At 44.7% G+C, this 72,089-nt stretch overlaps 7 non-coding genes across 7 annotated transcripts; 3 read left to right on the top strand and 4 right to left on the bottom strand.

Moving 5' to 3' along the window:
* Positions 1-779: 779 nt before the first annotated feature.
* Positions 780-870, bottom strand: trnap-agg (transfer RNA proline (anticodon AGG)). The gene is given in 2 exon segments: positions 780-815; positions 835-870. It is a non-coding gene; the product is annotated as a tRNA-Pro (tRNA).
* A 4,523-nt stretch (positions 871-5,393) lies between these two features.
* On the top strand, positions 5,394-5,466 carry trnak-cuu (transfer RNA lysine (anticodon CUU)). The gene has a single exon. It is a non-coding gene; the product is annotated as a tRNA-Lys (tRNA).
* Positions 5,467-29,467: 24,001 nt separating this feature from the next.
* Positions 29,468-29,557, bottom strand: trnar-ucg (transfer RNA arginine (anticodon UCG)). Its single transcript is given in 2 exon segments — positions 29,468-29,503; positions 29,521-29,557. It is a non-coding gene; the product is annotated as a tRNA-Arg (tRNA).
* Positions 29,558-48,020: 18,463 nt separating this feature from the next.
* Positions 48,021-48,093, bottom strand: trnak-cuu (transfer RNA lysine (anticodon CUU)). The gene has a single exon. It is a non-coding gene; the product is annotated as a tRNA-Lys (tRNA).
* Positions 48,094-48,785: 692 nt separating this feature from the next.
* On the top strand, positions 48,786-48,867 carry trnas-uga (transfer RNA serine (anticodon UGA)). The gene has a single exon. It is a non-coding gene; the product is annotated as a tRNA-Ser (tRNA).
* An 8,994-nt stretch (positions 48,868-57,861) lies between these two features.
* trnar-ucu (transfer RNA arginine (anticodon UCU)) lies at positions 57,862-57,953 on the top strand. Its single transcript is given in 2 exon segments — positions 57,862-57,898; positions 57,918-57,953. It is a non-coding gene; the product is annotated as a tRNA-Arg (tRNA).
* Positions 57,954-64,190: 6,237 nt separating this feature from the next.
* Positions 64,191-64,264, bottom strand: trnas-cga (transfer RNA serine (anticodon CGA)). The gene has a single exon. It is a non-coding gene; the product is annotated as a tRNA-Ser (tRNA).
* Positions 64,265-72,089: the final 7,825 nt, after the last annotated feature.

Below are 72,089 nucleotides of genomic sequence, written 5' to 3'. Positions count from 1 at the left end.
AGAGGGTAGTGGGTGCCTGGAACTCGCTGCTGGAGAACGTGATGGAAGCAACGACGATAGTGACATTTAAGCGGCATCTTGACAAATACATGAATAGGATGGGAATCGAGGGATACGGACCCAGGAAGTGTAAAACATTTTAGATTCGTCATTGGTCAGGCAGCATGGTCGGCACGGGCTTGACGGGCCGAAGGGCCTGTTCCAGTGCTGTACTTGTCTCTGTTCTTTGTTGTTCTTTGAGCGGGTTTGCTATTGAGGAAAGGTTAGAGAGACTGCACTTGTTTCCAGTGGAGATGTGAAGACTGACAGTTGATTTGATTGAAGTACATCAGATTTTGAATGGCCTTGACAAGGTGGACGTGGAAAGGATGTCACTGCTTGTGGGAGTGAAAAAAACGGATGTCACCCTTTTCGGACGTAGATGGGGAAATTTCTCCCTCGTAGAGAGTTGTGCGACTTTGGAACTCTACCTCAGAAGGCGGCGGAAGCGGGACATTGATTATTTTTAAGGCAGAGATTGAAAGATTCTTGTTCAGCAAATAAATCAAAGATTTATCGGGGTTACATACAACCATTGCATTCAGCCAACTACCTGGATGCACAAGTGTTCGTTTGTTTTACATGTTTGAGGATACATTCAGAGTCCTACACCATGGTGAAACGGTCTTTAAATGATGTGTTCGTTTCTTCCCGTGTTCAGCACTGATATATTCTCTGGGGCGCAAACCTGCTCCCGACTTCATTCAATGATCGTCGTGATTTAAAAAAAAACAACAACAGGGCTCGTCCGGGATTTGAACCCGGGACCTCTCGCATTTTATCACAAATGGTAGCCCCTAAGCGAGAATCATACCCCTAGACCAACGAGCCAAATCACATTTGCGACTCACTCAAACCAGCTTATAATTGTCTCCCGAAGCTTATTGTCTCAGCTCAATTGTGCTGGAGCATCTCGAAAACAAGGACTCCTACATCAGACTCCTATTTATTGACTACAGCTCCGCCTTCAACACCATAATCCCAGCCAAGCTCATATCAAAGCTCCAAAACCTAGGACTTGGCTCCCCACTCTGCAACTGGATTCTCGATTTTCTGACCAACAGACCACAATCAGTAAGAATGAACAACAACACCTCCTCCACAATAGTCCTCAACACCGGGCCTCTGCAAGGCTGCGTACTTAGCCCGCTACTCTACTCCCTGTACACACACGACTGTGTGGCAAAACTTGGTTCCAACTCCATCTACAAGTTTGCTGACGATACGACCATAGTGGGCCGGACCTCGAATAACGACGAGTCAGAATGCAGGCGGGAGATAGAGAACTGAGTGGAGTGGTGTGGCAACAACAATTTCTCCCTCAATGCCAGCAAAACGAAAGAGCTGGTCATTGACTTCAGGAAGGAAAGTACTGTACACACCCCTGTCAGCATCAACAGGGCCGAGGTGGAGATGGTTAGCAGTTTCAAATTCCTTGGGGTGCACATCTCCAAAAATCTGTCCTGGTCCACCAACTTCGATGCTACTTCCAAGAACGCTCAACAGCGTCTATACTTGCTCAGGAAACTAAGGAAATTCGGCATGTCCACATTAACCCTTACCAACTTTTACAGATGCACCAAAGAAAGCATCCTATCTGGCTGCATCACAACCTGGTATGGCAGCTGCTCGACCCAGGACCGCAAGAAACTTCAGAGAGTCGTGAGCACCGCCCAGTCCATCACACGAACATGCCTCCTATCCATTGACTCCAACTACACCTCCTGCTGCCTGGGGAAAGCAGGCAGCATAATCAAAGATCCCTCCGACCAGCTTTCTCACTCTTCCAACTTCTTCCATCGGGCAGGAGATACAGAAGTCTGAGAACACGCATGAATAGACTCAAAAACAGCTTCTTCCCCACTGTCACCAGACTCCTAAATGACCCTCTTATGGACTGACCTCATTAACACTACACCCTGTATGCTTCATCCGATGACAGTGCTTTTGTAGTTACATTGTATATGTTGTGTTGCCCTATTATGTATTTTCTTTTATTCCCTTTTCTTCTCATGTACTTAATGATCTGTTGAGCTGCTCGCAAAAAAATACTTTTCACTGTACCTCGGTACACGTGACAATAAACAAATCCAATCCAATCCAGTCAGTGTTGTTGTGTGGAAAGTAGGATTCAGTCTGTGGAACTCCGTGTCCCATACTCTATATGTTCAGAGTGACCATTGCACAGTCCTTGTGGAGACAAGGCCCCATCTTCACATTGAGGATTCGCTCCATCGGGTTATTTGACACTACCACCCTGCTAAATGCGATCAATTTTGAAATATAATTCATGTATATTTCAGTCTCTGACACTGTATGACAGAGTCAGATTCATTCCATATTTATAATATTCCGGTAATTCCTAGGATTGTTGCACATCTACTGTAACAATCTGTCTTTGGGATTCAGTTAAATCGCTTTGAGAGAGTCTCTGGGACTGTATGAGAGTCTGTCATTCATTCAGTATCTTTCATTCTCTGAAATTCTGTGTGAAGGTAGAACTAAATCTGTAATGATCAATCTCTGATATTGTTATTGAGTGGATAAAATCATTCTGTTGTTTGCCAGTTTCCGTTAAAACGTCTGCATATCAGAATCATGACAACACTTTCAGTGGCATTGCACTTGTGTGTCCGTTGGGGGGGGGGGGGATATAGGCATTTGGGTGGTGAATGAATCTTTACCTCTCAGTCTCTGATGTGCACAGTAAGAAGTCTGACAACACCAGGTTAAAGTCCAACAGGTGTGTTTCAAACACTAGGGAGCGCTGCTCCTTCCTCAGGTGTATGAAGAGGTATGTTCCGGAAACATGTATATAGACAAAGTCAAAGATGCAAGAAAATGTTTTGAATGCGAGCATTTGCAGGTAATTAAATCTTTCCAGATCCAGAGATAGGGGTAACCCCTGGTTAAAGAGGTGGGAATTGTCTCAAGCCGGGACAGTTGGTAGGATTCCACAATCCCAGGCCAGATGGTGCGGGGCGAATGGAATGCGACATGAATCCAAGGTCCCGGTTGAGGCCGTACTCATGTGTGCGGAACTTGGCTACAAGTTTCTGCTCGGCGATTCTGTTGTCACGCTTACCCGGAGATCAGAGGCTGAATGCCCTTGACTGCTGAAGTGTTCTCCGATGTGTTCTCTGGTGTGACATGTGAATATTCGAGTCATTCTCTATCTGCAGTCTCTGCTGCTGTGTGTGGCTCAGGTCTCCCCAGACCAACGAGCCAGCCGCTGATTTGATCTCAGTTAAAATAACTTTTAATTGCGTCCCAAAGCCCATCAGTTTCCCCACAATTATAAATCAGAAATGTGAATGAACAATGTGACATTTATCTCTCTGTTCTGGTGATGATCAGAAGCAGTGATGTCAGATTTCACCACTCGACAAGTCGGCCTGTGGTTGCGCGTCGGCAATATCGTGTTTATGTAATTCTGCCAGTCAGTGGATTCAGTTGGCATTTTAGGAGAAATTCGAACCCATCATGACTTCCCCAGTGGTCTCATGGTTAAGGTGTGAGTGATGTTAATCATGATGTGATCAAATGAGTGTCTGTTTCAGTCTTTCCGCGGGGAGTTTTCATGCTGAGGAGAAACATGTTGGACATGGTCTGGGAATGTTTCACTCCGGTCCATTCCCAACATATCCTGATCTGATGGGATGGGCTTTTCCTTCCAATCGTTGCAGGAAACATTATTAATATTGATTAATATTGGTTAATTATCATTTATAAAGTATTGTTTTATACGTTTAGTGTAGTTTATTTAAAAATGCTGATTACCAGACGCGATAAATTTTTGCTTTCATTCCTTTAAACAGCCAAATTGGGTGAAAACCATCAATGAGAGGCAATGGGAGCCCCGGTCTTTTGTGTGGTCAGTGGTTTGTTTATGGAGCTGAGTAAATATTCCGGAGCAGAGCCGCTGCGAGCGGGTTTAGAACCTCCGCGGGGATACAATAATGTGGGTTTGCCGTTTGTGTCCACACATCTGGATAGGAATGGAGCTGCTGTTGCACGGGCAGCTGGACAAGCAAGAGACACAGATATTGACCAACTGCACCCGCTCCAAATAGATTCCCCAAATTACCGAACAAAACAAAAACAAGCGCAACTGATCTTTTATGGTATTATGACATTCTCTCTGAAATCAATATACCAACACCTCTTGAAGATTCGATTTGCTGTTACAATTCACTCTGAACTGTCTCAATGTCAGCCGTAATTCCTTCCGAGCTCTCAGACAGGCGCTGACTGGTTAAAAGTTTGCTTCACTTTTCAATGTCCGGCTCAATAAAATCAATCACAGGCCCATGATCTGCTTTCCTCCTGTTCTCAGACACATCCACTTTCTACAAGGGTGCACTAACTGATTTTCAGAGTAAGAGTCAGACTGCAGTCACCTCGTTCTCTCTCGATCCCTTTATCTCAGAGCCACCTCCCAACCAGGAATGGAACTTCTCACAGAGCCAAGAATGGAATAGTTTGTCGATTCTTCCACTGATTCAGGACCGTCCATCACCAGGACGTATTCGTCCAAAAGAGTTGGGGTGAGATGGGGCTGAGTTTCACTGTGTATCCAATCAGTCCCCGGAGAAGCACAAAAACAGTGAGTGAGGGAGAGAGAAAGAAACAAAGAAACAGATAGAGAGATAAAATATGTTCCATTTCTACCACGATCTTTTTACCCAGAAATACATTCAGCTGAATGAAAGCAAATCACGTTTCCATCTTTATATTTTGTTCAGTTTCCCAAAAAAATGTTACATATCGGACTGAACTCGAAGAACGTTCCAACCGTTTATTTACAGCCAATCGGAATTCCGATTCATTCCGGAGTCAGCGGCTTGTGGGAGGAATTGAACAAACATTACGAATCAAAGTCGCTGCGAGCAAGGCTCGAACCTGCGCGGGAAAACCACACCGGAGTTTAAGCCCAACGCCTTAACCACTCGGCCATCGCAGGTGCGTCCAATGTGTCATTCATTAGTGATTTGGTCGATAGAATACATGATGATCTGATGACGCAACTAACATGATCACGTGTCGGGATTCCGGCAGTTCTCCCCGGATCGCGGTCAGAGCACAAGCCAGGAGCAGCTGCACAACTATTAAGTCAGTTATTTTTATTCCAAATCCTTGGTCGCCAGTCATTGAGAGACCAGCATTTCTATATGGTGTCAGGAGTGTGGCAGCATGGCAGAAGGACTCCACCGCATCAACATCCTTGGATCATAGAATCGTAGAATATCCAGCTCAGAAGGAGGCCATTCGGCCCAACGAGTCAAGACTAACCCTCCGAATGAGCACCGCAGCGACTCTCGACAGGAAGAAGTTTAATAGTTAGTATACCATCAGCCCGGCTAGCTCAGTCGGTAGAGCATGGGACTCTTAATCCCAGGGTCGTGGGTTCGAGCCCCACGTTGGGCGGTCTACATTATTATCTGAAAATATTGATGCTGAACGAACTGTTTTGACAACAGGAACTCAAGGTTATGTCGCTGGACTGGGAATCCAGAGGTCTGAACTAACCCTTGGTGGCAAGACTTAATAAATCTGGAATTGAAATTTCGTCTCAGTAATGGCGCAGAAAGGTTCTGCTTCAGAGAGGACATATTTCCACAACAGGGAATCATTTGACACAACCACAGTGAAGATCTGTCACAGGCAGAGTCACGGTTCCACGACAGAGAGAACAGTTACACAGCAGAGAGCTCAGTTACACAGCAGCGAGCTCAGTTACACAGCAGAGAGCACGGTTACACAGCAGGGAGCACAGTTACACAGCAGAGAGCTCATTTACACAGCAGAGAGCACGGTTACACAGCAGGATATACATTTACAAACAGGGCCTATATGTGTGCAGCAGGAAACACATTTTCGTAAATAACCAGTTTTTCCATCTCAGTATCTTGCTGGTTTGCTCGGCACCTTTTCTGTGTGTCATTGTGTGTGTGTCCTGATAGTGTCTTCCTGCTTTACTGTGTGTCTTTCTCTGTCTGTCACAGCCGTGCTGATGTTACGTATTAATCTCACTTTTCCCAAACAGACATTGTGATTGATAGATACAGAAAGATTTCCACACTGACATTCAGTACCAATGTTTGATAGAAACTGAATCCCACCCTCACATACAGTACTAGATATTGACTCATATTGAAGGAACCCTGCTCTCACAAACTGTTCCACAGACTGAGTTGCAGAGTGTTCCCTCCACTCGCGAACACTACCTGTGATTTCCAGATCCAGAACAAATCTCAGTCAGGTGAGTAGCAGAGTTTGATGGGTACGACATGGATTCCACAATCACCTTCTCTCCGCCACATAACCAGACGCAGTCGGCACTCGGAGTCTGTGGTCCAGATAAGAACATAAGAACTAGGAGCAGGAGTAGGCCATCTGGCCCCTCGAGCCTGCTCCACCATTCAATGAGATCATGGCTGATCTTTTGTGGACTCAGCTCCACTTTCCGGCCCTAACACCATAACCCTTAATCCCTTTATTCTTCAAAAAACTATCTATCTTTATCTTAAAAACATTTAATGAAGGGGCCTCTACTGCTTCACTGGGCAAGGAATTCCATAGATTCACAACCCTTTGGGTGAAGAAGTTCCTCCTAAACTCAGTCCTAAATCTACTTCCCCTTATTTTGAGGCTATGCCCCCTAGTTCTGCTTTCGCCTGCCAGTGGAAACAACCTGCCTGCATCTATCCTATCTATTCCCTTCATAATCTTTATATGTTTCAATAAGATCCTCCCTCATCCTTCTAAATTCCAACGAGTACAGCCCCAGTCTACTCAACCTCTCCTCGTAATCCAAACCCTTCAGCTCTGGGATTAACCTAGTGAATCTCCTCTGCACACCCTCCAGTGCCAGTATGTCCTTTCTCAAGTAAGTAGACCAAAACTGAACACACTACTCCATGTGTGGCCTCACTAACACCTTATACAATTGCAGCATAACCTCCCTAGTCTTAAACTCCATCCCTCTAGCAATGAAGGACAAAATTCCATTTGCCTTCTTAATCACCTGTTGCACCTGTAAACCAACTTTTTGTGACTCATGCACTAGCACACCCAGTTCTCTCTGCACAGCAGCATGTTTTAATATTTTATCATTTAAATAATAATGCCTTTTGCTGTTATTCCTACCAAAATGGATAACCTCACATTTGTCAATATTGTATTCCATCTGCCAGACCCTAGCCCATTCACTTAGCCTATCCAAATCGCTCTGCAGACTTACAGTATCCTCTGCACTTTTTGCTTTTCCACTCATCTTAGTGTCGTCTGTACACTTGGACACATTGCCCTTGGTCCCCAACTCCAAATCACCTCTGTAAATTGTGAACAATTGTGGGCCCAACACCTATCCCTGAGGGACACCACTAGCTACTGATTGCCAACCAGAGAAACATCCATTAATCCCCACTCTTTGCTTTCTATTAACTAACCAATCCTCTATCCATGCTAATACTTTCCCCTTAATGCCATGCATGTTTATCTTATGCAGCAACCATTTGTGTGGCACCTTGTCAAAGGCTTTCTGGAAACCCAGATATACCACATCCATTGGCTCCCCGTTATCTACCGCACTGGTAATGTCCTCAAAAAATTCCACTAAATTAGTTAGGCACGACCTGCCCTTTATGAACCCATGCTGCGTCTGCCCAATGGGACAATTTTCATCCAGATGCCTCGCTATTTCTTCCTTGATGATAGATTCCAGCATCTTCCCTACTACCGAAGTTAAGCTCACTGGCCTATAATTACCCGCTTTCTGCCTCCCTCCTTTTTTAAACAGTGGTGTCACGTTTGCTAATTTCCAATCCGCCGGGACAACCCCAGAATCTAGTGAATTTTGGTAAATTATCACTAGTGCATTTGCAATTTCCCTACCCATCTCTTTTAGCACTCTGGGATGCATTCCATCAGGGCCAGGAGACTTGTCTACCTTTAGCCCCATTAGCTTGCTCATCACTACTACCTTATTGATAACAATCCTCTCAAGGTCCTCACCTGTCATAGCCTCATTTACATCAGTCACTGGCATGTTATTTGTGTCTTCCACTGTGAAGACCGACCCAAAAAACCTGTTCAGTTACTCAGCCATTTCCTCATCTCACATTATCAAATCTCCCTTCTCATCGTCTAAAGGACCAATGTTTACCTTAGTCACTATTTATTTTAAAATATATTTGTAGAAAATTTTACTCTCTGTTTTTATATTCTGAGCAAGTTTACTCTCATAATCTATTTTACTCTTCTTTATAGCTTTTTTAGTAGCTTTCTGTTGCCCGCTAAAGATTTCCCAGTCCTCTAGTCTCCCACTAATCTTTGCTACTTTGTATGCTTTTTCCTTCAATTTGATACTCTCCCTTATTTCCTTAGATATCCACGGTCGATTTTCCCTCTTTCTACCGTCCTTACTTTTTTGTTGGTATATACCTTTGCTGAGCACTGTGAAAAATCGCTTGTAGGGTTGTCCACTGTTCCTCAACTGTTTCACCATAAAGTCTTTGCTCCCAGTCTACCTTAGCTAGTTCTTCTCTCATCCCACTGTAAACTCCTTTCTATCAGCACAAAAGACTCGTGTTTGATTTTACTTTCTCAGTCTCCATCTGTATTTTAAATTCCACCGTATTGTGATCGCTCCTTCCGAGAGGATCCCTAACTATGAGATCCTGAATCAATCCTGTCTCATTACACTGGACCAGATCTACGACCGCTTGTTCACTCGTAGGTTCCATTACATACTGTTCTTGGAAACTGTCGTGGATACATTCTATGAACTCCTCGTCAAGGCTGCCTTGACCGACCTGGTTAAACCAATCGACATGTAGATTAAAATCCCCCATGTTAACTGCTGTACAATTTCTACATGCATCAGTTATTTCTTTGTTTATTGCCTGCCCCACCACAATGTTACTATTTGTTGGCCTATAGATGACTCCTATCAGTTACTTTTTTGCCTTACTATTCCTGATTTCCACCCAAATGGATTCAACCTTATCCTCCATAGCACCGATGTCATCCTTTACTATTGCCCAGATGTCATCCTTAAATAATAGAGCTACACCACCTCACTTACCAACCACTCTGCCCTTCCGTATAGTTTGATTTACTCGGATATTTAACTCCCAGTCGACACCATCCTTTAACCATGTTTCAGTAATGGCCACTAAATCATAGTCATTCACGATGATTTGCACCACCATCTCATTTACCTTATTCTGATTATTACGAGCATTCAGGTAAAGTACACTTATGTTGGCTTTTTTACCTCTGTTCTGAATCTTACCACCTCGTTCAGTAACCTCTCCTAAGTTATATTTCCTCTTAACCTTTCTCCTTATTTTCCTTGTGGTTGAACCCATAAAGTCATGTAACAACCTGCCGCGTCGCTTACCATTCATGTTTTTACTTCCCGTTTTATTCCTTTTAGTATTCCTGGTCCTATTCACGGAGCTCCCCTCAGTCACTGTACCTTGTACTGTCGCCCTTTTTGATTTTTGACTATGGCTTCTCTGCCTTACACTTTCCCCCTTACTGCCTTTTGTTTCTGTCCCTGTTTTACTACCTTCCAAATTCCTGCGTCGGTTCCCATCCCCCTGCCACATTAGTTTAAACTCTCCCCAACAGCTCTAGCGAACACTCTCCCTAGGACATCAATTCCAGCCCTGCCCAGGTGCAGACCGTCCGGTTTGTACTGGTCCCACCACCCCCAGAACCGGTTCCAATGCCCCAGGAATTTGAATCCCTCCCACTTGCACCATCTCTCGAGCCGCGCATTCATCCTATCTATCCTCACATTCCTACTCTGACTAGCTCGTGGCACTGGTAGCAATCCTGAGATTACTACCTTTGAGGCCCTACTTTTAAGTTTAACTACTAACTCCCTGAATTCAGCTTGTAGGACCTCACCCCGTTTTTTAAACATATATCATCAGTGCTTATGTGCACCACGACAGCTGGCTGTTCACCCCCCCCCCCCCCCCCCCCAGAATGTCCTGCAGGGCCTCCGAGACATCCTTTGCCCTTGCACCAGGGAGGCAACATACCATCCTGGAGTCTCGATTGTGTCCGCAGAACCGCCTGTCTATTCCCCTTACGATTGAGTCACCTATCACTATAGCCCTGCCAATCTTCTTCCTGCCCGGCTGCGCAGCTGAGTCAGCCACGGTGCCATGAACCTGGCTGCTGTTGCCTTCCCCTGGTGAGCCATCTCCCTCAACGGTATCCAAAGCGGTGTATCTGTTTTGCAGGGAGATGACCGCAGGGGACACCTGCACTGCTTTCCTACTCTTGCTCTGTCTTTTGTCACCCATTTTCTATCTCCTTCAGTACCTTTCACCTGCGGTGTGACCAACTCGCTCAACATTGTTTTAACAAGGTTTTAGAGACAAATAGCAGAATATTGCACAATGTCAGGGTATAAGATATAGAAGCATAAGTAAACCATTCAGCCCATCGAATATGCTCCGTATTGCAATGAGATCATGCTTGATCTGATATATGACGTGTTATGACCTCATAATGTGGCACGTTGTCACAGTGGTTACCTCACAGCGCCAGCGATCCGGGTTTAATTCCAGCCTTTGGTCACTGACTGTGTGGAGTTTGCACTTTCTCTCCGTGTCTGTGTGGGTTTCCTCCGGGCGCTGCGATTTCCTCGCACAGTCCAAATGTGTGCGGGTTAGGTGGAGTGTCCATGCTAAGTTGCTCCTTGGTGTTCAGAAAGTTGGGTGGTGTTACAGGGATGTGGTGGGGACACAGAGGCTCTTTCAGAGAATCGGTGCCGAGTCGATGGGCAGAATGGCCTCCTTTTACATTTTAATGATTTCATGATAACCCTCATGTCCACTTTCCCGGGTTTTTATCTCTAGATATCATGATGAAACTTTAAAACCAACATTCCAACCAAGCCCCAGGTACCAGTAACTTCTGAATGGTCGTTAATTTCCCGGCTGTCGATCATTTGGTCAGTCTGAGGAAGTCACATCCTGGAAATGTCACACATTGATCCAGTTCTAAAGTAAATTAAGTCGCTCTAGTCACTGATGACCATAGGCTGCTTTCCCCTTTGAGGGTGAGATCTGACTGGTGGTGATTTAACCTGAGGATCACCATACCTCAGGCGACGAGCAATAATAATAATAATAATAATCTGTTATTGTCACAAGTTGGCTTCAATGAAGTTACTGTGAAAAGCCCGAGTCACCACATTCCGGCATCTGTTCGGGGAGGCTGGAAAGGGAATTGTGAGAAAGCGGGATTTTCATGATTCAGTTCTAGTATAACCGTGTGATCTGAATCTAATTTATCTGGTGTTCTCTTAGACAATCTTGTCTCACAGTGAGGCAAACCTCACTGACTGGATAGACGAGTGATCGTTCTTCAGTCTTGTCATGGCCGGACCCGCTGAATATGGAGGCATATCCTGTGTGGCAGGATTTAGCTCCAACTCAATCTATAAGTTTGTGGATGATACCACTGTGGTAGGTCGTATTGCAAACAATGACGAATCAGATACAGAAGGTAGATAAATCACTTGGTTGCATAGTGTACCTAAAACAGCCTGTCTCTAAATATCGGAAAGATCAAGGAACTGATCATCGACGCCAGGAAGCGTTGCACAACACACACACCCCTCTACATCAATGGCTGCGAAGTGGAGATGGTGGATAGCATTACATTTCTGGGGGTCACCATCACCAACAGTCTGCCCTGGTCCACTCATGTTGATGCAACAGTCTAGAAACCCAACATCGTCTCTACCTCCTATGGAAGGAGAGGAAATTCGTCATGTCTGCATCGACTCTCACAAACGTCTACAGATGTACCACAGAGAGCATCCTATCGGGCTGCATCACAGCTTGGGATCGCAACTGCTCGGCCCAAGGTCGCAAGAAACTGCAGTGTGGTGACATCAGCCCAACGTTTCACACAAGCTTGCCACCCGCACAGTGATTCTGTCTCCAATCCCGCTGCCGCAGGACAGCAGACAACATTATCAGAGACCCTCCCACCCAGGTTTTACCTTTTTACAGATTATTCCATCAGGCAGAAGGTACAGAAGTCTGAAGACCCGCACATCCAGACATAGGAACAGCTTCTTCCCCACAGCTACTAGACTCCTCAACAACTCTCCCTCGGACTGATCTGTTCCCTGTAAGAACACTATTCACGACGCCCTATGCTGCTCTTGCTCATGGGTTTGCTTTGTTTGGGCCCTTGTTCCGCACTATAACCAATCACTGTTTGTCCATGTACCATTTGTCAATGTACTCTGTCGATTATTCTTTTTCTGTCTACTATCTATGTAATGTGTATGTTCCCTTGGTAGCAGAAAAATACTTTTCATGGGACAATAAATCAAATCAAAGTGGTTCCTCTCTCACTACCCGATCAATTCATCTCAATCAGAACAAGACTGAATTTTGAATTCTCGCTTTTCCAACACAACTCGCTGCAATCTGGCCTGACAACTTGGACTGGATTGTCACATCAGTTACTGCAGACCCATCTTGGAAAAATGAGTCCCACTTCCGAGCAACTAGCGGATGAAAAATCGACGAGGATGGGATTCGGTCGCACAGAGAGCACAATGGATTAGCAGTCCAACGCCTTAACCACTCGGCCACCTCAACCCACAAATGCATGCGTCAAAAAGTCTTAATTCGTGTTGCATCCATGAATTGATGGAAAATATGCGCCACTTTGTCTTCAGGGGTTGGTTTAGCACAGGGCTAAATCACTGGCTTGGAAAGCAGACCAAGGCAGGCCAGCAGCATGGTTCAATTCCCGTACCTGTCTCCCGGAACAGGCGCCGGACTGTGGCGACGAGGGGCTTTCCACAGTAACTTCATTTGAAGCCTCCTTGTGACAATAAGCGATTTTCATTTCATTTCAGCCCGGTGGTCAATGATAGAAATGCAGATTTTGTCAGTAAAACGAATTCCCAGGATATTCAGGGACTTTTGTGAATGGGCTGATGGGAAACACTTCAATATTATTTCCAAGATGTTTACACACAGTGTGAAAGGCCCCCGCTGAAAGACTGGAATGAACCATCATTTGACAGCAAAAACAAACGCTCCCGGCTTCACAGAGAAATCCGTCGATCATCGGAACACACACTTCACGATGGACATAGCCTGATCATTGAGTCACAGGTATCTCCAGGAAATAGAGTATATTCTTTCAGCGAGTCATGAAAGTATACTTGGAGCAGATTAATGATAAATTATTGTGTTGGGATGAGACTATTCCTGGTAGAAAGGTAAACTTTTCAGAAAGTGCCTCAATATTCAGCGGGTCCGTCCATGACAAGACTGAAGAACGATCACTCGTCTATCCAATCGGTGATGTTTGCCTTACCATGAGACAATATTAACAGAGACAACACCAGGTTAATTAGATTCTGATCACACGGTAAATATAGAACGGAATCATGAAAACCCAGCCTTCACAAACTTGCCCCTCGCCTGAGGTATGGTGATAATGAATGGCTTAGATAGGGTGGACGTAGGGGAGTTGTTTCCATTAGCAGGGGAGACTAGGACCCGGGGGCACAACCTTAGAATAAAAGGGAGTCACTTTAGAACAGAGATGAGGAGAAATTTCTTCAGCCAGAGAGTGGTGGGTCTGTGGAATTCATTGCCACAGAGGGCGGTGGAGGCCGGGACGTTGAGTGTCTTTAAGACAGAAGTTGATAAATTCTTGATTTCTCGAGGAATTAAGGGCTATGGAGAGAGAGCGGGTAAATGGAGTTGCAATCAGCCATGATTGATTGGTGGAGTGGACTCGATGGGCCGAATGGCCTTACTTCCGCTCCTATGTCTTATGGTCTTATGATCCTCAGGTTAAATCACCACCAGTCAGATCTCACCGTCAACGGGGAAAGCAGCCTATGGTCATCAGGGACTAGAGCGACTTAATTTACTTTAGAACTGGATCAATGTATGACATTTCCAGGACGTGACTTCCTCAGACTGACCAAATGATAGACAGCCGGGAAATTAACGACCATTGAGGATATTGGTACCTGAGGTTTGGTTGGAATGTTGGTTTTAAAGGTTCATCATGAAATCTAGATATAAAAACCCGGGAAAGTGGACATGAGGATTATCATGAAATCATTAAAATGTAAAAGGAGGCCATTCTGCCCATCGACTCTGCACCGACCCTGTGACAGCGTCCCTATCTCTGCACCACATCCCTGTAACACCACCCACCTTTCTGAACACTAAGGGGCAATTTAGCATGGACAGTCCACCTAACCCGCACACATTTGGACTGTGCGAGGAAATCGCAGCACCCGGAGGAAACCCACACAGACACGGAGAGAAAGTGCAAACTCCACACAGTCAGTGACCAAAGGCTGGAATTGAACCGGATCGCTGGCTCTGTGAGGTAACCACTGTGACAACGTGCCACAGTGTGAGGTCATAACACGTCATATATCAGATCAATCATAATCTCATTAAAATACGGAGCATATTCGATGGGCTGAATGGCCTACTTCTGCTCCTACGTCTTATAGTTCCGGTTCTTGTGTAAAACTCTTGTTAAAACAACACAGATACCGCGTGTCAACTGCATCTGATTATCAGGCACAGAGAAGGTGATTGTGGAATCCATGTCGTCCCCATCAAACTCTGCTACTCACCTGACTGAGATTTGTTCTGTATCTGTAAATCACAGGTAGTGTTCGCGAGTGGAGGGAACACTCTGCAACTCAGTCTGTGGAACAGTTTGTGAGAGCAGGGTTCCTTCAATATGAGTCAATGTCTGGGACTGTATGTGAGGGTGGGTTTCAGTCTCTATTAGACATTGGTACTGAATGTCAGTGCGGAAATCTGCCTGTATCTATCAATCACAATTATTGTTTGGGAAAAGTGAGATTAATACGTAACATCAGCACGGCCGTGACAGACAGAGAAAGACACACAGAAAAGCAGGAAGAGACTATTAGGACACACACAATGACACAGAAAAGGTGCCGAGGTGGAGAAGGCCCTGTTTGTAAATGTATATCCTGCTGTGTAACTGAGCTCTCTGAAATGCAACTGTTCTCTCTGTGTCGTGGAACCGTGAGTCTGCCGGTGACAGATCTTCACTGTGGTTCAGTCAAATCAATCCCTGTTGTGGAAATATGATCCGTCTGAAGCAGAACATGAGACGAAATTTCAATTCCAGATTTATTAAATCTTGTCACCAAGGGTTAGTTCAGACCCCTGGATTCCCAGTCCAGCGACATAACCTTGTTTTCCTGTTGTGAAGACAGTTCATTCAGCATCAATATTTTCCGATAATAACATTATACGCTCGAACCCACGACCCTGGGATTAAGAGTCCCATGCTCTACCGACTGAGCTAGCCGGGCTGCTGGTGCAATATCTATTAAACCTCTTCTTGAAGAGAGTCGCTGTGGGGCTCATTCGGAGGGTCAGTGCTGACTCGTTGGGTCGAATGGCCTCCTTCTGCGCTGGAGATTCTACGATTCTATGATCCAAGGAGTTTGATGCGGTGGAGTCCTTCTGCCATACTGCCCACTCCTGACACCATGTAGAAATGCTTCTCTCTCAATGACTGGCGACCAAGGAGTTGGAATAAAAATAACTGACTTAATAGTTGTGCAGCTGCTCCTGGCTTGTGCTCTGACCGCGATCCGGGGAGAACTGCCGAAATCCAGACACGTGATCATTTTAATTGCATCATCAGGTCATCATGTGACCATTCGGTCTGCACAGGTCTCCCTCTGTAATTTCGAGATTTCATCATTTTAATTTTCTTCCAGACTGGGAAGGGCAGTGCTGCTGCATTTGAAAAGAAACATGAATTTCTAATATATTTCCAATGTAACTGATGTCGTTACACAAAATATTTATTCAGTGGAATTGTGCGTTTAGGGAGCTGAGATTTCCGAGTCTCTCCAAATCGAATGGTCATTTTCAACGAAAATTCAATCCCTCCTCACATAAACCCCGGGGCCCCGTTGGTCGTTTGAATGCAACAACTTCCTGGAGTGATTCCAGGCTGGTTTTAGAATTTTTCTATCGACCAAATTGATGTTGAATGACGCAGCTGTGATGGGCGAGTGGTTGGACTTCAAATGAAATAGGGTTTTCCCGCGCAGATTCGAATCCTGCTCGCAGTGACTGTGATTCGAAATGTTTGTTTAACTCCCCCGGGAAGCTGCCGGCTCGACAATTAATCGGAATTTCGGTTGGTTGTCTGTTAACGGTGTGAACATTTATCGAATTCAGTTTTTTCGAAATACGTTCTTTTTAAAAACTAAACGGGGCTGGTTTAGCACAGGGCTAAATCGCTGGCATTGAAAGCAGACCAAGGCAGGCCAGCAGCACGGTTCAATTCCCGTACCAGCCTCCCTGAACAGGCGCCGGAATGTGGCGACTAGTGTCCTTTCACAGTAACTTCATTTGAAGCCTACTTTTGACAATAAGCGATTTTCATTTCATTCTTCAATATAAAGATCAATAAGGAACTCACACTCAAAGCAACAATCAATAAATAATAACGTTTCCTGCAGCGTTTGGAAGGAGAAGCAGCAACGGCAGCGAATGGAAACGTGGTTTGGTTTCATTCAGCTGAATGTATTTCTGGGTAACATGATCGAGGCAGAAATGGAACATATTTGAAAAAAAAATTCTTGTTTTCTTTCCTTTGTCTCTCTATCTATTTCTTTGTTTCTTTTTCTCTCCTCACTCCTTGTTTTTGTGCTTCTCCGAGGGCTGATTGGATACACAGTGAAACTCAGCCCCATCTCATCCCAACTCTTTTGGACGAATACGTCCTGGTGATGGACGGGCCTGAATCAGTGGAAGAATCGACAAACTATTCCATTCTTGGCTCTGTGAGAAGTTCCATTCCTGGTTGTGAGGTGTCTCTGGGATAAAGGGATCGAGAGAGAACGAGGTGACTGCAGTCTGACTCTTACTCTGAAAACCAGTTAGTGCGCCCTTGTACAAAGTGGATGTGTCTGAGAACAGGAGGAAAGCAGATCATGGGCCTGTGACTGATTTTATTGAGCCGGACCTTGAAAAGTGAAGCAAACTTGAACCAGTCTTCGAAGAGCGAGAAGGGATCCAGGAGTTTACAGAGAGTGCAGCTGACTGGGAGCAGAGTCGGAGGGCGAGGTCCAGTTGGTCCACAGGGCAGCTATATTCTGTAAGGTAAGAGGGGCTGGAGGCTAGGCCAGTTGCATGCTCCTCCTGTAGGATGTGGGTGGTGAGGGATACCACAGGTGTCCCCAAAGACTATACCTGCGAGAAGTGCACCCAACTCCAGCTCCTCGGAGACCGTGTTAGGGAACTGGAGCTGGAGCTGGATGAACTTCAGATCATCTGGGAGGCAGAAGGGGTTATAGAGAAGAGTTAACGGGAGGTAACCACACACAAGGTACAGGACAAGAGTAGCTGGGTTACAGTCAGGGGAAAGAAAACAAACAGGCAGACAGTGCAGGGATCCCTCGTGGCCGTTCTCCTTCAAAACAAGTATACCATTTTGGATGCTGTTGGGGGGGATGAACTACCGGGGGAAGGTCCTAGCGGCCAGGTCTCTGGCACTGAGTCTGGCTCTGGGGCTCAGAAGGGAAGGGGGAGAATAGAAAAGCAATAGTAATAGGAGATTCAATGGTTAGGGGAATAGATAGGAGATTCTGTGGTCGCGAGCGAGACTCCCGGAAGGTATGTTGCCTCCCGGGTGCCAGGGACAGGGATGTCTCAAATTTTGTCTTCAGGAGCTTTAAGGGGGAGAGTGAGCAGCCAGAAGTCGTGGTGCACATTTGTACCAACGACATTGGTCGTAAAAGGGGTGTAGAGGTAATAAACGACTTTAGGGAGTTGGGCTGGAAGTTAAGAGCCAGGACAGACAGAGTTGTCATCTCTGGTTTGTTGCCGGTGCCACATGATAGCGAGGTAGGAATAGGGAGAGAGTGCAGTTGAACACGTGGCTGCAGGAATGGCGCAGGAGGGAGGGCTTCAGGTATTTGGATAATTGGAGTTCATTTTGGGGAAGGTGGGACCTGTACAAGCAGGATGGGTTGCATTTGAACCAGAGGGGCACCCATATCCTGTGAGGGAGATTTTCTAGTACTCTTCGGGAGGGTTTAAACTAATTTGGCAGGGGAATGGGAACCGGATTGTTAGTCCAGCAACTAAGGTAGCCGATATTCAGGACTCCAAAGCGTGCAGTGAGGCAGTGGGGAAGGGAACACTGACAAAGGAGAGTACTTGCAGACACGGAGATGGGTTGAAGTGTATATACTTCAACGCAAGAAGCATCAGGAATAAGGTGGGTGAATGCATGGATCGGTACTTGGGACTACGATGTGGTGGCCATCACGGAAACTTGGATAGAAGAGGGGCAGAAATGGTTGTTGGAGGTCCCTGGTTGTAGATGTTTCAATAAGATTAGGGAGAGTGGTAAAAGAGGTGGGGGGGGGGCGTTTTTAATTAGAGATAGTATAACAGATGCAGGAAGGAAGTTCGAGGAATATCTGCTTACTGAGGTAGTATGGGTTGAAGTCAGAAGTAGGAAAGGAGCAGTCTTCTTGTTGGGAGTTTTCTATAGGTCACCCAATAGTAGCAGAGATGTGGAGGAACAGATTAGGGAACAGATTTTGGAAAGGTGCAGAAGTCACAGGATAGTAGACATGGGTGACTTCAACTTCCCAAACATTGAGTGGAAACTCTTTCGATCAAATAGTTTGGATGGGGTGGTGTTTGTGCAGTGTGTCCAGGAAGATTTTCTAACACAGTATGCAGATTGTCCGACCAGAGGGGAGGCCATATTGGATTTGGGACTTGGCAATGAACCAGGGCAAGTGATAGATTTGTTCGTGGGGGAGCATTTTGGAGATAGTGACCACAATTCTGTGACTTTCACTTTAGTAAAGGAGAGGGATAGGTGCGTGCAAAAGGGCAAGGTTTGCAATTGGGGGAAGGGTAAATACGATGTTGTCAGACAAGAATTCAAGTGCATAAGTTGGGAACATTGGCTGTCAGGGAAGGACACAAGTGAAATGTGGAACTTGTTCAAGGAACAGGTACTACGTGTCCTTGATATGTATGTCCCTGTCAGGCAGGGAAGAGATGGTCGAGTGAGGGAACTATGGTTGACAAGAGAGGTTGAATGTCTTGTTAAGAGGAAGAAGGAGACTTATGTAAGGCTGAGGAAACAAGGTTCAGAGAGGGCGCTGGAGGGATACAAGATAGCCAGGAGGGAACTGAAGAAAGGGATTAGGAGAGCTAAGAGAGGGCATGAAAAATCTTTGGCGGGTAGGATCAAGGAAAACCCCAAGGTCCTTTACACACATGTGAGACATATGTGAAAGACTAGAGTGAGGGTAGGACCGATCAAGGACAGTAGCGGGAGATTGTGTATTGAGTCTGAAGAGACATGAGAGGTCTTGAACGAGTACTTTTCTTCAGTATTTACAAATGAGAGGGGCCATATTGTTGGAGAGGACAGTGTGAAACAGACTGGTAAGCTCGAGGAAATACTTGTTAGGAAGGAAGATGTGTTGGTCATTTTGAAAAACTTTAGGATAGACAAGTCCACCGGGCCTGACGGGATATATCCAAGGATTCTATGCGAAGCATGGGATGAAATTGCAGAGCCGTTGGCAATGATCTTTTCATCCTCACTGTCAACAGGGGTAGTACCAGGGGATTGGAGAGTGGCGAATGTCGTACCCGTGTTCAAAAAAGGGAATAGGGATAACCATGGGAATTACAGGCAAGTTAGTCTTACTTCGGTGGTAGGCAAAGTAATGGAAAGGGTACTGAGGGATAGGATTTCTGAACATCTGGAAAGACACTGCTTGATTAGGGATAGTCAGCACGGATTTGTGAGGGGTAGGTGTTACCTTACAAGTCTTATTGAATTCTTTGAGGAGGTGACCAAGCATGTGGATGAAGGTAAAGCAGTGGATGTACTGTACATGGATTTTAGTCAGGCATTTGATAAGGTTCCTCATGGTAGGCTTATGCAGAAAGGAGGCATGGGATAGTGGGAAATTTGGCCAGTTGGATAACAAACTGGCTAACCGATAGAAGTCAGAGAGTGGTGGTGGATGGCAAATATTTCGCCTGGATCCCAGTTATCAGTGGCGTACCACAGGGATCAGTTCTGGGTCCTCTGCTGTTTGTGATTTTCATTAATGACTTGGATGAGGGAGTTGAAGGGTGTGTCAGTAAATTTGCAGACAATACGAAGATTGGTGGAGTTGTGGATAGTGATGATGGCTGTTGTCGGCTGCAAAGAGACATAGATAGGATGCAGAGCTGGGCTGAGAAGTAGCAGATGGAGTTTAAACCTGAAAAGTGTGAGGTTGTCCATTTTGGAAGGAGAAATATGAATGCGGAATACAGAGCTAACGGTAGGGTTCTTGGCAATGTGGAGGAGCAGAGAGATCTTGGGGTCTATGTTCATACATCTTTGAAAGTTGGCACTCAAGTGGTTAGAGCTGTGAAGAAGGCCTATGGTGCGCTAGCATTCATTAGCAGAGGGATTGAATTTAAGAGCCGTGAGGTGATGATGCAACTGTACAAAACCCTGGTAAGGCCACATTTGGAGTACTGTGTACAGTTCTGGTTGCCTCATTTTAGGAAGGATGTGGAAGCTTTGGAAAAGGTGCAAAGGAGATTTGCCAGGATGTTGCATGGAATGGAGAGTAGGTCTTACGAGGAAAGATTGAGGGTGCTCGGCCTTTTCTCATTAGAACAGAGAAGGGTGAGGGGGCGACGTGATAGATGATCAGGGGAATAGATAGAGTAGACAGTCAGAGACGTTTCCCCTTTGTGGACCAAACCATTACAAGGGGACATAAATTTAAGGTGAATGGTGGAAGATATAGGGGGGATGTCAGAGGGAGGTTCTTTACCCAGAGTGTAGTGGGGTCATGGAATGCACTGCCTGGGGAAGTAGTTCAGTTGGAAACATTAGGGACTTTCAAGCAGCTATTGGATAGGTACATGGATTACGGTACAATGATATAGTGTAGATTAATTTCTTCTTAAGGGCAGCATGGTAGCATTGTGGATAGCACAATTGCTTCACAGCTCTAGGGTCCCAGGTTCGATTTCGGCTTGGATCACTGTCTGTGCGGAGTCTGCACATCCTCCCCGTGCGTGCATGGGTTTCCTCCGGGTGCTCCGTTTTCCTCCCACAGTCCAAGGGTGGGGTGCTCTTTCCGGGGGCTGGTGCAGATCGATTGGCCGAATGGCCTCCTTCTGCACTGTAAATTCTATGATTAATCTCGGACAATGGGTCGGCACATCATCGTGGGCCAAAGGGCCTGTTCTGTGCTGTAATGTTCTATCACTCACACCTTAACCATGAGGCCACTGATGAAGTCATGATGACTTCGAATTTCTCCTAAAATGCCAACTGAACACACTGACTGGCAGAATTACATTACCCAGGTGATTGGCGAGACGCATCCACAGGCTGACTTGGCGAGTGGTGAAAACTGACATCACTGCTTCTGATCATCACCATAACAGAGAGATAAATGTCACATTGTTCATTCACATTTCTGATTTATAATTGTGGGGAAACTGATGGGCTTTGGGACGCAATTAAAAGTTATTTTAACTGAGATCAAATCAGCGGCTGGCTTGTTGGCCTGGGGAGACCTGTGCCACACACAGGAACAGAGACTGCAGATAGAGAATGAATCGAATATTCACATGTCACATCGGAGAACACTTCAGCAGTCAAGGACATTCAGCCTCTGATCTCCGGGTAAGCGTTCTCCAAGGCGGCCTTCAGGACGCGCGACATCGCAGAGCTGCTGAACAGAAACATGTAGCCAAGTTCCGCACACATGAGTACGGCCTCAACCGGGACCTTGGATTCATGTCGCATGACATTCACCCCCCACCATCTGGCCTGGGCTTGCGAAATACTCAGCAAGAGCAATGACTGGGCCCGTATGTCTTTTATTCTGTTCAGTATGAAGTCTGACAACACCAGGTTAAAGTCCAACAGGTTTGTTTCAAACACTAGCTTTCGGAGCACTGCTCCTTCCTCAGGTCCTGTTTTATTCTGTTCGCAGTGGAGGCCAACAAACCCAAAATACCCCAATTTACCCAATGATCCCAGTACGAAAAGCAAGAGACAAAAATTGTTTCTTTTGATTTTATTTTAACAACGAAACCAAATTGAACAGGAATAAAGAAGCGCATTGAGCAGATACAATAAGCTTCGGCAGGCAATGAGAAGCTGGTTTGAGTGAATCTTTATCGTCGGTTAGCTCGTTGGTCTAGGGGTATGATTATCTCTGAGAGAACTTCCATTTGCGATAAAATGCGAGAGGTCACGTGTTCAAATCCCAGACGAGTCTTGTATTTTTTTAATAAGGACAATCGATATGGTGTCATTGACTGAAATCGGGAGCAGGTTTGAGCTCCAGAGAATATATCAGTGCTGAACATGTGAAGACACGAACACGACATTTAAAGACCGTTTCACCATGGTGTCGGACTCTGAATTTATCCTCAAATATCAAGTAAAACAAACGAACGCTTGTGCATCCAGGTAGTTGGCTGAATGCAATGTTTGTATGTAACCCCGATAAACCTTTGGTTTATATGCTGAACAAGAATCTTTCAATCTCCGCCTTAGAAATAATCAATGTCCCGCTTCCGTCGCCTTCTGAGGCAGAGTTCCAAAGTCGCACAACTCTCTGGGAGTGAGAAATTTCCTCATCTCCGTCCGAAAAGGGCGAAATCCTTGTTTTTAACTGCGCAGTAGTTCTGCTCTCACCCACAAGCAGTGACATCCTTTCCACGTCCACCTTGTCAAGACCATTCAAAATCTGATGTACTTCAATCAAATTAACTGTCAGTCTTCACATCTCCACTGGAAACAAGTGCAGTCTGTCTAACCTTTCCTCAATAGAAACCCCGCTCATTCCTGGCACCAATCGAGGAAACCTCCTCTGAACCGTCTCCAACGTATTTACATCTTTCCCCAAATAAGGAAACCCAAACTGCACAGAATTAGCGAAATGTTACAGCTCCTGGAATAAAAGGGACAGTAGCAATATGGATAGAAATGTGGTTGAATAATCAGAAACAGAATACAATGGTCAATCGAAACTTTTCGGACTGGAAGAAGGTTTGTAGTGTTCCACCTGGGTTCCTACTGGAACATTTGCTTTCCCTGATATATAACAATGTGCTAGATCATGGTGCACAGGGAACAGTTTCAAAGTTTGATGATGGTACAAACTTGGAAATTTTGTAAACTGAGACGTGGACAATCTAGATAGAACTTGAAAAAACAAAAGAAGATTTTAAATCTGGAGACGTGTGAGATGATGCATTTTGCTCGGGAATATAGAATCATAGAATTTACAGTGCAGAAGGTGGCCATTCGGACGATGGAATCTGCACCGGCTCTTCAAAGAGCACCCCCATGAAGCTAACACATCCACCCTATCCCCGCATCCCAGCAACCCCATCTAACCTAAGGGCAATTTAGCATGGCCAATCCACCTAATCTGCACATCTTTGGAGGGTGGGAGGAAACCGGAGGACCCGGAGGAAACCCACGCAGACACAGGGAGAACACAGACACTGATCAAAGCGTGGTCCGAACCTGAGACCCAGCGCTTTGTGAAGCCATAGTGCTAACCACTATGCTACGGTGCTGCCATTCAAACATGTATGGGATGAAGGAGCAGAGAGAAGTGGGTGTATGTGTGGATAGATTATTGAAGGTAGCAGGACAGGTGGAGAGAACAGACAATAAAGCAGATCTTATTCTGGGTTTATTCCGAATGGAAAAGAGAACAAGAGGAAGGAGGTTATGCTGAATCTGTACAAGTTCGACACCATATAGAATATTTTGCACAGCTCTGGGAGCCACAATATAGGACGGCTGTGGACGATTTGGGGAGCGTGCAGAAGAGGTTTACAGTATTGGTTCCATTTATGAGGATAGATTAGAGATGTTGGGAATCTTCTCCTTCGACAGGATAAGGCTGAGGGTAGATTTGGTCGAGATGTTCAAAATCATGAGCGGGCGAGGCGAAGTAAATAGAGCGGAACAGTTCCCCCGAGTTAAAAGAGCAAGAACGAGAGGGCACAGACTTCAGTTGATTTGCAAAGGAAGCAGATGTTTGAAACAGAAGCACTTTTGCACAACGCGTGCTTCGGGTCTGGAATGCACTGACTGGAAGCGTGGTGCAGGCAGGTTCAACTGAAGCGTTCAAAAGGGCATCAGGTGATTACTTGAATAGAAAAAAATTGTAGAAGTTCGGGGACAGGGCCGGGGAATGGCACGAAGTCGTAATGCTTGTTGGAGAGACGGTGGAAACACGATTATCCAAATGACCTCTTTCTGCGCTGTAACCATTCTCTGATTCTGTGATGTGGTTGCACCAACTCACTGTGTCACTCAAGAATAACACCCTTACTTTTATGTTCAACTCCTCTCGTAATAAGGATAGAAATCTACTCACCTTCTTAATTACTTGTTGCACTGACACACTCAGTTTTCGTGATTCATGCATCAGCAAACCGAGATCCCTCGTAATTCTGCAGCCGTTGGACATCGAAGTAAAGCTCTGTTTATTTTTACTCTACCTGCCAAAGCGAAACCCTGCGCTTTTTAAACATTGTTTTGGAGCTGCCAGGTTTCTGTCACTCACTCAACCTCTCTCCATCCGTCTGTAATCTGCTTCTGTCCTCTTCACAACATACTTCACTCCCTATCTTTGTGTGATTTTCAAAACTTCCCCACACAATGGGCTTTGTCCAGATATAAAATCCTGGAACAAGCAGAAAAACTCGGTGAGCCTGACGTGATTTAACACGCAGCCTTCGGATCGGCATTCAGAAGCGCTATCGGGCGCCACAAGACCTCCTGTCGAAGATTAAATTTTAATGCTGACAGATTTCCTCATTTACACCTTGATAATATTCTGTAAAGTGACGATCAGAAGAGAATCATGTAAGGAAACAGAATATTCGCTCCCTCGCTCCTTTCCCTCTTCCTGTTGATTTACATCGAATGGAAGAGTAACAGGAAAAACAAATAACCAGAGAGCAGAAACACAACATTATTCTGTGGGGTCAATTTATTCTGAAATGTGTCAATACATTGAGTGAGTGGGAAACACTTTAGCCTTTAGAGTTCAAAATGAATCTGAATCTGATTGAATCCACGAATGATAGAGTTTTATGTCCTTTTGTTTCTAATCGGTGAGATGCTGCAAATTGTGGGCCAGCAGTTCCCCAAGTACAAGGGAGCAGTTCCATCCTTTCTTTTCTTCCTTCCTACATTGTTCTCTCCGTTTCTCCTTTCTCTCCCAGATGCCAAAATGTTGGGAATTCCAATTTAATTTCCTTTTCAGGCGGTGTTTTGTCAATTCCAAACGATATTGAACATTCCAATCAAATATATTTGTTATTTCCCATTGTTGCTTCCTGTGTTTATTGTGTTGTATTCTCTCACTGTCTGTTTATGATCAATGTTCCGTCTCACTGTCTGTTCCTGTGAAGATCAGCGGCACCTCCCGCCCAGCAGCCTTTAAGTTGCTCTTCGCCAATCATAGAAACATAGACAATTGGAGCAGAAGGAGGCCCTTCGGCCCGTCGTGCCTTCTCTGCCATTCATTGTGATCATGGCTGATCATCCAACCCAATTGGCTGATCCCTCCTTCCCCCGCCTCCCCTCCCGTATTGTTGATTGCCTTCTCCCCATGTGCTTCATCAAACTGTTTCTTGAAAATATAGTGGTTTTGCCTCAGCAAATTGCTGTGGGAGCAAATTCCAATCTGACCAAACTCTGCGTAAAGACATTTATACTCTTGTCCGTCCAACACGGTCTACCCCATATCCTCAGACGTGACCCCTGGTTCTGAACATCCCACCATCAGGAGCATTCTTCCTGCATCAACTCTGTCCAGTCCTCTTGGAATTCGATAGCTTTCTATGAGATCCCCTCATTCTTCTGAACGCCAGCGAATACAATCGCAACCGCCCAGTCTCTCCTCATACGTCAGACCTTTAATCCCAGGAATCAGTGTGCTGTACCTCCGCTGCGCTCCCTCTACAGCAAGAACACCCTTTCTCAGAGAAGGAGAGCAAATGTGCACACGATATTCCAGACGTGGCCTCACCAGGGCCCTGGATAATTGCACCAAGAATATTCCTGCTCCTGCACTGAAATCCTCTCGCGATGAAGGCCAACATACTGTTGACCTCCTTTCCCGCCTGCTGCACCTGCAAGCTCACCCTCAGCAACAGGTGTACGAGGACCGCCAGGTCTCGTTCCACATTCCCCTCTCCTATTAATGGACATTCAGATGACAATCTGCCTTCCTGTTTGTGCTCCCAATGTGTATAACCTCACATTTACACATATTATACATTCATCTGCCATTCATTTTCCCACTCACTCAACACATGTGGAGTTAGAGCAATTCATCCTGTCAGTTCGCATTTCATTATAGTTGGATTCCAGCTTGCGTGACTATCTGTGTGGAGTTTACACTTTATCCCCGTGTCTGCATGGGTTTTTTCAGTGTGTTCCTGTTTCGTCCCACAGTGTAGGTTGGGTGGATTCGTCATGAGCAAGTGCGGGGTTATGAGGAGAAGCGGAAGAGGGGGTCCAGGTCGAGTGCGCCTTCCGAAGTTCGGTGCAGACTCAAGAGGCCGAATGTCCTGCAGGGTTTCTCTGGATAACAAATTAGAATCGTCAGAACTCCGACATTGACGGGATGTTTGAGGCGTCCGAGTGATGTTCATCATGATGCGATCAATTGTTTGTATCTTTCAGTCTTTCCGCGGTGTTTTATTTACAATGTGTAGAAACATGTTGGACATGGTGTTGAAGTGTTTCCCATCAGTCCAATCAGAACAATCCCTGAGCTGACATGATGGAAATGTAATTTGCTGACAGGAACAACATTTCCAACACTTCACATCTGGCTGCACATCTGGACCAATGCATTTAGACAACCTTCTTCCGTTAGTTATTGGGGATGTTAAAAGTCCATGAGGTGGTTTGGTGAAGTCAGGTTACATGGCGAGTTGGCCGAGAGGTGAAGGTGATGCGCTGCTAATCCATTGTGCTTTGCATCTGCGGGTCTGCATCCATTCTCGTCGACACGGAACTAGGATGAAGGTTAGATTCGGAGTTCAACAGGCCTGAGGAATGAATCTTCTTGCACCATTCTGAATACCGATATGCCTAATCCTCTGTCTGATAATCGATTTAAATCACGACACCAGTTTTGGGCAGGAGTTTGGCACCATGAAAACATGCGGCTTCAGAATCTCTAAAACAGACGCCAGCTTCATCTGGGGCACTGCTGGCAGATTTTGTCTTTCCAGAACCGGCCGCCCAGCCGTGAAATCAAGTTAATCAGATGATCTCATTACACTGTAAGACGTGGGAGCAGAAGTAGGTCATTCGGCCAATCGTGCCTGCTCCACCATTCAGATAGGTTTTAACTGATCTGATATAATCCTCAAACCCACTTTCCCACATCATCCCCATAATCCTTGATTTCCTTACTGATTAGAAATCTGTCTGTATCAGCCTTGAACATATTAACTGACCCAGCCTGACAGCCCTATTCGGTTACAAAAATGGTTCCACAGATACACTATAGTCTGAGAGAAGAAATTACTCATCATCCCTGGTTTGAATGGGCGGCCCCTTACTCTGAGATCATTCCCTTTGGTCCGAGACTCTCCCACATGAAGAAACAACCTCTCAGCATCCACCCTGTTAATCCCCTTGTAAATCTATTAAATCGGTGAATTTGAATGGTGGGATTTCTTACCTGTCCCAAAGTTTAGTTCAGGCCCCTGGATTCCCAATCCAGTGACATAATCTTTCATCCCTCTGGACATAAAACAGTTGATTCAGCTCATTGTTAACATCTTGGGCCAGTGGGCCTATGAATGGCAAATGGTGTTTAATTTGGATAAATGTGGGGAGATGCATTTTGGTTGATCCAATCAGAGCTGGACTCGTTCAATTAATAGTAAGGAGTTGGGTACAGTTATAGAACAAAAAGATCAAGGAGTGTACAGGTCCATAGCTCCTTGAAGATAGAGTCGTAGTCGGACAAAATGGTGAAGAAGGCATTCAGAATGCTAGGTTTTATTGGTCAGAATATTGAATACAGGAGTTGGGACGTCTTGTTGAAGTTGTACAAGACATTGGTAAGACCACACACGGTATGCTGTGTTCAGTTATGGTCACCCTACTATAGGAAGGATATTGTTAACCTAGAAAGAGTGCAGAAGCAATTTACGAGGATGCTACCAGGACTTGATAGTCTGCGTTATAAGGAGAGGCTGGATAGGCTGGGACTTTCCCCCCTGTAGCTTGAGAGGCTTACGGGAGATCTTACAGCGATCTATAAAATAATGAGGAGCATAGATAAGGTAGGTAGTCGACACATTTCCCCAAAGGTAGATGTGTCTCGAACTAGAGGGCATTTGTATAAGGTGAGAGGGGAGAGATACTAAATAGACCAGGCAGGACATTTCTTCACGCTGAGGGTGGTGAGTATCTGGGACGGGCGTGTACAATTTAATCTTTAAAAAATCAGTTGGACAGTTACATGGGCAGGGTGGATAAGAGAGGGCCAAACATGGGCAAGTGGGACTAGCTTAGTGATAGAGACTGGGCGGCATGATCAAGTTGGGCCGAACGGCCTGTTTTCATGCTGTAAACATAGAAAATACAGCACAGAACAGGCCCTTCGGCCCACGATGTTGTGCCGAACCTTTGTCCTAGATTATCATTGAATTTACAGTGCAGAAGGAGGCCATTCGGCCCTTGAGTCTGCACCGGCTCTTGGAAAGAGCACCCTACCCAAACTCAACACCTCCACCCAACACCATGGGCAATTTGGACATTAAGGGCAATTTATCACTGGCCAATTCACCTAACCCGCACATCTTTGGACTGTGGGAGGAAACCAGAGCACCCGGAGGAAACCCACGCAGACACGGGGAGGACGTGCAGACTCCGCACAGACAATGACCCAATCCGGACTCGAACCTGGGACCATGGAGCTGTGAAGCAATTGTGCTATGCACAATGCTACCGTGCTGCCCTTAAGAACAAATAAATCTACACTCTATGACATCTATGACTCTATCCATCTTCCTGAGGACATTCGAATATCCTCCACAGAATTGTATTGAACCGATTGATACATAATAATTTATTCTACACTTTATCTAAATTAGACAGATATTGTGGATTCATTAGGGGCTAAACAAAATATGAGAGACAATTGAATGAACAAAGTTACAAGAAATTACATTCCAAAAAACCACAACAGTGTTTGGATGGACAGGTGGAAGTTTGAGCTGAGGAGGGAAAACTCGGCTGTCAGCAAGTTCCACCGGATTTCTGTATAAAACGACCGCGGCAGGACTCGAACCTGCAATCTTCTGATATCATCTCTGAAATTCACCGAAGTCAGACGCCTTATCCATTAGGCCACGCGGCCACTGGTTATGATACGTGAGCTGACGTTTATCTCTTGTTAATAAATACTGCGATTCTATGTGTTTCATTTCTATTGTTTGGTGATCCGCTGTTTCCCAGATCCCAGAAAATACAAGGGAAAGCTCCAGCTGCCGGACATGGTCATTTTAAAAGTGGAAAAGCCCTTCACTCTGTCAGCTGTGAAGATTCATGGAGGCTCGGGGACTCTCAGGCCGGCCAGGGCTCTTTATCCGGCTCCATTCACAGGAAAAGTGACTTCAGTTTCCGCAATAACATCCGCTCTCTCTGAAACCCCCAAACTGAAAATCAGTCTCACCGTTAAGGTGAAGACTGCGGACTGCGGTTCCCGCCCCTGCTGTTTAATTCAGATCACTATAACTGTGTACATTGAGCAGAAAGAAATTGCAGTTGTTTGTAAACATTTCTTACTGAACTCACTGTCATTCTGCATTAACAGGACGAGTTTGAGTCTCGTGATATTTGATCCGATATTAAACCTTGCAAAAATATAAACTGAGCAGGTAAATCAGAAATATCCGGAAAAGATTGTTTGAATTGCGCTTTTGAACGGAGTCATTTCAAAAACATTCCAACACAGAGAGAAATTCCTAGAACCAGCTGCAGAAAATCTCCGGGAGCCTGACGTGATTTGGACGCAACCTTCTGATGTGGAGTCCGACGCGCTACCTTCGCGCCAGAAGCCCAAGTTCTAATAACTGAACCTTTCTCCTCAGAGATTTATTTTTTATTTACACTTTGACGGTACACTGTAAATCAGCACCTGTGCGAAAGAAACTCAAAGAAGTCTGATTGAGGGATACTAAAGGGCCCTGAAGTAAAGCAGCTGTACCACGTGGTTAAGGTGATGCACAATAAACCATTGTGCTCTGTGCACGTGGCTTCAAATCCCATCCTCGTCTGTAACGTGTCTGTTGTGTCTCTGGTTAACTTGATGTGGGTGAAGTGAAATTTATGTGATTTTTAGCTTTTGTTTGAGGCCTTGGGTGGTGAATAGTCAAACACTGTCCATACTGAAAGCACATTCATCATGGCCGGAAACTTCCACAAGGCCTACCTCAAGAGTGTACTGCCAAAATTCCACCAGCACATCTCCTGTCCCACCAGGGGAGACAACACGATTGACCACTGCTCCTCAAAAATCAAGGGCACCTAACGTTCCATCCCGTGGCCGCACTTTGGAAAATCAGACCATAGGACGGTGCTCCTTCTCCCGGGATACAAGCAGAAACTTAAGTGGGAGAATCCAGCTAAGAAGGTCGTGCAGTGCTGGTCCGAGGAAGCAGAAGAGCTCTGACGTGACTGTTGGAGACAGTGGACTGGTCCATATTTAAGAACTCAGCGACTAACTGAAATGAGTATGTCACCACTGTCACAGACTTCATCAGCAAATGTGTGGACGACTGCGTGCCAAAGAAAGCAGTACGTACGTTTCCCAACCAGAAACTGTCGTGTTGGGTGTTGCGATACACAAATGAACCAACACGGGTGTAGATGGTACAACTCTGTTTTATTATTCTGTGCAATAATAACTATTAACTTCTGGCTGTGGTTCGTACTTCAACAGCTAACCTGTGGACCCAGCCCTAGCACTATCTTAGTGAGGCACTCAGCACATTGTGTATGTCTGAGTGGCTCGCTGTCAGCTCTGTGCTCTGAGCTATCTCCTGGTAGAATGAGCGGGAACTGTGGTGTGCCCTGTTTTATAGTGCGTGTGCCCTCACTGGTGATTCGCTGCGATGTTGTGTGTGTGTTGGTTGGTCCAACTACCTGTCCATCAGTGTGTGTGTGTGATTGCACCATAACACCATAAGACATGGGAGTGGAAGTAAGACCATTCGGCCCATCGAGTCCTCCACCATTCAATCATGTCTGATTTCAACTCAATTTACCCACTCTCGCTCCATAGCCCTTAATTCCTCGAGAAATCAAGAATTTATCAACTTCTGTCTTAAAGACACTCAACGTCCCGGCCTTCACCGCCCTCTGTGGCAATGAATGCCACAGACCCACCACTCTCTGGCTGAAGAAATTTCTCCTCATCTCTGTTCTAAAGTGACTCCCTTTTATTCTAAGGCTGTGCCCTCGGGTCCTAGTCTCCCCTGCTAATGGAAACAACTTCCCTATGTCCACCCTATCTAAGCCATTCATTGTCTTGTAAGTTTCTATTAGATCTCCGCTCAACCTCCTAAACTCCAATGAATATAATCCCAGGATCCTCAGATGTTCATCGTATGTTAGGCCTCCCATTCCTGGGATCATCCGTGTGAATCTCCACTGGACCCTCTCCACTGCCAGTATGTCCTTCCTGAGGTGTGGGGCCCAAAATTGCTCACAGAAGACTAAATGGGGAATAACTAGTGCTTTATAAATCTTCAGAAGCACATCCCTGCTTTTATATTCCAAGCCTCTTGAGATAAATGACAACATTGCATTTGCTTTCTTAATTACGGACTCAACCTGCAAGTTTACCTTCAGAGAATATGTTATGATATGTTAATGTGGATATCATGACATCCCCCCTTTTCACAAGGAAATGTGCCTACATGGTAATAAATATTGGTGTGTACTGAGTGCATATGAATATGTGTGTGCAATATTTACAACATGTACATGAGGCTAAACTATATACATCGGAAGGTGTCAGGTGCAACAGAGCAACGAGGTTGTAGCACAAACAAAACAAGTGCAATCAGCAAATATCGAAACAGAACTTCTGGAACAACAAGAAAGAAACACGTTAACAGTATTGTAAAACAATTCAGTGAGTCCAATGTGCAAACAGGCTCATAAGCCCAGTCTATTAGGTGGGTGACGGATTTGGGTTGGCCGTTAGGATGGCACACCATTCATCGCCCGGATTAATGCTGTGCACTGGCATCGGCTGGTGGGTCCGAATTGGGGACATCCAGTTCTTGTTTATTACCGCAACACAAAAGGGTTCCCGGTCGTCGGTATCACCGGTCTGCACGTCGTCAGGGTATGATTCGGTGTATGGGGGCTAAATGGCCCGCACGTCCCTGCGAGGCTGGTGGAATTGCAGAGAGTTGGCACGTTGAGGTGCTCGACAGCAGGCAGCGTAGTGTCCCATCCTGCTGCAGCAGAGGCATTGTCGCGCTTTGGCTGGACATTGCCGCTTTAAGTGTGCGAATCCACAGTTGCCGCACGTCGTGACATCATGGCGTTCGTCGCACCACCGTGCATACATGGTGCGGTCCTGCATAGAGCATGCCTGCGCATCCCGTCTCTCTGTGTCGATGTCCCCTCTTTTGGCGCGTACAAGCGCGGGAGGCCTCGGAAAGCGCGCAAAATGGCCGCCCTCGTCCGGGCCGCGGGCCGGGAGGAACTCAATCGACTGGACCTGCTCGGCCTCGTAGGACAGGAGCCCTGCCGATTCGGCCGCCTGGAATTTGGAGTACCGGCTGGTTGCGTCTTCGTGGAGGACACAGGTCTCGATGGCGGTGGCTAGGGTGAGGCGCTTTATGTTGAGGAGCCGCTGGCGTAGGGTATCCGAGGTGACCCCAAAAACTATCTGATCCCGAATCATGGAGTCGGAGGTGGCCTCATAGCCGCAGGACTGCGCGAGGATATGGAGATATGTCAAATAAGACTGAAAAGGCTCATCCATACCCTGCAGGCGCTGCTGGAAGAGCTACTTCTTGAAGCTCTCATTTACTTCCACGCTGCAGTGTTGCTCAAATTTTAGAAGGACCGTCTTGTACTTCGTCTTGTCCTCGCCTTCCGTGAATGCCAGGGAGTTGTAGATGTGGATGGCGTGTTGATCTGCCGTGGAGAGGAGGAGGGCGATCTTCCTGATGTCCGATGCATTCTCCCTGCCTGTGGCTTCTAGGAAGAGTTGGAAGCTCTGTTTAAACAGCTTCCAGTTGACGCCAAGATTTCCAGCGATCCGGAATATGAAGGTTCCAGCGATCCAATGTGGCGGGATGATGGTTTCAATGGCGCAGGATGGCGGGTTTCTGAAGAGGTGCAGGTAGGTCTCACAGTTGCTGGCGAGTATCCAGACCTGGTATCATGTCGTGTTGGGTGTTCCGATAAACAAACAAACCAACACGGTTGTAGATGGTACAACTCTGTTTTATTATTCTGTACAATAATAACTATTAACTTCTGGCTGTGGTTCGTACTTCAACAGCTAACCTGTGGACCCAGCCCTAGCACTATCTTAGTGAGGCACTCAGCACATGGTGTATGTCTGAGTGGCTCGCTGTCAGCTCTGTGCTCTGAGCTATCTCCTGGTAGAATGAGCGGGAACTGTGGTGTTCCCTGTTTTATAGTGAGTGTGCTCTCACTGCTGATTGGCTGCGATGTTGTGTGTGTGTTGGTTGGTCCATCTACCTGCCCATCAGTGTTTGTGTGTTATTGCACCAAGATATGTTAATGAGGATATCATGACAGAAACCATGGCTTAATCGGGAGATTGACTCCCTACAGAAGGACAGGTCTGAGGTGTTCAAGTCAGGCGGCCCTGACCTATACAATAAATCCAGGTACAACCTCGGTAAAGCCATCCGGTATGCCAAGAGAGAATATCAGACCAAGCTAGAGTCACAGCCTAGCGTTACAGACTCTCGTCGGTTGTGGCAAGGTTTAAACAACATAACGGGCTACAAAGCGACGCCGAGCAGCGTCTCCAGCAGCAGAGCACCCCTCTCCGATGAACTCAATGAATTCTATGCTTGGTTCAAGCAGGAAACCATTGATCCGCTGTTGAGTGCCCCAACAGCCCAAAAAACACTCATACCGACCGATACTGAATTAATCCCACTTTTCCCAAACAGTAATTGTGATTGTAGATACAGAAAGATTTCCACACTGATATTCGGCACCAATATCTGACAGAGACTGGATTCCACCCTCACGTGCAGTACCAGTCATTGACTGATAATGAATAAATCTATGAGGAGAAAGGTTCAGTGACCAGCACTTGAGCGTGTCGCGCAACGGTAGCGCGTCTGACTCCAGATCAGAAGGTTGCTTGATACGAAAGAGAAAATGATGGAAAATCTCAGCAGGTCTGGCAGCATCTGTAGGGAGAGTAAAATCTAATGTTTTGAATCTAATGACTCTTTGTCACATCAGGAGGTTGCTTGTTCAAATCACGTCAGGCTGACTGAGTTTATCTACAGCTGATTCCACAATTTTACATTTGGACAAAGTTCATTGTGTGGAAATGAAATGACTCCGTTTAGAAGCATAATGTAAATAATCTTTTCAGGATATTTCAGATTTACCCGTTCAGTTTATATCTTTGCACAGTTTTATATCGATTCAAATATCAGAAGACACAACCTCGTCCTGTTAAAGCAGAATGACAGTGATGTCAGTAAGAAATGTTTACAAACAACAGCAATTTCTTTCTGCTCACTGTACACAGTTATAGTGATCTGTATTAAACAGCAGGAGAGGGAACCGCAGTCCGCAGTCTTCACCTTAACGGTGAGTCTGAATTTCAGTTTGGGGGATTCAGAGACAGTGGATGTTATTGTGGAAACCTTTCCTGTGAATGGAGCCGGTTAAAGAGCCCTGGCCGGGATGAGAGTCCCCGAGCCCGGGGTCAGTGGGAGCCCGGAGACAAGGGAGAGCCCAGAGAAAGAGAAAGACATTAGAGAGAGGGAGTGGGGTAGGAAGAGACAGGGAGGGGGAAAGGGAGGGAAATCGAAGGATGGCACAATGTGTGAGAGTGAAGAAGGAACAGAGGGAGAGAGCTGGAGGAAGAAAGGCAGCTGGAGGCAGGACTCCGGGTAAATCTCCTCTTCTCTGGTTGTAAATAGTCTGGTTGGATTGTTCACACCCGCCCGAGAGGGGAAACTGGTGTCTCGAGTTTTATTCTGGTTTATAACTGGATATTGTTAAATACCCTTATTGTCCCTCTGTGGGGTATTACTGGATGTTGTTAAATATCCTTATTGTCCCTCTGTGGGGTATTACCGGATATTGTGAAATATCCTTATTGCCTCTATGTGGGGTATTACTAGATATTGTTAAACATCCTTATTGCCTCTCTGTGGGGTATTACTAGATATTGTTAAACATCCTTATTGCCCCTCTGTGGGGTATTACTGGATATTGTTAAATATCTTTATTGTCCCTCTGTGGTGTATTACTGGAGATTGTTAAATATCTGTATTGCCCCTCTGTGGGGTATTACATGATATTGTTAAATATCCTTATTGCCCCTCTGCGGGGTACTACTGGATATTGTTTAATATCCTTATTACCACTCTGTGGGGAATTACTGGATATTGTTAAATATCCTTATTGTCCCACTGTGGGGTATTACTGGATATTGTTAAATACCCTTATTGCCCGTCTGTGGGGTATTACTAGATATTATTAAATATCCTCATTGTCCCTCTGTGGGGGTATTACTGGATATTGTTAAATATCCTTATTGTCCCTCTGTGGGGTATTGCTAAATTAATATTTTTCGTCAGTATTCACACAGAACAAAGACAATGTTGTCGAGAAGAATATTAGACTAGAAGGGCTTGAGATTCATAAGGAGGAGGTGTTAGCAATTCTGGAAAGTGTGAAAATAGATAAGTCACGTGGGCCGGATGGGATTTATCCTAGGATTCTCTGGGAAGCTAGGGAGGAGATTGTTGAGCCTTTGGCCTTGATCTTTAAGTCATCTTTGTCTACAGCAATAGTGCCAGAAGACTAGAGGATAGCATATGTTGTCCCCTTGTTCAAGAAGAGGAGGAGAGATATTCCCGGTAACTATAGACCAGTGAGCCTTACTTCTGTTGTAGGAAAAATATTGGAAAGGTTTATAAGAGATAGGGTGTATAATCATCTGGAAAGGAATAATTTGATTAGAGATAGTCAACACGGTTTTCTGAAGGGTAGGTCGTGCCTCACAAACCTTATTGAGTTCTTTGAGAAGGTGACCAAACAGGTGGATGAGGGTAGAGCAGTTGATGTGGTGTATATGGATTTCATAAAGCGTTTGATAAGGTTCTGCACGGTAGACTACTGCAGAAAATACGGAGGCATGGGATTCAGGGAGGTTTAGCAGTTTGGATCAGAAATTGGCTAGCTCGAAGAAGACAAAGGGTGGTGGTTGATGGGAAATGTTCAGGCTGGAGTCCAGTTACTAGTGCTGTACCACAAGGACTGTTTTGGGGCCACTGCTGTTTGTCATTTTTATAAATGACCTGGAGGAGGGCGTATAAGGATGGGTGAGTAAATTTGAAGATGACACGAACGCAGCACGGTAGCATTGTTGATAGCACAATTGCTTCACAGATCCATGGTCCCAGGTTCGATTCCAGCTTGGGTCATTGTCTGTGCGGAGTCTGCACGTCCTCCCCGTGTCTGCGTGGGTTTCCTCCGGGTGCTCCGGTTTCCTCCCACAGTCCAAAGATGTGCGGCTTAGGTGAATTGGCCAATGATAAATTGCCCTTAATGTCCAAATTGCCCTTGGTGTTGGGTGGAGGTGTTGAGTTTGGGTAGGGTGCTCTTTCCAAGAGCTGGTGCAGACTCAAAGGACCGAATGGCCTCCTTCTGCACTGTAAATTCAATGATAATCTATGATTAATCTAGGACAAAGGTTCGGCACAACATCGTGGGCTGAAGGGCCTGTTCTGTGCTGTATTTTCTATATTCTATATTCTATATTCTATAACGTCGGTGGAGTTGTGGACAGTGCAGAAGGATGTTACAAATTACAGAGAGACATAGATAAGGTGCAGCGCTGGGCTGAGAGGTGGCAAATGGAGTTTAATGCAGAAAAGTGTGAGGTGATTCATTTTGGAAGGAATGACAGGAAGACTGAGTACTGGGCTAATGGCAAGATTCTTGGCAGTGTGGATGAGCAGCGAGATCTCGGTGTCCATGTACATAGATCCCTGACAGTTGCCACCCAGGTTGCGAGGGTTGTTAAGAAGGCGTACGGTGTGTTAGCTTTTATTGGTAGAGGGATTGAGTTTAGGAGCCATGAGGTCATGTTGCAGCTATACAAAACTAAAGTGCGGCCGCATTTGGAGTATTGCGTGTAATTCTGGTCGCCGCATTATAGGAAGGATGTGGAAGCATTGGAAAGGGTGCAGAGGAGATTTACCAGAATGTTGCCTGGTATGGAGGGACGATCGTATGAGGAAAGGCTGAGGGACTTGAGGCTGTTTTCGTTAGAGAGAAGAAGGTTAAGAGGTGAGTTAATTGAGACACAAAAGATGATCAGAGGATTGGATAGGGTGGACAGTGAGAGCCTTTTTCCTCGGATGGTGATGTCTAGCACGAGGGGACATAGCTTTAAATTGAGGGGAGATAGATATAAGACAGATGTCAGTGGTAGGTTCTTTACTCAGAGAGTAGTAAGGGCGTGGAATGCCCTGCCTGCAACAGCAGTGGACTCGCCAACACTAAGGACATTCAAATGGTCATTGGATAGACATATGGACGGTAAGGGAATAGTGTAGATGGGCTTTAGAGTGGTTTCACAGTTCGGCGCAACATCGAGGGCCGAAGGGCCTGTACTGCGCTGTAATGTTCTATGTTCTATTGTTAAATATCCTTATTGCCCCTCCGTGGGGTATTACTGGATATTGTAAATTTTCTTCTTGCCCCTCTGTGGGGTATTACTGGATATTGTTAAATATCCGTATTGTCCCTCTGTGGGGTATTGCTGGATATTGTTAAATTTCCTTATTGTCCCTCTGTGGGGTATTACTGGATATTGTTAAATATCCTCATTGCCCCTCTGTGGGGTATTACTGGATATTGTTAAATATCCTTGCTGCCCCTCTGTGGGGTATTACTGGATATTGTAAATTTTCTTATTGCCCCTCTGTGGGGTATTACTGGATATTGTTAAATATCCTTATTGTCCCTCTGTGGAGTATTACTGGATATTGTAAATTTTCTTATTGTTCCTCTGTGGGGTATTAATGGCTATTGTTAAATATCCTTATTGCCCCTCTGTGGGGTATTACTGGATATTGTGATTTTAACGTTACCAAATGACGTCACCGTGATAATAAACAGAACCCATTCCAGTCAGTGGAGATGAGATATTGGCAGGAATAATACTCACTCACCACTGCAAATGTTGTCTGTTTAATCATGACGTCATCAGTGGCTCATGGTTAAGGTGTGAGTGATGTTAATCGTGATGTGATCAAATGTGTGTCTGTTTCAGTCTTTCCGCGGGGAGTTTTCATGCTGAGGAGAAACATGTTGGACATGGTCTGGGATTGTTTCACTCCAGTCCATTCCCAACATTGCTGTCCTGGTGGGATGGGCCTTTCCTTCCAATCGTTTCAGGACACTTGCTTAATTTTGATTAATTATCATTTATTAAGAATTGTTTCAGATGTTTAGTGCAATTCTTTTAAATATGCAAATTATCTCACGCGATAAAATGTTACTTTCATTCCCCAAATAGCGAAATTGGATGAAAACCATCAATGAGAGGCAAAGGGAGCGCCGGTCATTTGTGTGGTCAGTGGTTTGTTTATGGAGCTGAGTAAATATTCCGGAGCAGAGCCGCTGCGAGCGGGGTTCGAACCTCCGCGGGGATACAATAATGTGGGTTTGCCGTATCTGTCCACACATCTGGATAGGAATGGAGCTGCTGCTGCCCGGGGAGCTGGACAAGCAAGAGGCACAGATATTGACCAACTGCACCCGCTCCAAATAGATTCCCCAAATTACTGAACAAAACGAAAACAAGCACAAATCATAATTAAAGAAAGTATGACAGTCTCTCTGAAAACAATATGCCAACATCTCTAAAGAATGGATTTGCTGCAGCGAATTCCCTCTGAACTGTCTCAATGTCAGCCGTCAACCCTTGCCAGTTACTCAGACAGGCGCCGACTGGTTAGAAGTTTGCTTCACTTTTCTAGATCCGGCTCAATAAAATCAATCACAGGCCCATGATCTGCTTTCATCCTGTTCTCAGACACATCCACTTTCTACAAGGGCGCACTAACTGGTTTTCAGAGTAAGAGTCAGACTGCAGTCACCTTGTTCTCTCTCGATCCCTTTATCTCAGAGCCACCTCACAACCAGCAATGGAACTTATTATTTATTATTATTAACGTTATTATTTAGTGATTGTTGCTTTGAGTGTGAACTTTTTATTCATCTTCATATTTCGTTTAGTTTCCCAACAAAATGTTCAATGTCAGACTGAACTCGATAAATTCAAACCATTTACTGACAACCAACCGGGATTGCGATTGATTTTCGCAGTGGGGAATTGAACAGAGTCCAATGGAATACATTATAAAACCAGCCTGGAATCACTCCAGGAAGTTCATCTTCCGGTTAGGGACGCTGCAGCCTTCCGGTCTCAACATCGAATTCAACAACTTCAGATGATTGGCTCTACCCCATCTCGACCCATTTGTTTTCATCCCATTTCATTCCAACTGTCTCTGACCATTTTCAAATTTCTTGTGTTATGGGCGAGAGGTTTTCAGAACCCCAAAATGTCTCATGGAGTTCAACCAACCTCACCCTTTAATGGATTTGTTGCTTTTCCGAGCACACGGCTTATTCCATAGGTGTGATATTACAATTACGGACACGTGGGTTTTTAAACACAAAACACTGTTTATTCCATGAACTCAACTTAACAGCTTAAATAAACATTGGATCTCTTAACACCCCTTACTTGAAAGATAACTCAGAAAATATTGCAACAGTAAATAATTCATTCAAATGTTCCTTCAAACTTCCAAGAGACTTAACACCTTTAAACAGTATCACATCAGGTTAAAGGATATATATATATTTTGTAGACTGGCAGAGACTGTCGCAAACTTGCTTTCTACTTTTAAACTGCCCTCAGCAAAACCAGCCAGGCACTTTTTTAGCTGCTCTCAGCAAAACCAAACTGCAAAACTTGCAGCTCTCTGGAAACACACAGACACTGCTTTTAAACTGAAACTAAAAACCTGCCAAAACACAGACTGCAAAATGGCTGAACTGAGCTGAGCTCCACCCACTCTATGACATCACTGTTTTCTTAAAGGTACATTGCTTAAACATCCAGTTATTAAAGGCACTCTCGCATGACACCTCCCCCCAAGGAAAAAAAAAACCATCAACTTCAAGATGGTTTAATTTTTCACTTTTGCACCATCCACTAAGAAATGTACACAGTAAATATACATTTTCATTTAAAGAAAACAACACACTCAAACAGGTATAATAACATAGTCCATTTTTCTTTGTTCTTCTTCCTCCAACCGAAATCCTTCTCGATTGACAGTCTCTTTGAAAAAAGTCTCTGCACGATCCATCCATTCCTCTACTCCTCGGCATTTCTCTTTAGAATCAGATACTTTAGTTCAATCTGACCACAGAGTCCCTTACAATTCTCCAATACAGGAATATTGGTGATCACAGCTTTCAGGCAGCCAAATGCCTGTTGAAAGTTCGCTGTCCATTAATTTTTTTTTACGGTTCTTCAGTAATTCCATCAGTGGAGTAATCATGCTACAAAACTTTTGCACAGCTGTTCAATCAAATCCACTCATGCTAAGAAATCACATTATTTCCCTTTATCTTGAGGGTATCGGAAACTCCGCAAGGAAATTGATTTGGGCTTCTCCAAATTCACTTTCGCGTAGGTTTATCACCAAACCTTCCTCCTGTAGTCGATCGAAGAACTCCATACGATGCTTTAAATGTTCTTTCCATGTCTGGAAATTGGAAGTAAAATCAGATTGTCCCACTTTCTCAATGCAATCCCTCAATGGTGGGATAGGATAAGAGTCCGTTCTTGTAACTGCATTCATCTTTCTGTAGTCCACACCCAACCGTTGGGTACCGTCTGGTTTAGGTACCATCACTATGGGTGAGCTCCATTGGCTGCACCCCACTTCAATTATGCCATTCGTCAGCACACCCTCAATCTCTCTGTTAACCTGTGCCAATTTTAAAGGATTAAGTCTATATGGATGTTGTTTGACAGGAACAGCATTTCCCACATCTACATCATGTATAGCCATTTTAGTACTTCCCAATTTATCTCTACAAACTTGCCCATGTGATATCAATAACTCTTTCAGGTCAGTTCGTTTTTCCTCTGGCAGGTAACTTCACAATTCATCCCAATTTTTAAGAACATCCTCATTTTCCAATTGAATTTGAGGTATGTCAAATCACAGTCATCTGGATTTGGTTCGTCACTTTGAGTTAGAATCATTAAAACCTTTTTCTCTCCTTCCCTTTCAAAGTACCTTTTTAGCATAGTCACATGACAGACTCGGTGAGCCTTCCTTCTATCTGGTGTTTTTACCACATAATTCACCTCACTTAATTTCCTTTCAATCTGATACTGTCCGCAAAACCTAGCTTTTAAAGGCTCCCCTACCACTGGTAACAACACTAAAACTTTATCTTGACTGGCAAAACTACAAACTTTGGTTTCTTGTCCGCTACCCGTTTCATCACATTTTGTGCAACTTTCAAATGTTGTCTAGCCAATTCACCTGCTCTATTTAATCGTTCCCTAAAATTTGACACGTAATCCAATAGTGTAATTTCCAAATAGTGTAATGACCAAAAATTTGTTCTAAAGGACTAAATTTGGTAGACTCAATAGGTGCATCCCTAATTTAAACAATACGAATAGGATTCCTTTACCCCAATCCTCTGGATAATCTTGATAATACGCCCTCAACGTTGTCTTAAATGTCTGATGCCACCTTTCTAACGCTCCCTGCGATTCTGGATGGTACGCAGTTGATTTAAATTGTTTTACTCCGAAGTATTCCACAACTTCTTTGAATAACTTTGAAGTAAAATTCGTTCCTTGATCCGATTGAATTTCTGAGGGTAGTCCATATCTAGTAAAGAATTGAAGTAACTCCTCCACAATCAGCCAGGAGCTGGTTTAGCACAGCGCTAAAGAGCTGGCCTTCAAAGCAGACCAAGGCAGGCCAGCAGTACTGTTCAATTCCCGTACCACGCTACCCGAACAGGCGCCGGAATGTTGCGACAAGGGGCTTTTCACAGTAACTTCATTGAAGCCTACTTGTGGCAATAAGCGATTTTCATCCATTTAGCTGTAATATTACGTACTGGAATGGCCTCTGCAAACCTAGTAGACACATCCATTACAGTCAAAAGATATTGATACCCATTTTTTGTTTTAGGAAGCGGTCCTACACAATCGATTAGGACCCTTGTAAAAGGTTCCTCAAATGCTGGGCTGGGTATTAAGGGCGCTGGTTACATCACTGCTTGAGGTTTCCCTGTCACTTGACATGTGCGACATAATTTAGAAAATGTAACTACATCTTTATATAGTCCAGGCCAAAATTTTCTTTCTGGATTTTAACTTGAGTTGTCCTTATTCCCAAATGATCTCCTACTGGTACCTCATGTGCAACTCGCAGCACCTCCTCTGTATACCCTACCGGCAATACTACTTGATGAACTTCTGCCCACTTTTCATCCGCCTGCATATGTAAAGGTCTCTATTTTCTCATCAGGACATCATTTTTCCGGTAATAACACTCTGGTATACTCTCAGATTCCTCTTCCGTATATGCTTTCTGATATATCCGTTTTATTTCTACAGATTTCTGTTGTAACTCCGCCAATCTTCCTGAACTAAAAACATCCGCCTCATCCTCCACCGGTTCTTGTTCTTTTTCAACCATCTGATCAAAAATCGTTTCTGATTATTGCATTTCAACTTCATCTTCACTCTTTGATTTCTCCTCTTGTCTTAACCTGTGACTTTGCGACCTTGTTACTACACAACCCGGAATACTCCCAGGATATTCGTCCGTCAACACTTCAGTTGACTGATTTTCCACTGGCTTATCAACCACAGTAGGCATCACTCCCGCCTGCGATGCAGCTATATCATTACCCAAGATAAACTGTATTCCTGGACAAGATAGTTTATCTATTACTCCTACTACCACTTCACCACCCTTCATTGGACTTTCCAACATTACCTATATAATGGAACGCTACTCCTCTCACCCTGAATTCCACATATCACCACCTTTTCTGGCAACATTCTTCCCAAACTACATAATTCCTCATCTCTTACCATTAAAGATTGACTAGCCCCTGTATCTCTTAAAATTGTGACTTCGTTACCTGCTCCTCCTGATACACATGAGTAAACTTTACCCACGCAAGTAAATTGTTTTAATACATCTGGCACCTTCTTAACAATTACTTCTTGAACAGGCTGTACAATTGTTTGCACCTCCTTCGCTTCCCTTGGGCTTTCCTTTACCACTCTAACAAAGTTCACTGTCTTATCCTGCTTTACCACATCAGCCTTCTCAGTGCTTTTCTTCAACCACCAACACTGTGACTTTACATGGCCAAATTTATTACAGTGAAAACATTTGAAACTTTTCATTTCTTTTCCAACTTCCTGGATTTATTTTTAAATTTGAGGTACACTTTCTTTATTGTCTCCCATCAGATCACCTTTACCTTTACCACTTGAGTATTTCTCATGTCCCCAGTTTCTATCCCTCACCGTCTGAAACTGATGTCGGAAACCAATCTTTGATTTTTGAACTAATTCATAATCATCTGCCATTTACGCTGCTAATCTCGCAGTTTTAACCCCCTGTTCTTCCACATGAGTTCACATTAGATCAGGAATTGAATTTTTAAACTCCTCCAAAGTATTATTTCTCTGAGAGCTTCATATCTTTGTTCTATTTTCAAAGCCCTTATCCACCAATCAAAATTACTCTGTTTGAGCCTTTCAAACTCCATGTATGTTTGACCAAATTCTTTCCTTAAATTTCTAAACCTTTGTCTGTAAGCTTCAGGCATTAGCTCATATACACTCAAGATGGGTTTCTTCACCTCCTCATACGTTCCAGATACCTCATCCGGTATTGATGCAAACACTTCACTCGCTCTGCCGACCAGCTTTGTTTGAATCAGTAACACCCAGATGTCCTGCAGCCATTTCATTTGTTTAGCTACCTTCTCAAATGAAATGAAAAAGGCTTCCACTTCCTTCTCGCCAAGCCTTGGCAATGCTTGGACAGAATTAAATAGATTCTTACCAAGCCTTCGACTATGACGCTCGTACTCACTATCTTCATCGCTATCATCCAACTGTCCGTTTCACTTTACGTCTGCCAATTTTAACTGATTGTCATGTTTCATGGCCATTTTCTGATGTTCAAACTCCCTCTCTTTATCTTTTTCCCTGATCTGTATCTCCCTTTCTTTTTCTTTTTGTTCTGCTAGGGCTACTCTTGCTTTTCTCCTTTCTTCTCTCTCCTTTACTTTTTCCTCTCTCTCTTTCTCTTTCTTTTTCCTCTCTCTCTCTTTCTCTTTCTTGCTCCTCTCTCTCACTCTCGTATGCAAGCCGCTTTAATTCTTTCTCATGTTGCATTTGTTTAATTTGCAACTGAATTTTTGCCATTTCCAATGAGTCAAACCCTATCTCAGGCAACTGTAAATGCTTGACCACGGCATCTTTTCCGCATTTTGTCAGGTAATGTTAACTGCAATATTCTTGCCAAATCTAACAGTCTGCTTTTCGTTTCTGTCCGTAAACTACTACGTGTGACATTCTCCACCCCAAAAACTTCTGAGCCTCTGAAAGGGCCATTGTTCACAACACTCTCCCCACTTAAACTAAAGTACCACACCGGAAAAGCAACAATCCTTCACTGTCTTTAAGTTCACAAAAGCCAATCCAATCGACAGACTTTTATTCCGGACGAGCCCCCAATTGTTATGGGCGATGCGTTTTCAGAACCCCAAAATGTATCATGGAGTTCAACCAACCTCTCCCTTTAATTGATCTGTTGCTTTTCCTAGCACACGGCTTTTTCCCTAGGTATGGCATTAAAGTTATGGACACGTGGGTTTTTAAACACCAAACACTGTTTATTCCATAAACTCAACTTAACATCTTCAATAAACATTGGATCTCTTAACGCCCCTTACTTCAAAGATAACTCAGAAAATATTGCAACAGTAAATAATTCCTTAAAATGTTCCTTCAAACTTCCAAGCGACTTCCAAACAGAATCACATCAAGTTAAGGGCTTTACAATTATGAATTTAAATCACCCAAATGATCCCGAGATGGTCTTTTATGTCAGAGATCCAGCTCCCTGCAAACACAGACACTCCCTAGCTCTTTTCAAACTTGCAGCTCTCTGGAAACACACAGACACACAAAAGCTGCTTTTTAAACTGAAACTAAAAACCTGCAAAATGGCTGACCTAAAGCCCAGCTCCACCCACTCTCTGACATCACTGTTTTCTTAAATGTACATTGCTTCAACATCCATGTCTTGAAGGTACACTCACAATACAGGGGCTGGTTTAGCACACTAGGCTAAATCGCTGGCTTTTAAAGCAGACCAAGGCAGGCCAGCAGCCTGCCCGTACCAGCCTCCCCGAACAGGCGACGGAATGTGGCGACAAGGGGTTTTTCACAGTAACTTCATTGAAGCCTACTCGTGACAATAAGCGATTTTCATTTCATTTCTTTTCATTTCATTTCATTCATGACAGTGCACTATGCAACCATGTCTTTTATCTACCTTCTGTATGTGATTCGTCATTGTTTGCGATATGACTTACCACAGTGCTATCATCACAAACTTATAGATTGAGTTGGAGCTAAATCCTGCCACACAGGATATGCCTCCATATTCAGCGGTTCCGTCCATGACAAGACTGAAGAACGATCACTCGTCTATCCAATCAGTGAGGTTTGCCCCATTGTGAGACCAGATTAGCAGAAGGAAAACCAGATGAATTAGATTCAGATCACACGGTTATGCCAGAACTGAATCATGAAAACCCCGCCTTCTCACAATTCCCGTTGCAGCCTTCCCGAACAGGCGCCGGAATGTGGCGACTCGGGGCTTTTCACAGTAACTTCATTGAAGCCTACTTGTGACAATAAGCGATTATTATTATTATTATTATTGCTCCTCGCCTGAGGAATGGTGAACCTCAGGTTAAATCACCACCAGTCAGATCTCACCCTCAAAGGGGAAAGCAGCCTATGGTCATCAGGGACTAGAGCGATTTAATTTACTTTAGAACTGGATCAATGTGTGACATTTCCAGGATGTGACTTCCTCAGACTGACCAAATGATTGACAGCCGGGAAATTAACGACCATTGAGGAGTTACTGGTACCTGGGGCTTAGTTGGAATGTTGGTTTTAAAGGTTCATCATGAAATCTAGAGATAAAAAGCCGGGAAAGTGGACATGAGGATTATCATGAAATCATTAAAATGTAAAAGGAGGCAATTCGGCCCATCGACTCTGCACCGACCCTCTGAAAGAGCCCCTATGTCCCCACCACATCCCTGTAACACCACCCAACATTCTGAACACTAAGGGGCAATTTAGCATGGACACTCCACCTGCCCCGCACACATTTGGACTGTGCGAGGAAATCGCAGCACCCGGAGGAAACCCATACAGACACGGAGAGAAAGTGCAAACTCCACACAGTCAGTGACTAAAGGCTGGAATTGAACCCGGATCGCGGGCGCTGTGAGGTAACCACTGTGACAACGTGCCACCGTATGAGGCCATAACACGTCATATATCAGATCAAGCATGATCTCATTGAAATACGGAGCATATTCGATGTGCTGAATGGTCTATTTCTGCTCCTACGTCTTATGCCCTGATATTGTGTAAATGTGTTCCGGGTCTTGTGTAAAACTCTTGTTAAACCAACACAGACACCGCGTGTCGACTGCATCTGATTATCTGGCGCAGAGAAGGTGATTGTGGAATACATGTCGTCCCCATCAAACTCTGCTACTCACCTGACTGAGATTTGTTCTGTATCTGTAAATCACAGGTAGTGTTCGCGAGTGGAGGGAACACTCTGCACCTCAGTCTCTGGAACAGTTTGTGAGAGCAGGATTCCTTCCTTATGAGTCAATGTCTTGTACTGTATGTGAGGGTGGGATTCAGACATTGGTACTGAATGTCAGTGTGGAAATCTTTCTGTATTTATCAATCACAATTACTGTTTGGGAAAAGTGAGATTAATACGTAACATCAGCACGGCTGTGACAGACAGAGACGCACAGAAAATCAGGAAGAGACTATCAGGACACACACACAATGACACACAGAAAAGGTGCTGAGATGGAGAAAATGGTTATTTAGGAAAATGCGTTTTCTGCTGCAGAGAGGCCCTGTTTGTAAATGTATATCCTGCTGTGCAACCGTGCTCTCTGCTGTGTAACTGTGCTCTCTGCTGTATAACCGAGCTCTCTGCTGTATAACCGTGCTCTCTGTTGTGGAAATATGGTCCCTCTGAAGCAGATTACTGAGACGAAATTTCAATTCCACATTTATTAAATTTTGCTCCCAATGGTTAGTTCAGGCTTCTGGATTCCCAGTCCAGCGACATAACCTTGTGTTGCTGTTATGAAGACAGTTCATTCAGCATCAATAATTTCCGATAATGATATAGACGCGCCCAACGTGGGTCTCGAACCCACGACGCTGGGATTAAGAGTCCCATGCTCTACCGACTGAGCTAGCGGGGCTGGTGCTGCATTAGCTCTTAAACCTCTTCTCGAAGAGAGTCGCTGTGGTGCTCATTCGGATGGTCACTGCTGGCTCGTTGGGCCGAATGGCCTCCTTCTGCGCTGGAGATTCTACGATTCTATGATCCAAGGATGTTGATGCGGTGGAGTCCTTCTGCCATACTGCCCACTCCTGACACCATGTAGAAATGCTGCTCTCTCAATGACTGGCGACCAAGGACATGTAATAAAAAATAACTGACTTAATAATTGGCTTGTGCTCTGACCGCGATCCGGGGAACTGCCGGAATCCAGACACGTGATCATGTTAGTTGCGTCATCAGGTCATCATGTGACCATTCGGCCTGCACAGGTCTCCTTGTGTGCTGTAATTCCTAGATTTCATCATTTTAATTTTCTTCCAGACTGGGAAGTGTGGTCCTGTTCCATTGGAATTCCTAATAGATTTCCAATGTAACTGATGGTGTTCCACAAACCATTTAATCGGTGGAATTGTGCGTTTCGGGAGCTGAGATTTTCGAGTCTCTCAAGGCTTCTCTCCAAATCCAATGGTCATTTCCCACGAAGATTCAACCCCTCCTCACATCAACCCCGGGGCCCCGTTGATCGTTTGAATGTAGTAACTTCCTGGAGTGATTCCAGGCTGGTTTTAGAGTGTATTCCATGGACCAAATTACCAATGAAATGATACAGCTGCGATGGCCGAGTGGTTAAGGCGTTGGATTTGAAATCCAATGGGTGTTTCCCGCGCAGGTTCGAGCCCTGCTCGCAGCGACTGTGATTCGAAATGTTTGTTGAAGTCCGCGCACAAGCCGCTGACTCGAGAATGAATCGGCATGTTGGTAAATGAACGGTTTGAACCTATATCGAGTTCAGTCAGTTATTTAACATTTGTTTTTGAAACTGAACGAAATATAAAGAAGCTCGCACTCAAAACAACAATTAATAAATAATAACGTTTCCTGCAACGTTTGGAAGGAGAAGCAGCAACGGCAGCGAATGGAAACGTGGTTCGGTTTCATTCAGGTGAACGGATTTCTGGGTAAAAAGATCGTGGTAGAAATGGAACATATTTTATCTCTCTATCTGTTTCTTTGTTTCTTTCTCTCTCCCTCACTCACTGTTTTTGTGCTTCTCCGGGGACTGATTGGATACACAGTGAAATCAGCCCCATCTCATCCCAACTCTTTTGGACGAATACGTCCTGGTGATGGACGGTCCTGAATCAGTGGAAGAATCGACAAACTATTCCATTCTTGGCTCTGTGAGAAGTTCCATTCCTGGTTGTGAGGTGGTTCTGGGATAAAGGGATCGAGAGAGAACGAAGTGACTGCAGTCTGACTCTTACTCTGAAAACCAGTTAGTGCGCCCTTGTACAAAGTGGATGTGTCTGAGAACAGGAGGAAAGCAGATCATGGGCCTGTGATTGATTTTATTGAGCCGGACCTTGAAAAGTGAAGCAGACTTTTAACCAGTCGGTGCCTGTCTGAGAACTGGTAAGGAATTACGGCTGATATTGAAACGGTTCATCTTGAATTAGTTACAGCAAATCGATTCTTTCAGAGGTGTTGGTGTGTTGTTTTCAGAGTCACTGTCATAGTTTCTTAAAATATGATTTGTGCTTGTTTTTGTTTTGTTCAGTAATTTGGGGAATCCATTTGGAGCGGGTGCAGTTGGTCAGTATCTGTGCCTCTTGCTTGGCAGCTCCCCGGGAAGCAGCAGCTCCATTCCTATCGAGATCTGTGGGCCAAACAGGAGACCCAAACTATTGCGCACTGCTGCCATCTCCTGGCTGTAAGCAAGTTGTGCAGCAAGGTAACGATGTATTCGTGACACGTTTCAATTGGAGCAAAATAACATCAACATGGTTAAATATTATCATTGTAGTAATCACATTTAAATCCCCAGATATCTGATTTCTGACTGAGCGACCCAGCTCATCCCGATCTATCGGAAAATGAAAGATTCCCATTACAGCCATATTGGTTACAAGAATATCCAATCTCTGATTTAATACATTCCCCCGCTTCATTGTTTGTGTATTCGTTCTATAAATACAGAGGGGGTGACATTGCCCGGGGACAGGTGGTGGTATAGTGGTGACTGTCCCAGCATTTGACCCAGCTTCAGTTCCTGGCCATCACAGTGGTTAATTATTTAATTAAATAAGTGGTTGTGGTGTAATGGTGATGTTCCTGGGCTAGTAATCCAGAGGCCCAGGCTAATTCTCGAGGGACACAGGTTCAAAATCCCTCCATGGCACCTGGTGGAATTTATTTGGAGGTGGCACAGTGGTCTGCACTGCTGCCTCACAGCGCCAGTTCCCAGGTTCGATTCAGGCCTCGGGTGACTGTCTGTGTGGACTTTGCACGTTCTTCTCGTGTCTGCGTGGGTTTCCTCCGGGTGCTCCGGTTTCCTCCCACGGTCCAAGGATGTGGTTAGGTGAATTGGGTGACTTTGTGGGGGAATTTGCCCCCAAAAGATTAGGTGGGGTTACGGGGCTAGGAGTGAGAATTGGATCTATCTTACAGATAGGTTCTGGATTAATAAGGGGATCAGGGGTTATGGGGAGAAGGCAGGAGAATGGGGATGAGAAACATATCAGCCATGATTGAATGGCGGAGCAGACTCGATGGGTCGAGTGGCCTAATTCTAGGGCAGCATGGTAGCACAAGTGATTAGCACTGTGGCTTCACAGTGTCAGGGTCCCAGGTTTGATTCCCCACTGGGTCACTGTCTGTGTGGAGTCTGCACGTTCTCCCCGTGTCAGCGTGGGTTTCCTCTGGGTGCTCCGGTTTCCTCCCACAGTCCAAAGACGTGCAGGTTAGGTGGATTGGCCATGATAAATTGCCCTTTGTGACCATAAAGGTTAGGAGGGGTTATTGGGTTACGGGGATAGGGTGGAAGCGAGGGCTTAAGAGGGTCGGTGCAGACTCGATGGGCCGAATGGCCTCCTTCTGCCTTGAGGAGGTGGCGGAAGCAGGGACGATAGTGACATTTAAGGGGCATCTTGACAAATACATGAATAGTATGGGAATAGAGGGATACGGCCCCAGGAAGTGTAGAAGATTGTAGTTTAGTCGGGCAGCATGGTCGGCAGGGGCTTGGAGGGCCGAAGGGCCTGTTCCTGTGCTGTACATTTCTTTGTTCTTTGTAAATATCGCAGGTCAGGACAGAAAAGGAAGGGACACTCCTCAAATAAAATTCACCAATTGTTCTCATCACCCATGGGTTTCCTATCTAATAACCAGCATCATTTTGTTTTGAGTGGAAACATAGTTTAAATAAACAACAATCTTCAACATTAATAACTAAGTTCTCAGTCTGAAACAATAGTAAATAGGTGGTTTAAACGGGCCAGAAATACGAGCCACGCAAAGTTCCGTTTACAGAATGAGCTTAAAACACTCCTAGTGGCTGAATAAATTAATCAGTAAGTAAGTTACATAATTAATACCAGTAAAAAGTTATTACCGAAACAGGATGATAAGGGCAGCATCAGGACACAAGGAAAAGGTAAGGTCTCAGATCAGAGTAAGAGTCCTATGTAATGACATACAGAACATCAGAAATAAATTGCATAACTACATTTATTGTGGACTGGTGCAATCTCCTGGCTGAACGGGAGCCGTGTGACACGGACACTTTCATTCAGGGCGTTTCAAATTGGAGTGAAATTTACACAAACAACACGAATTTCTTTCTGCTCACTGTGCCCAGTTATAGTGATCTGTATTAAACAGCAGGAGCGGGACCCGCAGTCTTCGCCTTGTTTTAAAATAATTTAGAGTACCCAATTAATTTTTCCCAATTAAGGGGCAATTTAGCATGGCCAATCCACCTAGCTTGCACATCTTTGGATTCCGGGGGCGAAACCCACGCAAACACGGGAGAATGTGCAAACGTCACACGGACAATGACCCAGAGCCGGGATCGAATCTGGGACCTCGGCGCCGTGAGGCAGCAGTGCTAACCACTGTGCCGCCATGCTGCCCTCGCAGTCTACACCTTCACGGTGAGTCTGAATTTCAGTTTGGGGGTTTCAGAGAGAGCGGATGTTATTGTGGAAACTGAAGTCACTTTTCCTGTGAATGGAGCCGGTTAAAGAGCCCTGGCCGGCCTGAGAGTCCCCGAACCCGGGGTCAGTGGGAGCCTGGAGACAAGGCAGATCCCAGAGAAAGGGAAATGGATTAGAGATAGAGGGCGGCTAGGAAAAGCGAGGAAGGGTGAGAGGGGGGAAAGAGGTGAGTGACACAATGGGTGATATTGTGAGAGGAACAGATGGAGGGAACTGGAGGTAGGGAGGCAGCTGGAGGCAGGATTCCCCTTTATTTATCCTGATCATTACCACTTCAAATAATTCGAACAGATTGTCATGCATGATGTGCCCTTCTTGAAGCCATGCTGAATCTGTTTCATTATGTTATATATTGCTAAATGTTCTGCTATTATATCCTTTAGAATGGACTCTAACAGTTTCCACATGACAGATATTATGCTAACTAGCATTTAGTTATCTGTTTCTGTCTCCCTCCCTTTTCGAATAAGGGTGTTATGTTGGCAGTTTTCCATAAAGAACAGTACAGCACAGGAACAGGCTCTCCGGCACTACCAGCCTGCGCTCATTATGATGCCTGTCTGAAGTAAACACGCTGCGATTTTCCAGAATTTAAGGATTCATGGAAGATTTTCACCAGTGCATCCTTTTCATCGATGAGAAGTTGGTAAGAAGGTTCTGAATCTGCAGCCTGGTTTGCAATATTGGAAATACATCTTCCGGAAGCACACTCTTCACCACTGATACCACTCCAGTCAATCTCCACTGCACAATCTCCTCGCTCTTGGCGGTTTTCCAAAGGATTTGTTTGAACCCTCGCAAGGATCTAACAATCCACAGGAATGCCATATGACTCCAATTCTTTGAATCCCATCTATCAGAGCAATTTTGATAAAAGGAGGTAATGACACATTATAGACAACGGCATGCTTCCTTCAATGGTAATCTCCTTAATGACATCAAATACAATTGGCCTGAAATCTCTATTGAATAAATAAACAGCAAATTCTACAGTCAGTCCAGGAACAACCCGTGCCTTCATTCCACTTATTGTTACATTCATTTCCCTAATCCCACTTCTTTATCACAAAGGTTTCTTTAAACTCACTTCAATAAAAGTGCTCACTTTCCTCATCGACCATTCGTAATTGTTTTCTTTTGTATAAAACTTATGTCAAAGAGGAATGAGAAAGACTGGCTGTAGGTAATGGTGACATGTCATGTGGACGAGATGTGATGCAGCTGAGGATGCTGAGTGATGTAATAGTGGACATTGTGAAGTTACTGGCCAGAAACTTCCGAATTCTATTTGCGTTTTTAATGGAGAGCTACAATCCACTTGTTTATTCCAGGACACAACAATGAATAAAGTGAATCAGTGCTGAACAGTTTCTATCATCCCAATCCTCCAGCTTGTTCTTATTGACAAACCGGTCCTGGATTGAAGTTTTTTGCTTTAAGAATGAGACCACCACCTCCTGGGAATACAGCAGCGATTCCTCGAGGACCTGAGCTGTAAACGTGAAATTCAGTGAAAGGATTTCACCCTCCGCACGGAATTTGATCACCACCTCAACCCCAACATTCAACTTGGGTGGGCAGGCAAGACAATTTCCTTCCCCCAGCCCCCCACACATACTGGGTAATCTCCCAAACTCGTATCCTGCTATTGTCACAATGCTCCACAACATCGCTCTCTTCCCAAATCTCCAGGAATCTCACCCCAAATCCTCAAACCTTTTATTCTGTATTCAAACAACATTTTGTCCCCTGACTAAGTTCATCCTGGGAAGAGAGGTTTGGTATTCCGAGTTCCTCTGCAGATATCCGTTTTTTGTTTAATGACCAAAAGAGGCCTAAAACCTGAAAGAAAGGCTCTCTCACAGCCCTGTGAGCATGTCTCAAATAGACGGTGCAGTCAATACCTGCAGAGTAGATAACAATGGAGAGAACTGTGAGGAATTTCAGCGTCAACATTCGGTGGAAATAAAGGATTCAAAAGAAAACATTATTTTAACGACTGAACAGATTCTCTGGGAGCAGGACTGAAGTCAAAGGGAAATATCCAGTTGATTTCTAGTCGAAAGCATTAACCATTGGACTGAATTCTGTCCTTGTGTTAAAATGTCTGTAAATTATCCACTGGAAAGTGAAGGACAATTTAAACCTGCAATTCTGGAACAAAGACAGATTTTGCGCTGTTGTATTCTTTGGGGAGAATTACAGAACAAAGAGATATAGGGGTACAAGTTCGGAGCTCCTTGTAAGTAGAGCCGCAGGTGGACAGGGTGGTGAAGAAGCCATTCAGCATGCTCGGTTTTATTGATCAGGATATTGAATAAAGGAGTCGGGACGTCTTATTGAAGTTGTACAATACATTGGTAAGAGTACACATGAAATACTATGTTCAGTTCTAGTCACCCTATTATGGGAAGTATATTGGTAAACTAGAAAGAGTGCCGAAGAGATTTACGAGGATGCTGCCAGGACTTGGTCCTGTGGGTTATAAGGAGAGACTGGACAGGCTTGGACTTTTTTCCCTGGAGCGTCGGAGGCTTCGAGGTGAACTGATAGAGGTCTATAAAATAATGAGGAGCATAGATCAGGCAGATAGGCAACATATTTTCCCAAAGGTAGAGGAGCCTAAAGGGCATAGGTTTAAGGTGAGAGGGGAGAGATGCAAAAGAGACCAGAGAGGATTTGCTTTCACGCGGAGGGTGGTGAGCATCCGAAATGGGCTGCCAGAGGCAGTGTAGAATCGGTTTAAAATACAGTGAGATATTTACATAGAACATACAGCACAGAACAGGCCCTTCGGCCCACGATGTTGTGCCGAACCTTTGTCCTAGATTAATCATAGATTATCATTGAATTTACAGTGCAGAAGGAGGCCATTCGGCCCTTTGAGACTGCACCGGCTCCTGGAAAGAGCACCCTACCCAAACTCAACACCTCCACCCAACACCAAGGGCAAGGGCAATTTTGGACATTAAGGGCAATTTATCATTGGCCAATTCACCTAACCTGCACATCTTTGGACTGTGGGAGTAAACCGGAGCACCCGGAGGAAACCCACGCAGACGTGCAGACTCCGCACAGACAGTGACCAAGCCGGAATCGAACCTAGGACCCTGGAGCTGTCAAGCAATTCTGCTATCCACAATGCTACCGTGCTGCCCTTAAGAACAAATAAATCTACACTATATCATTTTACCGTAATCCATGTACCTATCCAATAGCTGTTTGAAGGTCCCTAATGTTTCCGACTCAACTACTTCCACAGGCAGTGATTCCATGCCCCCACTACTCTCTGGGTAAAGAACCTACCTCTGATATCCCTCCTATATCTTCCACCTTTCACCTTAAATTCATGTCCCCTTGTAATGGTTTGTTCCACCCGGGGAAAATGTCTCTGACTGTCTACTCTATGTGTTCCCCTGATCATCTTATAAACCTCTATCAAGTCGCCCCTCATCCTTCTCTGTTCTAATGAGAAAAGGCCTAGCACCCTCAACCTTTCCTCGTAAGACCTACTCTCCATTCCAGGCAACATACTGGTAAATCTTCTTTGCACCTTTTTCAAAGCTTCCACATCCTTCCTAAAATGAGGCGACCAGAACTGTACACAGTACTCCAACTGTGGCCTTACCAAAGTTTTGTACAGCTGCATCATCACCTCACGGCTCTTAAATTCAATCCCTCTGTTAATGAACGCGAGCACACCATAGGCCTTCTTCACAGCTCTATCCACTTGAGTGGCAACTTTCAAAGATGTATAAACATAGACCCCAAGATCTCTCTTCTCCTCCACATTGCCAAGAAGTCTACCGTTAACCCTGTATTCCGCATTCATATTTGTCCTTCCAAAATGGACAACCACACACTTTTCAGGGTTAAACTCCATCTGCCACTTCTCAGCCCAGCTCTGCGTCCTATCTATGTCTCTTTGCAGCCGACAACAGCCCTCCTCACTATCCACAACTCCACCAATCTTCGTATCGTCTGCAAATTTACTGACCCACCCTTCAACTCCCTCATCCAAGTCATTAATAAAAATCACAAACAGCAGAGGAGCCAGCGGTCCGCCACCGGTAACTGGGATCCAGGCTGAATATTTGCCATCCACCAGCACTCTCTGACTTCTATCAGTTAGCCAGTTCGTTATCCAACTGGCCAAATTTCCCACTATCCCATGCCTCCTTACTTTCTGCATAAGCCTACCATGGGGAACCTTATCAAATGCTAATTTGATCAAATCAAATTTACCTGGGCAGGGTGAATATAGAGGGACATGGATCAAATGTGGGCAAGTGGGACTAACTTGGTGATAGAAACTGGGCAACATGGACAAGCTGGGCCGAAGGACCTGTTTCCATGCTGTAAACATCTATGACTCTGTGACTTTATGGAGGAAGTGTTCAATCACACAGATCAGGTCAAACGCAGTGACACCCTGCTGGGATTGATCTAAGCTACAGAGTGTGAGGATGTTTAGCTGAACAAACCGGAATGCTTGAAATATTTTACGAATCTGTGGTATCACTGACAAGAGAAATAGTTAACATTTCAGATCCTGACCCTTCATTGGAACGACCTGTTCCTCTCTCCACAGAAGCTGCCGTGTCAGCTGAATATTTGCAGCATTTTCTGTCTTTGTTTCAGATTTGCGGCATCCGCAGTATTTTGCTGTTGGGCCAAAGGACAATGAGTTGTCTTTCCTGCTCTGAGGGTTATTGCAGGTCTCTCTGGCTGTGGTTATCGCTGATTATCCATCTCTGGGATCTGTATTATTCAATAAGACTGCCGTTTGTGGAGGGTTTCTGAAATCCTGTCAGGGAGCTGGAGTTAAAATACACGGAGCCCTTACTCAATCTAAATGTAGGGCAGAACAGTCTCGAGGTGCTCAACGGCCAGCCCAGTTTGTTTGTTCCTGTGAATACAACAGGATATAAACAGAGACAGCTGCAAACACATGTTGTATTTCATTCATAAAGTCATCGAATCAGACAGCAGAGAAATGGCCCTTCAGCCCATCGCATCTGTGCCGGTCAGAAACAACCACCGAACCATTCTCATCCCATTTCCCAGCACTTGGAACATCGCCTCGTGTACCCTGGGATCGCAAATGCCCATCTAAACACTTCTTAGATATTATGAGGGGCTCTGCTCCACCAACCTTTCAGGCAGCGAGTTCCAAACTCCCGTCTCCCTCCAGGGAAAGAGGTTTTCCAATAAACGGTTTCACAAGAAAAGCCTCTGCAGTCAGGAGCTGAAAAGGGAGAGATGACCCCTCTGTCATCTTGTACTCTGTGCCGCTATTAATAAAGTCATGACACTGTTTGATTTATAAACGACTCTTACAGCCTGCCCTGTCACCTTCAATGATTTGGACACATGTCCCGCTGTTCCTGCACTCTTTTTTGTAAATAGACACTTTATTTTATATTGTCTACTTCTGTTCTTCCTACAAAAATAAATCGCCTCATTCCTTGTCTGCTACATGTCCTCCCTTTGCACCAACCTGGCTGTGTCCTTTCGGAGTTTTACTAGAATTTCTGTAGCGCTTTTCACAACCACAGGGCGGCCCAAAACATTCCCAGACAATGAAGTAGTTTTGAAATGTCGTCACTGTGCGAATTACTGAACTTTTGAACTGCCTGTTGGACAACTACAGAAATCCTCATATGGGGATGGGAAAGCGCTGTAGGTGTGGCTCTGTGGCGCAACGGATAGCGCGTTGGACTTCTAGTCGCTGTCGTGGTAAGACATTCAAAGGTTGTGGGTTCGAATCCCACCAGAGTCGGTTTTTAGGCAAGGTTTGAATAAATCAGCAACAGGTTTATCAATGTCCCCAGGTGAGTGAAACTGCCACCCCGAACTTCCTTCTGAAAGGTGACCCCAGTCACCCTCCCCTTTCCCATCAGAACAACGTCACAGAAGAAATCCCATTCTGGACAAAAATAAAATCTTTGAAAGCTGCTGACCAGAGTCAGTCTGTTCCCTCCTCAGACAGATTGCAAACCGGGCAGATATATCAGCGGGCAGTTTGTTCCTCACAGGCAGCTCCAAACAAGGATGATGTGAATCGACACCACCGAATGCTCACACCAACACGTTTTTCACAGCTGTGATGAACAGCTCATGTTGCAGCTTTAGATCAGACAGTGGAGCATTATCACAGGCGCTCTATCAGACTGTATGTTCCTTCAGACAAGTTTCCGACTGGACACTTGGAATGAGCGGCCGTGTGAACATTCGCGGTTCAGGGGGAGATTTCTCACTTACCAGACTGGAGTTCCGGTTCCATTCCCAGACATTTCCCTTTCTCTTTCTGAATCCATCCCTGTCCTCTTGCTCATTTGCACTTTTCATTGTTCCATCAATGGCGGCCGCGTCTTCAGCTGTCTGGGCCTTGAGCTCTACAATTCATTCTTGAAAAATCTCCAGCTGTCTCTCCGCCGTCCAAGTGCAAAATGAATGAATGCAATTAGAAGCAAAAAAAAAGGGACGGGCAAGAAACACACCAAACAAAACATAATCTAAAATTACTGAGCTCGATGTTGAGGACGGAGTTCTGTGGGTGGCTACTTAAATGTTGAGGTGGTTTTACTCGAGTTTCCGTTAATCTCCATTGGAACACGGATGACCAACGACAGAAAGGTGAGAGTGGGAGAGTTGGAGAATTGAAATGACAAGTGGCAGGAAACTCAAAGTCATGATTGTGGATTGAACAGAGATTTATCAAAGCGGTCACAGTCTGTAATCTGACCTGTTGAAGTAGATGAGACCAAATTGTGGCAGCAAATACCGATGGGGGCGAATGGCCTCCTTCTGCACTGTAAATTCTATGATAATCTATGATACAGGAGCTTAAACTGAAAAGCACAAGTGTCTCACTGGTTCACTTGGGATGAGTGTTTTGGGCCCTTGGATAATGAGGAGGGAGGGGGTAAAAAGGCAGGAGTTGCATCTCCTGCACTTGCAAAGAAAGGTGCACATAGAAAGTGAGCGGATATTGGCGGTGGAGCAGCGGTCGCGGAGGGGATTGTCCCTTCAGTCTGGTGAATGGGGAGAGCAGGGGAGGGCGTTTTTGATGATGTCATAAATGGTCCCTGGAATACGGAGACTGACGGGCTGCAAGGTGAGAACAAGCGGCACCAAATCAGTTCAGCTCGACTTACACAGGACACAACAATGTCAGTAACGGAAAGATCTTTTGGGATAAGAGCAAGTGCTTTGCAACATCGTTCACTTTTATTTCCATTTCCCACCTTAGCCGCTTTTCCTACAAATGTTGGCAGCGGTTGGATTTCCACCCGCATCCTCGAAGAGACTGAAACCTAAACCCATCTCCTCAGACCGCTCGGCCTCGCTATCCTAAAGGTTCATTGTTTCTGATACTGATGACTGGTGATTGGCATCTTGCTGTTTATCAGCTGAGTCCAGGATTTCACATTGAGAGAGAAGGAAATGATCCAATCACAGAGCTGGAACGCTGCTTCTAGTTTTCTCCCCACAGATGCTGTTTAATTCTGAGCATTTCCAGCATTTCCTGTGTTTATTATTTATGATGATCAACATTTGAAGTAATTTGCTTTGTGATTAGTGAACTTTCTGAGCTGAGTTCAGGGGACTCGGTTTCCAAAATATTTTTAAAAATATTTGACGGGATGTGAGTTTCGCTGAATCCGTCAACAATTATTGTCCAAAATTAATTACCCTTAAGAATTTGGCGGTGACGTGATTCTTGAGCCACTGCAAGTCCATGTGGTGTATGTACACACACAGTGCTGTTAGGGAGGGAGTTCCGGGATTGTGAGCCAGCCATAGAAAGGGTGATATATTTCCCAGGATGGTGTGTGTCTCGGAGTGGAACTTGCAGGTGGTCGCGGTTTCTCTGTATCTGCTCCCCTTGTGTTTCCAGGTGAGAGATCCCGCGGGGTTGGATGACCCTCGCGGAGGAACAGTCAATGTCAGGGGTGGGATTTCAATCCTCGCCTCCAGAGGAGACTGCGACCTGAACTACGAACTGGCCTTAGACCCGCACGGCCATCATGACACACGATGCACTATCAGAAACTCCCAGCGCAAATGATATCAAATCCATAACTGCAGTGACCTGGGCTAAGTTTCTGAATCAGCACCCACACAAACATTACCTACAGCCTAGAGCTCAATGACTGAAGATAGAGTTTGTCTTTCCAATGAAGATGGTTGGAGTGTGAACAATTTCCTGTCCTTCCTTTGATTTTCTCCAGGCCTGTGGGGAAGTTGCTGGGTGACAGGTACAATATTGAAGTGAAGAAAATGGAAAAGTGAATTGGTGCAATGACGCTCCCTTTGTTTCTCTGCAGTTTTTATTGAGGGGAGTTTATGTTGGTTCACTTGGTGAGGATCACTGACTGTATGTGATTGTGGAGCAGGCAGAGGATGTGACTCATGTCCGGAAGCAGCCGAGTTTGTGGATGTTGCTCCATGAATTTTCACGGCTCACAGGGTGAAAGGAGTTTTCGACGTCGAAAATGACCATGTCCGGCAGCTGGAGCTTTCCCTTGTATTTTATGGAATCTGGGAATCAGCGGATCATCAAAACACAGAAATGAAACACGTCTAGTCACAGTATTTTCTCACATGATGTTAACATCAGTTATCTCAGCGCAGCAGGTGGCTGCGTGGCCTAACGGATAAGGTGAATCTAGTGACGATATCAGAAAACTGCAGGTTCGAGTCCTGCCGCGGCCGTTTCAAACAGAAATCACATTGCTGGTTTTCCTTCCTCAGCTCAAAGTTCCGCGTTTCCGTCTAAACATTTCCCGACTTGTCTCAGAATCTATTTTCTTGCTATTTTGTTCATTCAATTGTCTCTCATCTTGGTACCCTGCTTAGATCCTAAGGAATCCACAATTTCTGTTTGATCTGGATAAACAATCGAAGCTCCATCCAGAACAAAATGTTTTGTGTCAATCGGTTCAATAAGATTCTGTGGCGGGAATTCTAATCTACTCAGGAAGATGTTTAGTAATGAGCTGAATGGACGGTTTTTGTTAACTGGGGTGAAAGGTTATGACACTGGATTGGGAAACCAGCGGCCCGAACTAATCTTTGGGACAGAGAATAAATCCCAACACGGCCTCTGGTGACAGTTAAATTCACTGATTTAATAAATCTGGAATTGAAAGGCATCGGAGCTGGTTAACTTTAGTCAGGTGTAAGCTGGTACCTTTTCTGATTGGTTAGATAATGCACCGCAGTCAATACTGCACTTCTTCACCAACTGCGCCCAACTGACCGCAATGTTTTTTAAAAAAACATGAATTTCTGGAATATCTGTAACTGATATTGTTACACCAACAATTTAATCAGTCGAACAGTGCGTTTAGGGAGCTGAGATTTTCGAATAGTTCAAGGGTTGGACTCCAAATCCAATGGTCTTTTTCCACGGAGATTCTATCCCTTCTCACATACAGTAAGAAGTCTTACAACACCAAATTAAAGTCCAACAGGTTTGTTTCAAATCACTAGCTCTCGGAGCGCTGCTCCTTCCCCAGCTGAATGGAGAGGTAGGTTCCAGAAACATTTATATAGACAAAGTCAAAGATGCAAGACTTTAAATGCGAGCATTTGCAGGTAATTAAGTCTTTACAGAGCCAGAGAGAGGGGTAACCCCAGGTTAAAGAGGTGTGAATTGTTTCAAGCCAGGACAGTTGGTCGGATTTCGCAAGCAAAGGCCAGATGGTGTTTGGAAAGTTATCAAGGGTTGTCTATAGAGTCCTGTATCTTTTGGGGAGTGGTCAGGATTTGTAGTTGATATACTGTTTACTGTGTGTTTATAAAATGTTAACTGGATTCATGTAATAAAAATACTTTTGTTTTAAACATACTTTAGATCTCTGTTGCATCACACCTGTAAAATGGGCCCTTGTGCTCCCCATAACCAAAATGTATTTAAAGTTGTGGGTCAGGTGAACTCCGTGATATACTTTGGGGTTCTCTAAACCCTGGCCCATAATACGTGGACCGAGGTACAGTGAGAAGTATTGTTCTACATACAGTCCAGACAGATCGGTTCATACATGTAAAACATAAGACATGCATAAATACACAATGTAAATAATAATAACAGTAATAATAAATGTAAGTAATATTAGTAAACAATAACAAATCGTAAACAGAGACAAGAGTGAAAAGTTGGGTTAATCGCGTCAGTAAAATGACACAAGCAACATTCAGTTTACGGACACTCCTGGAGCCTGATGAGATCAGCAACTGATGTATTTGCATTGTGATAAGAAGTCTTACAACACTAGGTTAAAGTCCAACAGGTTTCTTTCGAACCACTAGCTTTTGGAGCGCAGCTCCTTCCTCAGGTGAATCGAAAGAAACCTGTTGGACTTAAACCTGGTGCTGTAAGACTTCTTACTGAGCCCACCCAAGTCCAACACCGGCATCGCCACATCATGGCTTACATTATGATGACTAATACAAAAACATGCAATTCGTGGCCATGAGGCGGTAGATTCAAATCCCACCAGAGTCGGCTTTTGGGTGTCACCGTGGTTAACACTCAGGGACCCGGCGTCAATTCCAGCCTTGGGTTACAGTCTTGCACGTTCTTCCCGTGTCTGCGTGAGTTTCCTCCACTGTCCAAAGATGTCCAGTTTAGGTGGATTGGCCATGTTAAATTAGCCCTTAGAGTCCAAACGTTTACGTGGGTATGGGCCGTAGGTTGGGTGCTCCTTCGGATGATCAGTGCAGACTCGATGGGCCGAATGTCCTCCTTCTGCACAAGAAGTATTCTATGATTGCTTAAACAGGGTGAAGATGGCAGCCTCAGGACACAGAGACAAGGTAAGCTCTCAGGCCAGAGTAAGAGCCCTATGTAATGATTCCTAACATTGGAAATAAACTGCATAAATACATTTATTGTGCACTGGTGCCATCTCCTGCCTGAACGGGAGGCGTTCGGCAAAGACACTTTCATTCATGAGCATTTTAAATTTGGACACTCCTCAAATTCAATAAACAAAATAACCTTCATTTGTGCGCTTCTTTCTTAAAATCCAGCTTCATTCTTTTTCAGTACAAATGTTTTTTGAACACATGAGTTCTCAGTTAGAAACAATAGTAAACAGCTGGGTTATCCGGGCCAGAAAAATGAGACAAGTACATTTCAGTTTACAAACTGTGTTATGGACACTCCTGGTACCTGGTGAAATTAGCACCTAAGTTACTTACAAAATGATGACTAATTCATAAAAGTGATGATTTAAGCAGGTTACAAACGGCAGCATCGGGACACAAGGACAAGTTGAGGTCTCAGGCCGGAGTAAGAGTCCTATGTAATGGTACCGTACGGCCTCCCTGAACAGGCGCCGGAATGTGGCTTTTCACAGTAAGTTCATTGAAGCCTACTTGTGACAATAAGCGATTGTTATTACACACAGAACATCAGAAATAAATTGCATAAATAAATGTATTGTGGACTGGTGCCATCTCCTGGATTGTTCCTGACACTTTCAGGAACATTTTTAAATTGGAGTGAAATAGCATAAACATTGTAAGAATGATTAAAAACAGTCTCTCAAGCAAATGCAAAGTGAAGATAAACAATAGTTGGGCCATGGTAAGTCGGCAGGGACGGTATATGGGGAGCAATGCTCCCTTCCCGGCTGTTGACCAGCCTTCAATTTGTTGCGCTGCTTTATTTACAACTTTCAGTTCGGCTGGTCAGTTTCACAATGAGAGACATTAAAAATTCTGACATATGATGAATTCTGGCAAAAGATGTGACAAAAATAAATTTCACATTGCTTTGTGATCAGACATTTTCACAATTCTGGTTCCTGATGAAGTTAATATGAACGTTACTGAGGTGATGATCTTGTCCTGACAAATAAGAAAATTCAGAGCGAAAGCAGAATAAGAAAAACAGCTTCAGGGCACAAGAACATTCTAATGTAATGACATTTCATCAGAATACATTGAATGATGACACAAAACTGCATTTTTCGAACAAATGGCTCCAACATGGCCGTTATTTCGCTGCGAGCAGGGTTCGAACCTACGCGGGGATGGATTTCGAGTCCAACGCCTTAACCACTCGGCCATCGCAGCTGACAACTGTGCAGCCAATTCGTTCTATAGAAAGCATTGTAAAATCAGACACGCGGGATTGCAGTAATGCGATGAACGGTGTCCCAGTCTTTCTTTGAGTCGGGATTGAAACTGCGTGGGGAAAAAAACATTAGATGAACCTTCACAGTATTGAGAATGTTAAGAAGAACGAACTGTTTTGATAACAGGAACACAAGATTATGTCGCTGGACTGGGAATCCAGAGGCCTGAACTCACCTTTCGTGACAAGATTTGATAAATCTGGAATTGAAATTTCGTCTCAGTAATGGCGCAGAAAGGTTCTGCTTCAGACGGACCATATTTCCACAACTGGGAACACATTTACACAACAGGGAATGATTAGCACAACCACACTGAAGATCTGTCACCGGCAGAGTCACGGTTCCAACAGAGAGAACAGTTACACAGCAGAGAGCACAGTTACACAGCAGAGAGCACAGTTACACAGCAGAGAGCTCAGTTACACAGCAGAGAGCACAGTTACACAGCAGAGAGCTCAGTTACACAGCAGAGAGCACAGTTACACAGCAGAGAGCACAGTTACACAGCAGAGAGCACAGTTACTCAGCAGAGAGCACAGTTACACAGCAGAGAGCACAATTACACAGCAGAGAAATCAGTTACAGAGCAGAGAGCTCAGTTACACAGCAGAGAGCTCAGTTACACAGCAGACAGCAGAGAGCACAGTTACACAGCAGAGAGCACAGTTACACAGCAGAGAGCTCAGTTACACAGCAGAGAGGTCAGTTACACAGCAGAGAGCTCAGTTACACAGCAGTGTACAGTTACACAGCAGAGAGCTCAGTTACACAGCAGAGAGCACAGTTACACAGCAGAGAGCTCAGTTACACAGCAGAGAGCTCAGTTACACAGCAGAGAGCTCAGTTACACAGCAGAGAGCACAGTTACACAGCAGAGAGCTCAGTTACACAGCAGAGAGCTCAGTTACACAGCAGAGAGCACAGTTACACAGCAGAGAGCACGGTTACACAGCAGAGAGCTCAGTTACACAGCAGAGAGGTCAGTTACACAGCAGAGAGCACAGTTACACAGCAGAGAGCACAGTTACACAGCAGAGAGCTCAGTTACACAGCAGAGAGCTCAGTTACACAGCAGAGAGGTCAGTTACACAGCAGAGAGCCCAGTTACACAGCAGAGAGCTCAGTTACACAGCAGAGAGCACAGTTACACAGCAGAGAGCACGGTTACACAGCAGAGAGCTCAGTTACACAGCAGAGAGGTCAGTTACACAGCAGAGAGCACAGTTACACAGCAGAGAGCACAGTTACACAGCAGAGAGCCCAGTTACACAGCAGAGAGCTCAGTTACACAGCAGAGAGCACAGTTACACAGCAGAGAGCTCAGTTACACAGCAGAGAGGTCAGTTACACAGCAGAGAGCACAGTTACACAGCAGAGAGCACAGTTACACAGCAGAGAGCTCAGTTAAACAGCAGAGAGCACAGTTACACAGCAGAGAGCACAGTTACACAGCAGAGAGGTCAGTTACACAGCAGAGAGCACGGTTACACAGCAGAGAGCACGGTTACACAGCAGAGAGCTCAGTTACACAGCAGAGAGCACAGTTACACAGCAGGATATACATTTACAAACAGAGCCTCTCTGTGTGCAGCAGAAAACACATTTTCCGAAAAAAACAGTTTCACCATCTCGGCACCTTTTCTGTGTGGCATTGTGTGTGTGTCCTGATAGCCTCTACCTGCATTTATCTGTGTCTTTCTCTGTCTGTCACAGCCGTGATGATGTTACGGATTAATCTCACTTTTCCCAAACGGTAATTGTGATTGACAGATACAGAAAGATTTTCACACTGACATTCAGTACCAATGTCTGATAGAGACTGAAACCCACCCTCACATACAGTACCAGACATTGACACATAATGAAGGAATCCTGCTCTCACAACCTGTTCCAGAGACTGAGGTGCAAAGTGTTCCCTCCACTCGCGAACACTACCTGTGATTTACAGATACAGAACAAATCTCAGTCAGGTGAGTAGCAGAGTTTGATGGGTACGACATGTATTCCACAATCGCCTTCTCTGCGCCAGATAATCAGATGCAATCGACATGCGGTGTCTGTGTTGTTTTAACAAGAGTTTTACACAAGAACCGGAACACATTTACACAATATCAGGGTATAAGACGGAGGAGCAGAAGTAGACCATTCAGCCTATCGAATGTGCTCTGTATTTCAATGAGATCATGATTTATCTGATATGATACGACGTGCTATGATCTGGTATGGTGGCACGTTGTCACAGTGCCTACCTCACAGCGCCCGCGATCCGGGTTCAATTCCAGCCTTTGGTCACTGACTGTATGGAGTTTGCACTTTCTCTCCGTGTCTGTGTGGGTTTCCTCCGGGTGCTGCGATTTCCTCGCACGTCCAAATGTGTGTGGGTTAGGTGGAATGCCCATGCTAAATTGCCCCTTTGTGTTTATAAAGTTGGGTAGTGCGTTACAGGGATGTGGTTGGGGCATAGGGTCTCTTTCAGAGTTCGGTGCAGAGTCGATGGGCCGAATGGACACCTTTTACATTTTAATGATTTCATGATAATCCTCATGCCCACTTTCCCGGCTTTTCATCTCTAGATTTCATGATTAACCTTTAAAACCAATACTCCAACCAAGCCTCAGGTACCAGTAACTCCTCAATGGGCGCTAATTTTCCGGCTGCCAATCATTTGATTAGTCTGAGGGAAGTCACATCCTGGAAACATCATACATTGATCCAGTTCCAAAATAAATTAAGGTGCTTTAGTGCCTGATAACCATAGGCTGCTTTCCCCATTGACGGTGAGATCTGACTGATGGTGATTTAACCTCAGGATCACGATACCTCAGGCGAGTGGCAAGGCTGTGAAGGCGGGGTTTTCCTGATTCAGTTCTATTGTAACCGTGTGATCTGAATCTAATTAACCTGGTTCTCACTCTGTTAATATTGTCTCACGCGGAGGCAAACCTCACCGATTGGATAGACGAGTGATCGTTCTTCAGTCTTGTCATGGACGAATCCGAGCTCACTGGGCTAAATCGCTGGCTTTTAAGGCAGGCCAGCAGCACGGTTCAATTCCCGTACCAGCCTCCCCGAACAGACGCCGGAATGTGGCGACTAGGGGCTTTTCACAGTAACTTCATTGAAGCCTACTCGTGACAATAAGCGATTTTCATTTTTCATTTCATATGAAGGCACTTTCTGGACAGTTTACCTTTCAACCAGGAATAGTCTCATCGTACCACAATAATTTATCATTAATCTGTTCCAAGTATACTTTCACGACTCGCTGAAAGAATATAATCCCTATTTCCTGGGGAATGAAGCCAGGCAGGTGTAGAAACCTGCAACTGAATGATCAGAAAATGTCCATCGTGAAATGTGTGTTCCGATGATCGACGGATTCCTCGGTGAAGCCGGGAGCGTTTGTTTTTGCTGTCAAATGCTGGTTGATTCCAGTCTTTCAGCGAGGGGCTTTCACACTGTGTGGAAATATCTTGGACATGATATTGAAGTGTTTCACATCAGTCCATTCATAAAAGTCCCTGAATGTGATGGGAATTCATTTTCCTGAAAAAAACTGCATTCCCAGCATTGAACACGGGGCTGAAGACAAAGAGGCGGATATTGTCCATCAGTTCATGAATGCAAAACGAATTAAGACTTTTTGACGCATGCACTTGTCGGTTGAGGTGGCCGAGTGGTGAAGGCGATGTACTGCTAGTCCATTGCGCTCTGTAACGGCGTTCGAATCCCATCCTCGTCGATTTTTCATATGCTGTTTTCTCGGAAGTGGGACTCATGTTTCGATGATGGATCTGCAATCACTGACGTGCAAATCTATTCCAAGTTGTGAGGCCGGATTGCATCGAGCTGTGTTGGAAAAGCGAGAATTCAAAATTCAGTCTTGTTCTGATTGAGATGAATTGATCGGGGAGGGAGAGAGGAACCACTTTGATTTGACTTACTGTCACATGTACTGAAGTACAGTGAAAAGTATTTTTCTGCTACCAAGGAACATACACATTACATACAGAGTGGGCAAAAAAAGAATAATCGACACAGTGCATTGCCAAATGGTACATCGACAAACAGTGATTGGTTACAGTGCGGAACAAGTAGACAAACAAAGTAAATCCATGAGCAAGAGCAGCATAGGGCGTCGTGAGTAGTGTTCTTACAGGGAACAGATCAGTCCGAGGGAGAGTTGTTGAGGAGTCTAGTAGCTGTGGGGAAGAAGCTGTTCCTATGTCTGGATGTGCAGGTCTTCAGACTTCAGTGCCTTCTGCCTGATGAAATCGTCTGTAAAAAGTCAGAACCTGGGTGGGAGGGTTTCTGATAATGTTGTCTGCTGTCCTGCGGCAGCGGGAGTTGTAGGCAGAAACACTGTGCGGGTGGCATGCTTTTGTGATGGGTTGGGCTGAGTTCACCACATTGCAGTTTCTTGCGAAGTTGGACCGAGCAGTTGCCATACCAAGCTATGATGCAGCCCGATAGGATGCTCTCTATGGCGCATCTGTAGAAGTTTGTGAGAGTCGAAGCAGACATGACGAATTTCTTGTCCTTCCTTAGGAGGTAGAAACGATGTTGGGCTTTCTAGATTGTTGCATCAACGTGAGTGGACCAGGACAGACTGTTGGTGATGGTGACCCCCAGAGATGTAAAGCTATCGACCATCTCCACTTCGCACCCATTGATGCAGACGGGTGTGTGTGTTGTGCAACGCTTCATGGCGTCGATGATCAGTTCCTTGGTCTTTCCGATATTTAGAGACAGGCTGTTTTAGGTACTGTTATGAGCGAGGCGTTTTCCGAACCCCAAAATGTATCAGAGAGTTCAACCAATCTCTCCCTTTAATGGATTTGCTGCTTTTCCTAGCACATGGCTTTTTCCCTAGATGTGGGATTACAATTATGGACACGTGGGTTTTTAAACACAAAACACTGTTTATTCCATGAACTCAACTGAAGATCTTAAATAAACATTGGATCTCTTACCACAGCTTACTTCAAAGATAACTCAGAAAATATTGCAACAGTAAATAATTCCTTAAACTGTTCCTTCAAACTTCCAAGAGACTTAACATCTTGAAACAGAATCACATCCGGTTAAAGGCTTTACAATTATCAGTTTAAATCACCCAAATGATCCAGAGATTGTCTTTTATATCAGAGATCCAGCTCCCTGCTAACACAGGCACTCCCAAGCTCTTTTCAAACTTGCAGCTCTCTGGAAACACACAGACACACACAAGCTGCTTTTTAAACTGAAACAAAAATTTGAAAAATGGCTGACCTAAAGCCCAGCTCCACCCACTCTCTGGCATTACTGTTTTCTTCAAGGGACATCGCTCAAACATCCATGTCTTAAAGGAACTCTTCCATGATACCTCCACCCAAGCAAAAAAAAACCTTCAACTTCAAGATGGTTTCATTTTTCACTTTTGCACCATTCACTAAGAAATATACACAGTAAATATACACTTTCGCTTAAAAAAATAACAACACATGCAAACAGGTATAAGAATATAGTCCATTTTTCTTTGTTCTTCTTCCTCCGACCGAAATCCTTCTCGATTGACAGTCTCTTTGAACAAAATCTCTGCACGATCCATCCATTCCTCTACTCCTCGGCATTTCTCTTTAGAATCAGACACTTTAGTTCAATCTGACCACAGCGTCCCTTGCAATTCTCCAATACAGGAACATTGGTGATCACAGCTTTCAGGCATTCAAATGCCTGTTGAAAGTCCGCAGTCCATTGAATATTTTTACGTTTCTTCTGCAATTCCATCAGTGGAGTAATCACGCCACAAAACGTTTGCACTAAAGTTCGATTAAATCCACTCATTCTAAGAAATCGCATTATTTCCCTTCCTCTTGAGGGTATCAGAAACTCCTCAAGGAAAGTGATTCGGGCTCCTGCAAATTCACTTTCGGTTAGTTTCATTACCAACCCCTCCACCTGAAGTCGATCGAAGAACTCCATACGATGTTTTAAATGTTCTTTCCATATCTGGAAGTTGGAAATAAAAGCAGATTGTTCCACTTTCTCAATGCAATCATTCAAACGTGGGATAGGATAAGAGTCAGTTCTTGTAACTGCATTCACCTTTCTATAGTCCACATACAACCGTTGGGTACCGTCTGGTTTAGGTACCATCAATATGGGTGAGCTCCATTGGCTGCGACCCACTTCAATTATGCCATTTTTAAGCATACTCTCAATCTCTTTGTTAACCTGTGCCAATTTTAACGGATGAAGTCTATATGGATGTTGTTTGATAGGAACAGCATTTCCTACATCTACATCATGTATAGCCATTTTAATACTACCCAATTTATCTCTACAAACTTGCCCATGTGATTTCAATAACTCTTTCTGGTCAGTTCGTTTTTCCTCTGGAAGGTAACTTAACAATTCATACCAAATTTTAAGAACATCCTCATTTTCCAATTTAATTTGAGGTATGTGAAGTTCACAGTCATCTGGATTTGGTTCGTCACTTTGAGTTAGAATCATTAAAATCTCATTTTTCTCTCCTTCCCTTTCAAAGTACCTTTTAAGCATATTCACATGACACACTCGGTGAGTCTTCCTTCTATCTGGTGCTTTTACCACTTAATTCACCTCATTTAATTTCCTTTCAATCTGATACGGCCCACAAAACATAGCTTTTAAAGGCTCCCCTGCCACTGGTAACAACTTTATCCCCACTGGCAAAACTACAAACTTTGGATTTCTTGTCCGCTACCCGTTTCATTCCATTTTGTGCAACTTTCTAATGTTGTCTAGCCAATTCACCTGCTCTATTTAATCGTTTCCTAAAATTTGACACGTAATCCAATAGTGTAACTTCCGATTTCGCACCCACCAATTTTTCCTTAATCAATTTAAGCGGTCCTCTTACCTCATGACCAAAAACTAGTTCAAAAGGACTAAATTTGGTAGACTCATTAGGTGCATCCCTAATTGCAAACAATACGAATGGGATTCATTTATCCCAATCCTCTGGATAATCTTGACAGTACGGCCTCAACATTGGCGTTAATGTCTGTTGCAACCTTTCTGACGCTCTCTGCGATTCTGGATGGGACGCAGTTGATTTAAATTGCTTTATGCCTAAGCTATCCAGAACTTCTTTGAATAACTTTGAAGTAAAATTAGTTCCTTGATCGGATTGAATTTCTCGTGGTAGTCTATATCTAGTAAAGAATTGAAGTAACTCCTCCACAATCCTTTTAGCTGTAATATTACGTACTGGAATGGCCTCTGGAAACCTAGTAGACACATCCATTACAGTCAAAAGATATTGATTCCCACTTTTTGTTTTAGGAAGAGGTCCTACACAATGGATTAGGATCCTTGTAAAAGGTTCCTTAAATGCTGGAATGGGTATTAAGGGCGCTGGTTTTGTCACTGCTTGAGAGTTCCCTATCACTTGACATGTGCGACATGATTTACAAAATTTAACTACATCTTAATGTAGTCCAGGCCAATAAAAAAATTCTGTATTTTAGCTGGTGTTTTCCCTATTCCCAAATGACCTCCCACTGGTACCTCATGTGCAACTCGCAACACCTCCTTTCTATACCCTACCGGCAATACTACTTGATGATCTTCTGCCCACTTTTCATCTGCCTGCATATGTACAGGTCTCCATTTTCTCATCAGGACATCATTTTTACGGTAATAACACACTGGTATACTCTCAGATTCCTCTTCTGTATCTGCTTTCTGATATATCCATTTTATTTCTTCATCTTCCTGTTATAACTCCGCCAATT

Source organism: Scyliorhinus torazame, chromosome 24, assembly GCF_047496885.1.
Source record: "Scyliorhinus torazame isolate Kashiwa2021f chromosome 24, sScyTor2.1, whole genome shotgun sequence".
In the NCBI taxonomy this organism is placed as follows: Eukaryota; Metazoa; Chordata; class Chondrichthyes; order Carcharhiniformes; family Scyliorhinidae; genus Scyliorhinus; species Scyliorhinus torazame.
This window is presented reverse-complemented; position numbering and strand designations above follow the sequence as displayed.